At 48.8% G+C, this 71,614-nt stretch overlaps 1 protein-coding gene across 1 annotated transcript; it reads right to left on the bottom strand.

The window, feature by feature from the left end:
* Positions 1-3,013: 3,013 nt before the first annotated feature.
* On the bottom strand, positions 3,014-32,396 carry LOC139052109 (uncharacterized). The gene is made up of 3 exons (XM_070529208.1): positions 32,155-32,396; positions 14,649-15,019; positions 3,014-3,372 (listed from the first exon to the last, which is right to left on the bottom strand). The coding sequence occupies exons 1-3, from the start codon at positions 32,394-32,396 to the stop codon at positions 3,014-3,016; spliced, it is 972 nt and encodes a 323-aa protein (XP_070385309.1).
* Between the last annotated feature and the right edge of the window lie 39,218 nt (positions 32,397-71,614).

Below are 71,614 nucleotides of genomic sequence, written 5' to 3' on the forward strand. Positions count from 1 at the left end.
ATCGTATTCCGAAAAGGATGGGCCGACGGCTGCATAGGACACCCCCTCGTGTGACTTCGATGCGTCTGTGTAGAACTCCGTACAGGAGTGTTTATATTGGAGTTCCCGGAAATGCATTTGTATTTCAATCTCTGGAGCGTGTTTTGTAACTTTCATGAAAGATATATCAGATTGTATTATCTGCCACTCCCAAGGAGGTAGCAGCTTAGCTGGAGGCATTAGGCGATGTTTGAGGATTGGGACATCCATTTCGACGCTAAGCTCCCTCAAACGAAGTGAGAAGGGCTGTCTTACAGAGGGACGATTAGGAAAAGTGTATCATATGTCATATCGTTAAGGGTATTAAAACACGGATGTTGTGGATTAGAGTGTACTTTCAGGAAACATGTCTGGCTGATGTATGTTCTTTGAAGATGGAGTGACCACTCATTTGATTCGACATACAAACTTTTAATGGGACTTGTTCTGAAAGCGCCAGTGGCCAGTCTAATTCCTAAATGGTGAACCGGATCTAGCATATTTAGCGTGCTGGGGGCTGCAGAATGATATATCACGGCACCGTAGTCCAATCGTGATCGAATCAGGCTTTTGTGAAGATTCATCACACATTTTCTGTCGCTGCCCCATGCTGTATGGGATAAAATTTTCAGTAAGTTCATTGTTTTTAAGCATTTCACCTTGAGATATTTTATATGTCGAATAAATGTTAGTATAGAGTCAAGTATGACACCTAGGAACTTGTGCAATTTGTTCACAAGGATTTGCTGGCCATACATTTGGACATCGGGATCTGCAACGAGGCCTCTCTTTCTTGTGAAAAGCACACAAAAAGTTTTGTTCGGGTTCACTTTAAATCCGTTTTCGTCTGCCCGTTTAGATACTTTGTTCAAGCCCTGTTGTACTTGCCTCTCACACACTGCAAGGTTGCAGGATTTGAAACCTATTTGTATATCATCTACGTAAACAGAATAAAAAATGGCTGGCGGTAATGAAGCACGGAGGGTGTTCATTTTCACGATAAAGAGTGTGCAGCTAAGCCCACCTTCTTGAGGTACACCATTTTCTTGTATAAAATGTCGCGAAAATGCATTGCCGATTTTCACGCGGAAGGTACGTTTCGACAGATAGCTTTCTATTATGTTTAGCATATTTCCATGGATGCCCATCCCCGACAAGTCTCGTAAGATCCCGTATCGCCACCTCGTGTCGTACGCCTTCTCCATATCGAGGAATATCGATAAGAACTGTTTATGTACAAATGCATCGCGGATATTTGCTTCAATGCGTACAAGATGAACAGTCGTGGACCGCCCTTCTCTGAAACCACACTGATAGGGATCAAGCATATTGTGCAGTTCAAGGAAATGTATTAGTCTACGATTAATCATTTTTTTGAATAGCTTACAAAGACAACTTGTAAGAGCTATCGGGCGATAACTTGCCGCCAAGGAAGGGTCTTTGTCCAGCTTCAAGACGGGAATAACAATAGCCTCCTTCCATGAGGATGGGAGGTATCCGGCAGCCCAGATAGAGTTGAAAAGTGCCAGAAGTGTCATTTGTGTGTCTTCTTATAGGTTCTTAATCATGTCATAGATGATTCTATCAGCTCCCGGAGCAGAGCTTCTACATGTGCTCAATGCAGCTTTAAGCTCGGCAATGTTAAAAAGACGGTTATAAGGTTAATCCGGAGGGCATTTACGATCAAGTGTCTTAAGTTCAGCTAAGTGTTTATATTTGAGGAATGATTTTGTGTAATGTGTGGAGCTTGATATATGTTCGAAGTGTTCGCCCAAAGCGTTCGCCTGGTCCTCCAAGGTAGTCCCTTGGTCGTCCACTAAGGGCAGAGGGTGGATTTGTTGCCCCTTTATCTTTCTTACACCATTCCAAACTTTAGATTCTTGAGTGTAGGATGTGATACCCGATAGAAACCTCTCCCAGCTAGCTCTCCTTGCCTGTCTCCGCGTGCGCCTCCCTTGTGACTTTGCCAGTTTAAATTCAGTAAGGTTTTCTGCAGTCGGGGAGCGATGCAGCAAACCCCACGCTTTGTTTTGTTTCTTTCGTGCCAGTCTGCACTCTTCATTCCACCAGGGTACCCGTATTTTACAAGAGAGACCTTGTGTTTGGGGAATGAACTTTGCAGCTGCGTCGAATACAAAAGAAGTAGGATATGCTACAGCATTGTCTATGGTAAAATCAGTGACAAAATCTCGTGATAAGTAAGTTGCTTCCTTAAAATCATTCCATTCGGCGGAGGCTAGTTTTCACCGGGGTGTGTGTATGGGGCTTTCATTTTGAGGCATTGAATTTAACATTAAAGGAAAGTGGTCACTTCCATATGGATTTCTTTTTACATGCCATTGCAAGTCCGAGAAAATTGAAGCCGAGCCAATAGACAGCTCTATTGATGAATATGAATTGTTATGGATATTATAATAAGTTGGCTCCTTCTTGTTGAAGAGGCATGCACCGGAGTTCACAAGAAAATTTTCAATGAAACGGCCTCTCGCCTCACATCGCGAGTCTCCCCACATGGTGTGGTGTGCATTACAATCGCCTGCGAGTATGTAAGGGTCCAGAAGCTGATCGATTAGATTATAAAAATCACTTTTTTCCAGATGAAAATTGGGGGGTATGTATAAGCAACATACAGTGATCAATTTATTAGAAAGAATTGTCCGAATTGACACTGCCTCAAGGGGCGTCTGAACGGCGAGCTGCTGAAAGGGTACGCATTTGTCTACAACTATTGCCACACCGCCAGACGAGGTATTCGCCTCTCTGCGGTCTTTACGGTAGATGGCGTACTGGCAAAGGAAGTTTGTGCGCATTTAAGATGTGTTTCCTGAACACACAGCACCTTTGGGTTATGTTTGTGTAGGAGTTCTTTAATGTCATCGAGGTTGTGGATTAGACCTCTAACGTTCCAGTGTATTATTTGTGTAGCCATATTGTTCTTGCTTTTATGCTGCGCGTCAAGAGGAGTTAAGTTAGAGAGATGACTTACGGAGCCGTTTCAGGCCCCATGATTATGGTACGGGTTCTGTCTTTTTTTGGAGCGGTCGCGAGACTCGCGCTGCTCCCGAGGCGCTGGATGCGCCTTCTGGCTCGCGGTTGTGTCCATCGACTCCGGGGAGCCCCTGGACTTCCGCTCACTAGAGCGGGGTGTTTTCAGGGTAGGCTTTGCCTCGAAACGCAGTGCCTTGGAGGCCACCAACCCAGAGGTCGATGGGCCCTCCTTTAGAGACGGCGCAGCAGCGCTTGCTACTGTCGCCTGGGGGGCTGAGGACACTGCCGTGGCCACACTCTTTGTGGGGCGGGCTGATGCCCCAGTCTGCTGCGGTGCTGCCCCCCTACGCGCCGCACCAGCATACCCTGCAGTATGGAGGAAATAATTACGCTTTCGTGCTTCTTGAAAAGAAATGTTCTCCTTGATCTTTAATGTGGTGATTTCCTTTTCCTTCTTCCAAGAAGGACATGACCGAGAGTATGCAGGGTGGTCAACCTCGCAGTTTGCGCAGCGGTGTGCCTTGGTACAATTATCGGCAGGGTGTTCGTTTGAAGCGCACTTTGCACATGTGGCACGGCCCCGGCAGCTCTGAGAGCCGTGACCAAATCGCTGGCACTTAAAGCAGCGGCACGGGTTCGGAATGTAGGGTCTTTGTTTTATTTTCATATAGCCTGTTTCCATATACTCTGGTAAAGTGCTTGTGCAGAATGTCAAAATTAGGTGTTTAGTGGGCATCTCTTTGTCATCCCGCCTGATCTTCATCCTTTGGACATTTGTCACGTGCTGTTCCTTCCAGCCTTCAAGCAGCTCAGTTTCACTCAAATCAAGGAGATCTTGCTCAGATACGACTCCGCGTGGGCTGTTCAATGAACGATGCGGATTTATCGAGACAGGGGTACTATTATATTAAACAGTCCAGATAGATTCTCGTACTGTTTCATGTCACTAACTTCGAGCAACAGATCACCGCTGGCCATTTTCGTGACCTTGTAGCCGGGACCTAGTTTCTCATTAAGAGACTTTGCGACAACAAATGGTGATAGGGTTTTTGCTGTTTTATCAGGGTTTCCACAACTTAAGACATGGTACTTTGGATAAATTTTTTTGGTCTGGCCAAAAAGTTTCAGGGCGTCGTCAGTGCACCCTCTCTTGGAAAGAGGGCGATGAGGGAGTCGGGGGGATGACGAAAAAGTCATCAAAATAAATATCACTTCGGTAGCTATGCCAGCCGCCCACCACCGGGCCCAACAAGGGGACGCTGCGAAGCCCAAAAGCTACGAATACGCCAGCTGTGCATAGTCACTATGACCTAATATACGACACCCAAGGTTGGATAACTACACCAGGTTAACCCTCGCCACCTGGAAGTCTGGAAGTTAGAAGAAGCGAAGAGAAGACAGGAAAAAATGAAGTGAGAGAGAAAGACGAAGATTGAAGAGAAGGACAGGAAAAGGTGACTGCCGATTTCATCCAGGGGGGTCAGCCTGGAGGTGCCGTCTGTGTGGAGCAGAGGCCCAAGGGGTGTGTTGCCTCCGCCGGGGGGCCTTAAAGGTCCAAACACGCAGCATCAGCTCAACCCCCAGGACCCCCCTTTCCCCAGACACGACTAAGCCGCGCACGGCTACACACGGGAGGGTCCAACCCTCGTGTACTCGGGTACGTGGTGTCGCAACACACCAAACGCCTGCTCACGCAGACGCCCCTGCGGGGGCGCGAAAGCAAGTGCCTACTTGAAAGGCAGATAGAACGTGATTTTCAACAGCGCGAAGAAAATCCAACCACGGACCGAACAGTCTACAGGAAACAGTAACGCGAAGCAAAGCTGCTGCCTGAACCGAAGAGCTCAATTGGAAACTAGGTGATACGTGATTTTCCACAGCGCGAAGCAAAGCGAGCCCCGCAAAACATTTACTGGAAACGGTAGCGAAAAACGAATCTCGCCGCATGAACCGACCAGCCTACTTGAAAGGCCGATTTTCCGTAGCGAAGCAAAGTGAGCCGCGCGAATTAAGCAGTTTACAGGAGACAGTAGCGCAAAGCAGAGATGACCGCGCGAAAGCAAGAGCCTACTAGAAAGGTAGATACAACGTGATTTTCAAGAGCGCGAAGAAAATCGAGCCGCGGACCGAACAGTTTACTGGAAACAGTAGTGCAAAGCAAAGCTTGCTGCCTGAGCCGAGGAGCTCAATTCAAATGTAGGTACTACGTATTTTCTAAAGAGCGAAGCAAAGCGAGACACGCGAACTGTTCACTGGAAACGGTAGCGAAAAGCAGATCTGGCCGCACGAACCGACCAGCCTACTTGAAAGGCCGATTTTCCGTAGCGAAGCAAAGTGAGCCGCGCAAATTGAAGAGTTTACTGTAAATAGTAGCACAAAGCGGAGCTGGCCGCGTGGGAAGAGCCTACTAGAAAGGTAGATACAACTTGATTTTCAAGAGCGCGAAGAAAATCGAGCCGCGGACCGAACAGTTTACTGGAAACAGTAGCGCAAAGCAAAGCTTGCTGCCTGAGCCGAGGAGCTCAATTCAAATGGAGGTACTACGTATTTTCTAAAGAGCGAAGCAAAGCGAGGCACGCGAACCGTTCACTGGAAACGGTAGCGAAAAGCAGATCTGGCCGCACGAACCGACCAGCTTACTTGAAAGGCTGATTTTCCGAAGCGAAGCAAATCAATCCGCACGAATTGAACAGTTAACTGGAAGTAGTAGCACTAAGCCGAGCTGGCCACGCATAAGGAAGAGAATACTTCAAAGGTAGATACGAGGTGATTTTCAACAGCGCGAAAAAAATCCTGCCACAGGCTGAACGTCTACAGGAAACAGTAGCGCGAAGCAAAGATTGCTGCCCGAACCGAAGAGCTCAATTCAAATCTAGGTACTAGATGATTTTCTACAACGGGAAGCAAAGTTATCCACGCGAACCGTTTACTGGAAACGGTTGCGAAAAACAAATCTGGCCGCACGAACCGACCAGCCTACTTGAAAGGCTAATTTTCCGTAGCGAAGCAAATCAATCCGCGCGAATTTAACAGTTAACTGGAAATAGTAGCACAAAGCAGAGCTGGTCACGCATAAGGAAGAGCCTACTTCAAAGGTAGACACTACGTGATTTTCAAGAGCACGAAGAAAATCCAGCCACGGACCGAACAGTTTACTGGAAACAGTAGCGCATAGCAAAGCTTGCTGCCCGAACCGATGAGCTCTCTTGAAAAGTAGTTAGTTAGTTAGTTAGTTATTTGGGTTTAATGGCACAAAGGCAACTAAGTCCATGCTGCGCCAGACACAAGACAAAATGAAATGCAACGTTAGAATAGGCAAACCTGTATTACATTATAGTTGGTGTAAATAACCACTTTTTTCTAAAAAGTCGGACCGCCACTTTTGGCAGTGGCGGTTGCGGTCGCGAGCAAGTCGCTAATCTACTTCTACTTTTGCCACAGCATATGCGGAACAATCCACGAGCCGAAGCAAGGAAAGGCTATCACCTCTGCACGTGCGGTGCCCAGCTGACCACCTCGTCACGACAGTGACTGGTCTGCTGCGTCTGCCCTCTACCGGCCAAGCTCCCACATATAAGCAGGCATCGCTGACGCTGTCGCTCACTTTTGGCAGTGGCGGTTGCGGTCGCGAGCAAGTCGCTAATCTACTTCTACTTTTGCCACAGCATATGCGGAACAATCCACGAGCCGAAGCAAGGAAAGGCTATCACCAATACACGTGCGGTGCCCAGCTGACCACCTCGTCACGACAGTGACTGGTCTGCTGCGTCTGCCCTCTACCGGCCAAGCCCCCACATATAAGCAGGAATCGCTGACGCTGTCGCTCACTTTTGGCAGTGGCGGTTGCGGTCGCGAGCAAGTCGCTAATCTACTTCTACTTTTGCCACAGGTTGGTCTTTTTTTTTCCTTTGCTTTCCAACCCTATTTTTCTCTGTGTATACCGCTGCCGCTGCTGCCAAATTTCGTGCTGTTTACATAATGCCGACCAATGCTGAGTTGTCAAAAGAAATGGACGCTTTACGGGCTGAGGTTGCTGTGATGCGTGACAGCCTGAACATGTTTAATGAACTTTTCGAGACGGTTAAGAAGCAGAATATAGATCTTGCTGTTGAAAACAGGGCTCTGAAAGATGAAAATGTCGACTTGGCGCGCAGGGTTTCTGAACTAGAACAGTACTCCCGACTAAATAACGTAGAAATAAAAGGTGTCCCTGCAACTAAAGGTGAAAGCTGTCTTGCGGTTGTTCAGTCTATGGGTGATGCTATAGGATGCAAAATCGCTCCTGAAGATGTCGATACTGCACATCGTGTACCAGCCAAAAAGGAAACAAATATTATTGCACGCTTTTGCTCCCGAGAAAAAAAAACTGAGTTCGTGAAAAAGGCACGCAAGGCTCGCTTGACCACTGTGAACCTTGGGTTTCCACAAAAGGATCAGAAGCCTTTATACGTCAATGAACATCTTACGCAAGAAAGAAAGCGGCTGTTTGCACAAGCTCTTGAGCTGAAAAAGGCAAGAGGCTGGAAACACCTCTGGACAGACCACTGCGTAATCAAGGCGCGAAAGACAGATGACAGCCGTGTGTACCGGATCTCTAGTGCGGGTGACCTTACTGTTTTCACCTAGCTTACTAGTGTTTGCGGCTGCATATCTTAAACCTGCGCAAGAATGTTTTCTTGTCAGGATCTTAAAAAACATTTCAGTGATGACACTCCCAAGTTATCGCTAATACATTTCAATATTCGTAGTCTACGAAAAAACTATGACAGCCTCATAGCATTTCTTTCCATAATTAATCACAACTTCTCTTTTATCTGTCTATCTGAGACATGGTTGTCACCTGACGATAGAAATTTATATGCGCTACCAGAGTACAATGCAGAGTACTGCTATCGTGCTACGCCACGTGGCGGCGGATCTGCCATATTTATTAAATCATCATTGCCATACAAACGCCGCAATGATCTTGCCTTTTGTAATCTGATCTGCGAATCTATATGGTTAGAATTTGATCAAAGCGTTTTTTCAATTGATGGCCGGAACACAGTGTTAGCGTGCATCTATCGTTCACCATCATCGTCATACTCTGAGTTTTGTCTGCAGTTTGAAAAGTTGTTGCACACTGTTGCGAACGAAAACAAAAATGTCATTATCTGCGGAGACATCAACATAAACATTATCGACCCTATTAGTCCATCATGTTCTGATTATCTTGCGTCTTTTCTTAGCTATGGCCTTGCTTCTCTAATCACTTCTCCAACTAGATGTGACATGACAGGATCTAATACGTTAATTGATCACATATTAACCAACTTTACTACAGGTCATACGGCAGGAGTCATCGAGCACAGCATAACCGACCACTACCCTGTATTTTTGACTTTAGGTAGAGAAAATTCTAAAGCGACTGAAAAGAAAGAGAAAGTACATTTCGACTCTCAAAAATTTATCTCTATGATACAGTCAAATGACTGGACCGCAGTACTCTGTGAATCTTCCGCGGAAGAGGCTTATCAGTTGTTTTTGGCAGAAGTTACACGCTGCATTCATGAATGCACTACTACATCTATCCTAACTCGTTTCTTCAGTTCCCCTCGAAAACCTTGGGTCACGAAAGCGCTACTTCGATGTATATTGAAGAAAAATCGGCTCCACAAAAAGGTAATTTGTCAACCATTTAACTGTGAACTTAAATCTCGTTTCAAAAAATATTCTAACACGCTTGCAGCAGCACTTAAATGTGCTAAACGAGATTACTTTCAGAACAAGATTTTGAATAATGGCAATAATACGAGGCGCAACTGGCAGGTCATTAACGAATTCTTAAATAATAAATGCCGTGAGCATGTAACAAAAATAAAAACTGAGACACATACATACTGCCACCCAGCTGATATCGCGAATGCCTTCAGCGAGTATTTTAGCAGTACTTGCGATTCTCAAACAGATCCCCCATTACCGACATTGCCTCGTCATCTTCATTCTTTTTACTTGCGACCTACGAATGCAAAGGAAGTTCTTCATGTTATATCTTCGCTTAGGTCTACTGGACCCGGCCTAGACTCTGTTCACCCATCACGTATCAAGTTAGTTTCTAATGCACTGTCTCCTATCATAGCCGATATTGTTAGCAAAATATTTAAAGCAGGCATATTTCCCAGTTCTCTGAAAGTTGGTAAAATAACACCTGTTCACAAAAAAGGCAATCGTGAACTTCTGAATAACTACAGGCCTATTTGTATTCTTTCATTTTTCAGTAAAATCATTGAACGACTAGTTCATACACGTTTATCATCCTTCCTAGCAAAATTTAATCTACTATCACCTAAACAGTATGGCTTTCGGCAGGGTTGCTCAACTGAGCTTGCGCTTCTAACCTTTGCCGACAAAGTCAAGAAGCAATCGACCAAGACTTGCTGGTTGGAAGTGTATTCATAGATTTAACAAAAGCCTTTCACACCACTAATCACAAAATTCTAATACACAAACTTGAATCTTACGGCATAACTGGCCCAGCACTTCAGCTTATTTCTAGCTACCTAACTAATCGTACTCAAGTTGTTCAGATTGACGGCAAACTCTCATCTGCTAAGAACATATATCAAGGCGTTCCTCAGGGCTCGATCCTTGGCCCGCTGCTGTTTCTGCTATTTATCAACGACCTACCTAATGTTCTAACCACTACGGACTGTATATTATATGCAGACGACACCACTATTTTTACTTGTGCTAACGATGTCGACGAGCTACAGCAAAATGTTAACGCTGATCTGCATAACATAGCTTCCTGGTGTCAAAAGAACATGTTGTGCATCAATCCTCTAAAAACGGTTTTTATGGTTTTTCATTCCTTCCCGACACTAATTTCGAACCCTATATCGGTGCGTCTTGAAAACAACTTAATACCAATATCTGCTAGCACTAAGTTTCTTGGCGTAGTTTTAGACAGGCATCTGAAATTCAATCTTCATGCGCAGTCACTTGTCCGTAAGATATCGTTTGGAATACGCGCCATAATCAAAACCCGCTCGTACTTTCAGCCACACATTATCCATTCCCTTTATCATGCACACATTCACAGCCATTTATCTTACTGCATATCAGCCTGGGGAAACACATACCTCGCTCACCTCAGCCAACTTCAACGCATGCAGAATCAGGCGATTCGCCTCATGACTTTCAGCCATTTCCTATCGAATGCAACGCCACTTTATTGCAGTTTAAACATTCATCCTCTTCATCAGCTCTTTCAGTTAAAGTTAACAATCGTGATCTATAAGTTATTTCGTAATATTGCACACATAGATGGCTTTGTTACTGAAACTTTTGTAAATACTAACACTACTAGGTTCGCTGAACTCGATAATCGTCTTTTGCCTAAAGTGCGCACAAACTATGGTAAGTTCACTACCACATTTGCGGGAATAAAACTATGGAATTCTATTCCACATACTATAAAATCATCCCCCACAGAGCATATATTCAAGAATCAGGTTAAGAAATACTTTATGCAGCAACTCTCTTCATCCTAACCACTGCCTTTGTGATTGTAATCATAATTGACTTAGCTATTGTACTACACGTTTATTACTCATATTTTTATTGTATTTACATTTGCATTGATTGTTCACTACAGAAGTCTTCTTCGCAATTTTTTGCCTTACTAAACAGTTTTGAGTTCTTCTTTTTTCGCGCTGTTTCTTATTTAGTCTGTAATGCCACCGTAACCAATGCTTGATCTGTATTGTCTTTTTTTATTTTTTCATGTATGGGAGTCCCCCTGACAGTTTGTAACTTTGGGACTCCCTGTGAAGTGCTCATTTTGCATACAATTCTTGTAAATCTGACATCATTGATGAATAAACTTGAAACTTGAAACTTGAAGTTAGCAAATGGCACTAGGGGGTCATCTGCTAGTAATAGGGCAGGGTGTAATGGAGTGTGCAAATTATATAGGCTGTGTAAAAACCTGCGTCTCAGTATGTCGATGTGTGGACAAGGTATTAGGATGTGTATGACTGTGAGAGTTTCAAGGCATTTTTCGCAGGTTGGCGGGTTTTCTTTTCGGAGGAGGAAATTGTGCGTCAAATGTGTGTGTCCAATTCGCAGTCGAGACAAGATCACCTTGTAGAGCCGTTGTTGGTGACTGCATGATTTCCACTCGCTTATTACAGGTTTAATAAGATGCAGCTTGTTTTCTGTACAATGGTCCCATTCGTGTTGCCACTTTGATGTTAAGGCCTTCCTAATGGCACTGATACTATATTTATATGGAAGTGTTGTGTTTATTATGTCTTTGTGCGCTGCCATTGATGTGCGTCTATCCACCGCTTTGTTGCCCGGTATACCAACATGACTTGGTACCCTGCAAAACCTAATTGACCTGCCGTATTTGTTTATTGTTATCATGTTTAAGATATCCCCTATGAGGGGTTCACATTCTGATTTCAGGTGAAGAGCCTTCAGCGTGCTTAACGAGTCAGTGTATATGATTGTGTTTTCGTGTTTTTCAGCGATGATCTTTTTCACCACAGTCCATAATGCATAGACTTCAGCTGTGTAGATAGAGGCGTGTTGTGGCAAACGAATACTTACTTCCCAATGTTCTGTTACGGCCCTCACACCGACGTGTTCTTTTGTTTTAGAGCCATCAGTGTAAAATTCCGTGTAATTTTCATATTTGTGCTGTAGAAAGCGGAATTCTTGTATAATGTGTTCGTGTGGGGTGTCTTCTTTCTTTAAATGTGTCAATGTCAAATCACATACCGGTGCGAAAACATGCCTCGGCGGCAAACGCTGTGGTTTTTTCGCAACCTGAAGGACTTCGCGAGGAATGTTATAATCCCGAATATATTCCTCATATCGTAGGACAAGCGGCTTAATCATGTTTGGTTTGTTTGTATAGTGTAAACGTGAGTTACACTGTGTGACATTGTTGAAACATATGTGTTGTGGTGAGGAGTGGATTCTGAGTACGTAAGAGAAAGTTAATAGCACTCTACGCTGCTGTAGAGGAGGTTCATTACAGTCAACATACAAACTCTGGACAGGTGATGTTCTGTAAGCGCCACTTGCCAGTCGCAGTCCAAGGTTCTGAACTGGATCAAGTCGATGGACGTAGGACTGTCTAGCTGAACCATATACAATGCTGCCATAATCTAATATGCTGCGCACCAAAGTACGGTAGATGCGTAGCAGGCATTCATGGTCAGAGCCCCAGCGCTTCCGGGACAGGGCTTTGAGGACGTTAAGCGCATTGTTTGCTTTTATTTTAAGGCTCTTTATGTGTGCCAGGAAGTTTACCTTTTTATCAAACAGAACACCCAGAAACTTGTGTTCTTGTTTTACTGGTAATGTGGCTTGTTGTAGCTTAAAGGTGGGTTCTGGTTGTAGGCCTCTTTTTTGTGTAAATACAACACTAATAGTTTTTTCACTTGAGAAACGAAAACCATTTTCACACGCCCGCTGTGTTAGTTTGTTTAATGTAATTTGAATTTGCCGCTCGCAGGAATTCAGGTTGGATGCACGACACGCAATTTGTAGATCATCCACATATAATGAATGCACTATAGAGGATGGGATTACCTTATTGAGCGACTTCATTTTCACCACAAACAATGTTTTGCTTAATACGCATCCTTGTGGCACACCATTTTCCTGGCTGAATACACGTGACAGCGCCGTTCCTAAACGCACCTGGAATGTTCGGTCCGACATGAAATCGGCTAGACATTTAAGCATTCTACCTCGGATTCCTAAATCTGCCAAGTCCTTTAATATACCAAACCTCCATGTTGCGTAATACGCCTTTTCTAAGTGAAAGAAAGCAGTGAGACAATGTTGTTTATGTAGAAAGGCCTCACGTATCTCGTCTTCTAGCCGGATTAGGTGATCTGTTGTTGAGCAACCTTTCTTGTATCCACACTAATGGTTATCAAGCATGTTCTTTGTGTCAAGGACGTATGTTAATCTTATGTTTATGATAGTTTCATAGGACTTTGCCAGATAACATGTGAGTGCTATCGGTCTATAGCTGGTTGCTGTTGTGGGAGGTTTTCCAGCTTTCAAGAAAGGCATAATGATGGCTTTCTTCCACGCTTTTGGCAATTTTCACGTTTCCTAGATTTTAATAAAAAAACGAAGCAAGGTTTCAACTGCATTAGGAGATAAATGAGCGAGCATCGCGTAATGTACTCTGTCCGGACCAGGTGCTGTTTTTTTGCCAGTAGTAAGTACTCTATTGATTTCTGGAAGTGCTAAAGTGGCATTATACTGGGTTTCTGAACTTCCTGTGGTCGGAAGCTTTAGTTTTTCTGCTAACTGTGTATGTTTTAGAAATTCTGCAGAGTAGTTTACTGAGCTTGATATATCATGAAAGTGCTGCCCTAATATGTCTGCATGTTCTACTAAATTTGTTTGCGTATCTGGGGGTGAAAGTATGGGTGTCGTGTAAGGAGCGTAGTCGCCTCTAAACTTACAAACCTGATCCCACATTCTTTTCGAAGTTATCGAGCTATTTATTGAGGAGGCATAATTTTTCCAGGACTGTCTTTCGGCTTGTCTACGTGTGTACCTGGCTTTCGCATTTCCTTTTTTGAATGAGAGTAGATTATCTTGTGTTGGATATCGCCGAAAGATACCCCACGCTTTGTGTTGTAGTTTTTTTTTTGTTTGCGTACATTCCTTCGTCCACCAGGGTTTTAGATTTTTTCTTAGGAAGCCAGACTATTGTGGGATTGTTTCTGCTGCGGCAGCAAGTATACAGGCGGTGATCTTACCATTCATTTCATCTATGGTTAGCTCATCTCGTATGTTATCCAGATTGGCGTTTTCAGTAAAGAGAAGCCAGTCTGCCAGATGGAGTTTCCAGCGGCGTGGCCTCAGTGGGATGGTAGGAGAAGGAGATGTTCTTTTATTGACAGCAGGCATATGGTCACTACCGTAGGGGTTATCAATAACACTCCACTGAATATCTCCAAAAAGAGAAGGAGAGCACAGTGCCAGATCTAGGCAACTCATTGTTCCTGTGCTTGGGCAGTAGTAAGTTGCCGCACCGGTGTTTAAAAGGCATATATCGTTTGTTAGGATAAAATCTTCAAGTGTTTGACCCCTGGTGTCAGTTGTTTTGCTATCCCACAACGTGTTATGTGCGTTAAAATCACCGCCTATTAAAAATGGCTCAGGTAGCTGGTCTAAAATTAACTCCAGGTCATTTATGGTAAAATTTGAACGCGGCGTAATGTATACTAAACAAATGGTGATGGTATTAGGAGCTAAAACGGTGACAGCAACAGCTTCTATGTGACTGTTAATGGGCACTTCTGTGGCTGCAATACCGCGCTGCAGAACAATGGCTACACCACCTGACAGCCGGCTCGTCTGCGTACGGTCTCGCCGTACAACAGTGAAACCTTTTATAATGTTTTTGTGTTTTTCACCTAGGTTTGTTTCCTGTAGGCACAGGGCCACAGGAGAGAAGTTTATTACCATGTCTTTGATGTCACCCAAGTTATTTAAGAGACCTCTACATTTGCATTGGATCATAAAAGCCATTATAAAATTGAAAGGTAAAAAATGATATTAAGGAGTGAGTTGGAGATAAGAAACATGTTAGGTGACATGCATATGAAGAAAATACATACAATGGAGCGATAACCCATCGCCCTTCTTATTTAGGGTAGTTATTGGGAGTTTGTCCCTCTTTAAGCGCTCCAGAGAGCGCTTGTCCTTGGGTGTCGATGACACCGGGCTTTTTGCGTCGACCTCCATCGCTCTCTCTGAGGCGCTGGAGGACCGAGAGTTTGGCGCCGAGACACGTGTCTCGGGCATTGAAGTGCGCTTGATCTTAGGGCCCTGCGGGACTGGTGTCTGCAGGGCCTGCGAAGATGATGGAGCAGGACTGGCTGCTACCACCTCGGGGGCGGGAGGCGGCACTACGGGACCACTGTGCGTGGGCTCGCAGGACTCCTCAGGCCTCTGTGACGATGCCGCCACCTTCGTCACATCGGCATAACTGCGTCGCGAAAGGTACGACAGTCGTTTTCGGGCTTCGAAGAACGAGATTTTTTTTTAACGGTTAGTGCAATGACTTCTTTTTCTTTTTTCCAGCAAGGGCAGGACCAAGAATAAGCTGGGGGATCTCCCTTGCAGTTAACACAATGTGAAGAAGAGGTGCAATTCTCAGATTGGTGTTCGTTGGAGCTGCATTTAGCACAAGTTTTTTGTCCTCGGCAACCATGTGAAGCGTGTCCGAACCTTTGGCATTTGAAACATCGTCTGGGGTTTGGGATATATGGTCTCACATTGACTTTGACATAACCGGCATCGAGAGAGGTAGGCATCACGCTTGTTCCGAAGCTGAGTATAACATGTTTAGTAGAGATTTCTTGGTCGTTTCTGCGGATTGCTATTCTTTGTACTTTGGGGACATTTTGTTCTTGGAAACGCTCAAGGAGTTCCTCATCGCTCAATCCAATAAAGTCTTCTTCAGATATCACTCCCCGGCTTGTGTTCAGTGTGCTATTTGGCGAAATTGTCACTGTGGCGTCGCCATTACTGATAAGGTCAGTGAGCTTCTCTGCTTGGTCTTTATCATTCAGTTCTAGGAGGAGGTCCCCGCTAGACATTTTGGAGGCTTTGTACGTCGGTCGGATTTTTTCTTTCAAGCATTTGGTGACAAGGAATGGTGAGAGTTTTCTTACTGGCATGTTGCTTTCGCTTTGTACTACATAGTACTTGGGGAAGGTTGGAGCGTTGCTCCGAAAGGAGAAATGGAATGGTTCTTCGGTGCGGCATCTTTTCAGACCCCGATCATAGACGACAGAGGTTTGTGCTGCCATAGACAATGAGTATGTTCGGCAACAGCGCCGACCACCCACCACGGAGCCCAACGAGGGGACGCGGCAGAGCTTGTGTTGAAGCCAGCACGACGCCAGCCGTACGCCGTCGCTATAACCAAATATGGTGTACCCAAGGTAGGATAGCCACACAAGGTTAACCCTTGCCGCCGTGGAGAAAGGAAGTGAATGGAAGAGAAAAGAAGACAGGAAAGATCAAAAAGTAAGAGATAAAGACGAAGTTTTGGGGAGAGAGAGACAGGAAGATGTGACTGCCGATTTCCCCCGGGTGGGTCATTCCGGGGGTGCCGTCTACGTGAAGCAGAGGCCAAAGAGGTGTGTTGCCTCCGCCGGGGGGCCTTAAAGGTCCGAACACCCAGCATCGGCTCAACCCCCAGGATCCCCCTTTCCCCGGACACGGCTAAGCCGCGCACGGCTACGCGCGGGAGGTTCCAACCCTCGTGTGCTCGGGTACGTGGTGTCGCAACGCACCAAACACCTGCTTGCGCAGACGCCCCTGCGGGGTCTTGAAAAGTACGTAGTACGTGATTTTCCACAGTGTGAAGCAAAGCGAGCCAAGCGAACCGTTTAGTGGAAACGGTATTGAAAAACAAATCTGGGGCCCTATAACGTAAAACTATTCCAATATGTTTCTATACCAATCTCCTGACGTCAAATTTGCGTAACCACCGACGCAAGCCACGGGCGGTCACCCGCAGGGTTGTCTGAACAGACCGCTCAAATCCTCTCCTCGCTCATAGGAGGTCACTTCTGTTTGCTTGAAAAACGAATAACGTTGCCTAAACTGAGCGGCTTGTCGTATCTAATTGGCTGACAAGAGGCGAGGAGAACGCTCAAGTGGAGAGGGATTCACTGGGGCAGAGCCAGTGCACTGAAAATCGATAACCGAATGAAGGGGGTGGTGCTGGCGTGTGCGATTGGTCGGCTTTCCCTTACTTAGCTTGTGGTGGCTGGTCGAAAATCACTGCGGCATGCAACGGAAGCTTAAGAATGACGCTAAAACTGACCCTCGGCAAAGAAGAGTTGGCAGAATGAGGTGGTAAACGTGCAAAAAGTGCTCGAAAACGTTACACGCCCACGCAAGAAGTTTTATTATGCGCAAATACACCAATCCTCTCCGGCAGGTGCGAGTAGCCAGCGTCTCAGCAATCGGCGGCAGCCATCTTTTATTTCTTTCGGAACGGGGCAGCCTGCGGCTATTCCGAAGAAACTTCAGTTTTGTTCGGCATATTAGTGCATCTTTAGCGCGTACACGTCACTTTGACGCGGTGAGTTTGTGCGGTTGTGTGACGTCGCGTGACACGCAGGTGAAGTGGGTGCAGCCTGAAAACTTTTTACCAATAGCCGAGGGCTAATGACGAAAAGGGGTTGAATCAAAAATAACTGTTTTTTTTTCTGTCAAATCATGCATAATCAGTGTCTACACATTACATCAGATGGGGAGGTATCGCGGTTTTCGTGACGTCGCGTGACAGACAGGGTAAGTGGGCGTGCTCGAAAAAAATTTTTGACCAATCGTGGAGGGCTGATAGCAGAATTGGAATAAAATAGTTTGGAATAGTTTTACGTTATAGCGCCCCTGGCCACATGAACCGACAAGCCTACATGAAAGGCTGATTTTCCGTAGCGAAGCAAATCAATTCGTGCGAATTGAACAGTTTACTGGAAACAGTAGCGCAAAGCAGAGCTGGCTGCGCTAAAGGAAGAGTCTACTTGAATGGTAGATACAATGTGATTTTCATCAGCGCGAGGGAAATCTAGCAGCGGACCGAACAGTTTACTGAAAACAGAAGCGCCAAGCAAACCTTCCTGCCCGACCCAAAGAGCTCACTTGAAAAGTAAGTAGTACGAGATTTTCCACAGCGTGAAGCAAAGCGAGCCACGCGAAACGTTTATTGGAAACGGTAGTGAAAAACAAATCTGGGCGCATGAACCGACCAGCCTACTTGAAAGGCTGATTTTCCGTAGCGAAGCAAAGCGAGCCGCGCAAATTGGACAGTTTACTGGAAACAGTAGCGCAAAGCAGAGTTGGCGGTGCGAAACAAGAGCCTACTAGAAAGGTAGATACTACGTGATTTTCAAGAGCGCGAAGAAAATCGAGCCGCGGACATAGCACTTTACTCGAAACAGTAGCGCGAAGCAAAGCTTGCTGTCCGAACCGAAGAGCTCACTTGAAAAATAGGTCCTGCTTGATTTTCCACAGTGCGAAGAAAGCGAGCGAAGCAAACCGTTTACTAGGGACGGTAGCAAAAAACAAATCTGGCCGCGTGAACCGACCAGCCTACTTGAAAGGCTGATTTTAAGTAGCGAAGCAAAGCGAGCCGCGCAAATTGAACAGTTTGCTGGAAACAGTAGCGCAAAGCAGAGCTGGCAGAGTCAAAAGAAGTGCCCAGTTGAAAGGTAGATACAACGCGATTTTCAAGAGCGAGAAGAAAATAGAGCCGCGGACCGAACAGTTTACTGGAAGCAGTAGCGCGAAGCAATGCTTGCTGCCCGAACCGAAGAGCTCACTAGAAAAGTAGGTACTACGTTATTTTCCACAGTGCGAAGCAAAGCAAGCGAAGCGAACCGTTTAGTGGAAACGGTAGGAAAAAACAAATCTGGCCGCACGAACCGACCAGCCTACTTGAAAGGCTGATTTTCCGTAGCGAAGCAAAGCGAGCCGCGCAAATTGAACAGTTTGCTGGAAACAGTAGCGCAAAGCAGCGCTCGGCAGAGCCAAAGGAAGTGCCTTATTGAAAGGTAGATACAACATGATTTTCAAGAGAGCGAAGAAAATCGAGCCGCGGACCGAACAGTTTACTGGAAGCAGTAGGGCGAAGCAAAGCTTGCTGCCCGAACGGAAGAGCTCACTTGAAAACTAGGTACTTCGTGATTTTCAACAACGCGAAGCAAAGCGAGCCATGCGAACCGTTTACTGGAAACGGTTGCGAAAAACTAATCTGGCCGCATCAACCGAGAAGCCTACTTGAAAGGCTGATTTTCTGTAGCGAAGCTAAGCGATCTGCGCTAAATTAGCAGTTTACTGGAAACAGTAGCGCAAAGCAGGGTTGGCCATGCGATAGCAAGAGCCTACTAGAAAGGTAGATACTATGTGATTTTCAAGAGCGCGAAGAAAATCGAGCTACGGACATAACAGTTTACTGGAAACAGTAGCGCGAAGCAAAGCTTGCTGTCCGAACCGAAGAGCTCACTTGAAAAATAGGCCCTGCGTGATTTTCCACAGTGCGAAGAAAGAGAGCCAAGCGAACCTTTTACTGGAAACGGTAGCGAAAAACAAATGTGGCCGCATGAACCGGCCAGCCTACTTGAAAGGCTGATGTGCCATAGCGAAGCACATCGATCCTCGCGAATTTAACAGTTAACTGGAAATAGTAGCACAAAGCAGAGCTGTTCACTCATAAGGAAGAGCCTGCTTGAAAGGTAGATATAACGTGATTTGCAAGGGCGCGAAGAAAATCGAGAAGCGGACTGAACAGTTTACTGGAAACAGTAGCGCAACGCAAAGCTTCCTGCCCGAACCGAAAAGCTTACTTGAAAAGTAGGTAGTACGGGATTTTCCACAGTAGGAAGCAAAGCGAGCCAAGCGAACCGTTTACTAGAGACGGTAGCAAAAATAAAATCTGGCCGCATGAAATGACCAGCCTCCTTGAAAGGCTGACTTTCCGTAGCAAAGAAATGCGAACAGCGAAAATGAACAGTTAACTGGAAACAGTAGCGCAAAGCAGAGTTATCCGTGCGAAAGCAAGTGCCTACTAGAAAGGCAGATACTAGGTGATTTTCAAGAGTGCGAAGAAAATCGAGAAGCGGGCCGAAGAGTTTTCTGGAAACAGTAGCGCAAAGGAAAGCTTGCTGCCGGACCCGATGAGCTCATTTGAATTGTAGGTAGTACGTGATTTTACATAGTGCGAAGCAAAGCGAGCCAAGCAAACCGTTTACTGGAAACGGTAGCGAAAAACAAATCTGGCCACATGAACCGACCAGCCTACTTGAAAGGCTGATTTTCCGTAGCAAAGAAATGCGAACCGCGAAAATTGAACAGTTAACTGGAAACAGTAGCGCAACGCAGAGTAAGCCGTGCGAAAGCAAGTGCCTACTAGAAAGGTAGATACGAGGTGATTTTCAAGAGCGCGAAGAAAATCGAGAAGCGGACAGAACAGTTTACTGGGAACAGTAGCGCAAAGCAATGCTTGCTGCCCGAACCAAAGAGCTCACTTGAAAAGTATGTAATACGTGATTTTCCACAGTGCGAAGCAAAGCGAGCCAAGCGAACCGTTTCGTGGAAACGGTAGCGAAAAACAAATCTGGCCACATAACCAACCAGCCTACTTGGAAGGCTGATTTCCCGTAGCGAAGCAAATCAATCCGCGCGAATTGAACAGTTTACTGGAAACAGTAGCGCAAAGCATATTTGTCCGGGCGAAAGCAAAAGCCTACTAGAAAGGTAGATACTACGTGATTTTGAGGAGCACGAAGAAAATCGAGCCGCGCACCGAACAGTTTTTTGGAAACAGTAGCACAAAGCAAAGCTTGCTGCCTGAACCGAAGAGCTCACTTGAGAATTAGGTACTATGTGATTTTCGACAGTGTGAAGCAAAGCGAGCCAAGCGAAACCTTTACTGGAAACGGTAGCGAAAAACAAATTTGGGCCGCATGAACCAACCAGCCTACTTAAAACGCTGATTTTCCGTAGGGAAGCAAAGCGAGCCGCACGAAATTGAACGGTTTAGTGGAAATAGTAGAATAAAGCAGAGCTGGCCACGCATAAGGAAGAGCTTACTTGAAAGGTAGATACGACATGATTTTCAACAGCGCGTAAAAAATTGAGCCACGGACCGAACAGTCTGCAGGAATCAATAGCGCGAAGCAAAGCTTGCTGCCCGAACCGAAGAGCTCAAATCAAAACTAGGTAATACGTGAGTTTCTACAATGCGAACCAAAGTTAGCCACGCGAACCGTTTTCTGGAAACGGTCGCGAAAAACAAATCTGGCTGCACGAACCGACCAGCCTACTTGAAAGGCTCATTTTCCGCAGCGAAGCAAATCCATCCGCGCGAATTGCGCAGTTTACTGGAAACAATAGCGCGAAGCAGAGCTAGCCGCGCGAAAGGCCAAGCCTACTTGAAACATAGATACTGCATAATTTTCAACAGTGTGAACAAAATCGAGCTGCGGACCGAACAGTTCACTGGAAACAGTAGCGCAAAGCATAGCTTCGTGCCCGATCCAAAGAGCTCACATGAAAATCGGTACTACGCGATATTCTACAGCGCAAAGCAAAGCGAGCTATGCAAACTGTTCACTAGAAACAGTAGCGAAAAGCAGATCTGGCCGCACGAACCAGCCAGCCTACTTGAAAGGTTGATTTTCCATAGCGAAACAAAGTGAACTGCGCGAATTAAACAGTTTACTGGGAACAGTAGCGCAAAGCAGAGGTGTCCGCGCGAAAGGCAGGGCGTACTTGAAATGTAGATACTTCATGATTTTCAACAGTGTGAAGAATATCGAGCCGCGGACCGAACAGTTTACTCGAAACAGTAGGTACTACGTATTTTCTACATTGCGAAGCAAAGCGAGCCACGTTAACCGCTCACTCGAAACGGTCGCAAAAAGCAGATCAGGCCGTACGAACCGAACAGCCTATTTGTAATACTGATTCCGTAGTGATGCACAGCGAGCCGCGCGAATTGAACATTTTATTGGTAACAGTAACGCAAACCAGAGATGGCCGCGCGAAAGGAAGAGCCTACTTGAAAGGAAGATACTACGTGATTTTCAAAAGCGCGAAGAAAATTGAGCCGCGTACCGAAAAGTTTAAAGAAACAGTAGCGCAAAGCAAAGCTTGCTGCTGAAGCCGAAGAGCTCACTTGAAAACTAGGTGCTACGTGATTTTCTTCAGCGCGAAACAAAGCCAGCCACGCGAACCATTCACTCGAAATGGTAGCGGAAAGCAGAACTGGCCGCATGAACGGACGAGCCTACTTGAAAGGTTGATTTTCCATAGCGAAACCAACTGAGCCGCGTGAATTTAACAGTTTATTGGAAAGAGTAGCGCAAAGCAGAGCTGGCAGCGCGAAAAGAAGAGCCTAATTGAAAGTTAGATACTACGTGATGTTCAACAGCGCGAAGAAAATCGAGCCGCTGACCGAACAGCTTACTGGAAACAGTTGCGCAATGCAAAGTTTGCTGCCCGAACGAAAGAGCTCACTTGAAAAGTAGGTACTACGTGATTTTCTACAGCTTGACGCAAAGCGAGCAACGCGAACGGTTTAGTGGAAACAGTAGCGAAAAGCATGATAATGATGGTGTGTGGTGTTTTATGGCGCAAGGGCCAGGTTTGGCCAAAGAGCACCATGTCAAGTGGTGATGTTTACTATGTATTATGGACATGCGACTTGGCTGTAAACTGGCCTAAAAATTGTCGCTGTAAAGTGCGTAAAATCTACGATCTACGATCTACGAACTACGATCTACGAAATTATGGCGATGAATAATGACGAATAGCGTGAACATTAAAATCCATCGTAGAAGAATGGTGCAAATTGAAAAATATACGATTTGTAAAATTACTTGGAGCACTGCTGCCTCGCTAGAGCCCTTAAAAAACATAGCCTAGAGGCATGTGCTATTCAAAATATTTATCACAGCGGTATCCTCTGAAGAGCGGAGGTGCTACGAGGATGTGGGGCTAATAACGTGCAACACAACAACTTGCAAAAAACCTAGGACTGCGTTGGTGTCAAAGATTGGTTCTGGACCAAGTAACATAACAGGATGAAGGGGGATGTGCTGCCGGTATGCTAAGAGAAAATGTTTCTTTCTTTCAACTTCGGCTTCCCGACACTCCAGTAGGACGTGGAAGACGGTCAGCCTCTCCTCGCATCTACAACAAGTTGGAGGCTCGTTTCCCGTGAGTAAAAAGTTATGTGTGCCAAATGTGTGTCCTATTCTTAGACGACAGAATAGGACATCCGTCCGGGGGGATTTTGTTACAGGAGGCAAGAAACCTAATTGTGGCTTTATTACATGCAGCTTATTATTTGTTTCCAGGTCCCACAAGTGTTGTCAGTAGTTTCGCAGTTTTCTTCTGAAGAAAGGCTTCAGGGCGGTGACAGAGACCGAAGCAGTAGGATTAACTGCATGCATTGAAATTGATGTGGCCATCTCGTCCGCTGGAACGTTACCCTTGATGCCCCTATGTCCAGGCACCCAGGATATAATCACATGTTGGTTAGATATATACGCTTTGCACGGAGCAAAGTAGAGTTCATTTTTTACCAGATTTTTGTGGTTAGAGAATGACATCAAGGCCTTCACAACACTAAGCGAGTCCGTATATATGACTGATTTCTGGTGTTTTGATTTCCTGATATGCTTCACAGCCGACAAAAGTGCGTAGGCCTCAGCCGTAAAGATACTAAATTAAATATGGGGTTTGACGTGCCAAAACCACTTTCTGATTATGAGGCACGCCGTAGTGGAGGACTCCGGAAATTTCGACCACCTGGGGTTCTTTAACGTGCACCTAAATCTAAGTACACGGGTGTTTTCGCATTGCGCCCCCATCGAAATGCGGCCGCCGTGGGCGAGATTCGATCCCGCGACCTCATGCTCAGCAGAACACAGCCGTAAAGATACTAGTTTCCGGATGCAGTAGATCGGTTTCCGAGAAGGATCGACCGACGGCTGCGTAGGGCACCCCGTCGTGTGACTTCGATGCGTCTGTGTAGAACTCCATGCAGGAGTGTTTGCGCGGGAGTTCCCGGAAATGCATTTGCATTTCAATCTCTGGAGCATGTTTTGTAACTTGCATGAAAGATATATCGCATTGTATTAGCTGCCACTCCCAAGGAGGTAGCAGCTTGGCTGGGTGCATTAGGCGAAGCTCAAGGAGTGGAACATGCATTTCATAACTAAGCTCCCTCACACGCAGCGAGAAAGGCTGTCTTACGGAGGGACAATCGCGGAAGAGTGTAGCATATGTCATCTCGTTAGCGGTACTATAACACGGATGTTGAGGATTAGAGTGGACTTTCGAAAAATATGTTTGGCTGAAGTATGTTCTCTGGATATGAAGTAACCACTCATTCAATTCTGCATGTAAACTTTGTACGGGGTTCGTTCTGAAAGCTCCTGTGGGTAAACGGATACCGACATGGTGAACAGGGTCTAGCATCTTTAGCGCACTCGGGGTGGCAGAATGATAGACCACGGCACCATAATCTAAACCCCCGCAGGGGCGTCTGCGCAAGCAGGCGTTTGGTGTGCTGCGACACCACGTACCCGAACACTCGAGGGTTCGACCCTCCCGCGTGTAGCCGTGTGCGGCTTAGCCGTGTCCGGGGAAAGGGGGATCCTGGGGGTTGAGCCGATGCTGGGTGTTCGGACCTTTAAGGCCCCCCGGCGGAGGCAACACACCTCTTTGGCCTCTGCTTCACGTAGACGGCACCCCCGGACTGACTCACCCGGGGGAAATCGGCAGTCCTCTCTTCCTGTCTCTCTCTCTCTACAACCTTCGTCTTTTCCTTACTTTCCACCTTGACTGTCTCCCTCTCTCTTCCATTTACTTCCTTTCTCCACGGCGGCAAGGGTTAACCTTGTGTGGCTATCCTACCTTGGGTACACCCTATTTGGTTACAGTGACGGCGTATGGCTGGCGTCTTGCAGGCTTGTACACAAGCTCTGCCGTGTGCCCTCGTTGGGCTCGGTGGTGGGCGGTCGGCGCTGTGGTTGAACATACTTATTTTCTATGGCAGCACAAACTTCTGTCGTCCATGATCAGCGTCTGAAAAGATGCCGCACCGAAGTACCATTCCATTTCTCCTTTCGGAGCAACGCTCCAACCTTCCCCAAGTACTATGTAGTACATAGCGAAAGCAACATGCCAGTAAGAAAACTCTCACCATTCCTTGTCGCTAAATGCTTGAAAGAAAAAATCGGACCGACGTACAAAGCCTCCAAAATGTCTAGCGGGGACCTCCTCCTAGAACTGAATGATAAAGACCAAGCAGAGAAGCTCACTGACCTTACCAGTATTGGGGACGCCACAGTGACAATTTCGCCAAATAGCACACTGAACACAAGCCGGGGAGTGTTATGTGAAGAAGGCTTTATTGGATTGAGCGATGAGGAACTTGAGGGTTTCCAAGAACAAAATGTCACCAAAGTACAAAGAATAGTAATCCGCAGAAACAATCAAGAAATCCCTACTAAACATGTTATACTCACCTTCAGAACAAGCGCAATGCCTACCTCTCTCGATGCCGGTTATGTCAAAGTCAATGTGAGACCATATATCCCGAACCCCTCACGATGCTTTAAATGCCAAAGATTCGGACATTCTTCACATGCATGCCGAGGACAAACAACTAGTGCTAAATGCAGCTCCAACGATCACCAATCTGAGCATTGCACTTCTTCACCATTTTGTGTTAACTGCAAAAGAGACCATCCAGGCTACTCGCGGTCGTGCGCATGCTGGAAAAAGGAAACGGAGATCATTGCACTAACTGTAAAAGAAAAAATCTCGTTCCTCAAGGCCCGAGACACGTGTCTCGGCGCCAAACTCTCGGTCCTCCAGCGCCTCAGAGAGAGCAATGGAGGTCGAAACAAAAACCCCAGTGTCCTCGACACCGAAGGACAAGCGCTTTCTCGAGCGCGAAAAGAGGGACAAAAATAAATAACAACTCTAAATAAGAAGGCGATAACCTAAGGATTATCGCTCTGTTGTATCTGCCTTCTTCAGATCCATGTCACCTATCATCTTTCTTATCTCCCTTTCACTCGTTAATATTATTTTTTACCTTTCAATTTTATAGTGGCTTTTATGATCCATTGGAACTGTAGAGGTCTCTTACATAACTTAGGTGACATAAAGGACCTGTTGATAAACTTCTCTCCCGTGGCCCTGTGCTTACAGGAAACCAATCTAGACGATAAATACAAAAACATTTTAAAAGGTTTCACTGTTGTGCGGCGCGACCGTACTCAGGCGAACTGGCTGTCGGGTGGTGTAGCCATAGTTCTTCCAGGTGGTATAGCAGCCAGAGAAGTTCCCATTAACACTCACATAGAAGCCGTTGCTGTCGCCGTTTTAGCTCACAAAACCATCACCATTTGTTCGGTATACATTCCGACGCATTCACATTTTATCGTAGGAGACCTAGACTTAATTTTGAACCAGCTACCTGATCCAGTTTTAATAGGCGGTGATTTTAGTTCACATAACACGTTATGGGGTAGTAAAACTACTGACAACAGGGGTCAAACGCTTGAAGATTTTATCCTAAGAAATGGCATATGCCTTTTAAACACTGGTGCGGCAACTTACTACTCCCCAAGCACAGGAGCTATGAGTTACTTAGATCTGGCACTATGCTCTCCATCACTTCTTTGCGATTTTCAGTGGATATGTTATTGAGAACCACTATGGTAGTGACCATATGCCTGGTATCATTAAAGAACATCTCCTTTTCCTACCATCCCACTGAGACCACCCCGTTGGAAACTCCATCTAGCAGACTGGCCTCTCTTTACTGAGAAGGCCACTCTGGATAACATATCACATGAGCTAACCATAGATGAAATGAACGATCAGATCACCGCCTGTATACTTGCTGCAGCAGCAGAAACAATCCCACAATCGTCAGGCTTCCTAAGAAAAAACCTAAAACCCTGGTGGACGAAAGAATGTACGCACACCAAAAAAGTACAAAACAAAGCGTGGGGTATCTTTCGGCGATACCCAACATAAGATAATCTACTCTCTTTCAAAAATGCAAAAGCGAAAGCCAGGTACACACGCAGACAAGCAGAAAGACAGTCATGGAAAAATTATGTATCGTCTATAAATAGTTCAATAACATCCAAACGGATGTAGGATCAACTTCGCAAGTTTAGAGGTGATTACGCTTCTTACACTATCCCCATATTGTCACCTCCAGGCACACGAACAAATATAGAAGAACAAGCAGACATATTAGGGCAACATTTCCATGATATATCAAGCTCTGAAAACTACTCTGCTGCATTCCTGAAACATAAGCAATTAGCAGAAAAACTAAAGCTTCCGACCACAGGAAGTTCAGAAAGACTGTATAATGGCGCTCTAACACTTCCAGAAATCAACAGAGTACTTACTAGTGGCACGAAAACAGCACCCGGTCCGGACAAGGTACACGATTGAATGCTAGCTCGCCTATCCCCTAAAGCAGTTGAGACCTTGCTTCATTTCTTCAACATAATCTGGAAAACGGGACAAATGCCCAAAGAGTGGAAGAAAGCTATCATAATCCCGTTCTTGAAATCTGGAAAACCTCCCACAACATCAACCAGTTATAGACCAATAGCACTCGCAAGTTGTCTCGCAAAGTCCTATGCAGCCATTATCAACATAAGATTGACATACGTCCTTGAAAGAGACAACATGCTAGATAACCATCAGTGTAGATACAAGAAAGGTTGCTCAACAATAGACCACCTAGTTCGGTTAGAAGACGAGATACGTGCGGCCTTTCTACACAAGCAATATTGTCTCACAGGGTGGTTGTTTGGGCTAGTTGGTAATTCATGATCAAAAATAATGTACAATAATGTACAAATAATGTACAGCGCTGTGTATGTCGTCTATCACTGTCCTTGTCCTTTGCGCTGTACATTATTTTTGATTGTCTCACAGTTTTCTTTGATCCTGAAAAGGCGTACGACACAACATGGAGGTTTGATATCTTAAGGGAATTAGCAGACTTAGGAATTTCGGGGTAGAAGGCTTAAATGTCTAGCCGATTTCATGTCTAACCGAACATTCCAGGTGCGTTTAGGAACGGCGCTGTCACGTGTATTCATTCAGGAAAATGGTGTGCCACAAGGATGCGTACTAAGCACAACACTCTTTATAGTAAAAATGAACTCTGTTAACAAAGTCATTCCCCGCTCTGTTATGCGCTCCATATACGTCGATGATGTGCAAATAGCGTGCCGCGCCTCAAACTTACAAACACGAGAAAGGCAGCTCCAGATAACAATTAATAAACTAACCGAGTGGGCTGAGAAAAATGGCTTCCGCTTCTCCACTAAAAAAAACCGTTACAGTGCTATTCTCGCAAAAACGAGGATTGTACTTAGACCCGGTTCTAAAATTGAATGATGTCGCGCTGCCGGTAAAACAAGAATATAAATTCTTGGGAGTAATCTTTGATAAAAAACTAAACTTCCTAGCCCACATTAGAGCACTAAACATTAAGGCGTATAAAGCATTGAATATCCTAAAGGTTTTGTCGCATACGCACTGGGGTTCCGACCGAATCTGTCTTCTACGTATTTACCGGTCTGTTGTGCGTAGTCTTCTAGACTACGGCTCCGTGGTTTACGGCTCAGCCAGGCAGTCCTACATCCAACTTCTTGATCCAGTACATAACCTTGGATTGCGACTGGCAAGTGGTGCCTACAGAACGTCACCCATTCAAAGTTTATATGTTGAGTGTAATGAACCCTCATTATAGCAGCGCAGAGCATTACTAACATTCTCTTACCTACTCAGAATTCAGTCATCACCGCAACACATATGCTACAACATTCTTACACAGTTCAACTCACGCTTACACTACACAAATAAACCGAACATGATTAGGCCACTTGTCCTGCGGTGTGAGCAATATTGTCGGGATAACGACATCCCCCAAGAAGTCCTCCAGGTTGCCAAGAAACCACAACGATTGGCCCCATGGTACAATTTCACACAGTTGTGCGACTGGACATTAACACACTTAAAGAAAAGAAACACTCCACACGAACACGTCATACAAGAGTTCCGTGCTCTTTAGGACAAGTATAAAAATCACATGGAATTCTACACGGATGGCTCCAAAACAAAAGAACACGTGGGTGTAGGGGCAGTAACAGAAAATTGGAAAACAAGTATCCGTCTACCAAAACATGCTTCTGTTTTCACTGCTGAAGTTTATGCTGTATGGGTTGTAGTTAAAGAGATTATTACTGGCAAGCACAAAAACACAGTCATATACACTGATTCCTTAAGTACACTGAAGGCTCTAAATCTGAAATCTGAGTGTGAACCCCTGTTAGGGGACATACTAAACATGGTCGCACTTAACAAATATGGGAGAACAATCCGCTTCTGCTTGGTACGAAGTCATGTTGGGATACCGGGTAACGAAGCAGCCGATACATGTGCATCGGTGGCAGCATTCAAAGACCTAATAAACACAGCACTTCCATGTAAAGATAATATTCGTGCCATTAGGAAGGCCTTGACGACAAAGTGGCAACACGAATAGGAGCATTGTAGAGAAAACAAGCTATATCTCACTAAACCAGTACTTGGTGAGTGGAAGTCGTGCAACCATCAGGAGCGCTTTTTTGAAGTAGTTCTATGCCGACTACGCATTGGCCACACAGACATCACACACAGTAATCTACTTACAAAAGAAGACGTGCCAACATGTGAAAAATGCCAAGGAGAACTCACAGTCATGCATATACTACTCACATGCACACACATTGAAGTACAAAGACGAAACTTTTCGCACAACCTGTATCCAATGCACATACCTTTATATCCTTCTTTAATTTTAGGAGATGATTCGATAATCCCATTACCTGACCTGCGTAAATTCCTAAACGACACTGGTTTTTAAACAAAAATGTAGATTAACACGGCCTTTCTCCTCTTAAATAGTATTATAAAACATCTCGTGTTTGGCGCAGCGTAGCCGTAGCTGCTTTTGCGCCACTAAACCACATTTAACCAACCAACCAACCATAATCTAAACGTGAACGGACCAGGCTCTTTTAGACATTAATTAAGCACTTCCTGTCACTACCCCAGGAAGTATGGGATAGAAGTTTCATTAGGTTCATTGTTTTCATACATTTGTCTTTAAGATGTTTAATGTGGGGGACGAAAGTGAGTCTGTAGTCTAGTATAACACCTAGAAATTTGTGCTCTTTGTTTACGGGTATCTGTTGTCCACATAGTTCTAAGCAAGGATCTGGGATCATTCATCTCTTTCTTGTAAAAAGAACGCAAGAGCTTTTGTTAGGATTCATCTTAAATCCATTATTGTCTGCCCACATTGAGACTTTGTTCAGGCCATGCTGCACCTGTCTCTCGCAGACTGCGAGGTTACAAGATTTGAAAGCTATTTGTATGTCGTCCACGCAGACAGAATAAAAGATTCCCGGTGGTAATGAAGCGCGAACCGTTTTCATCTTCACGATGAAGAGTGTGCAGCTGAGCGCGCCTCCTTGGCGTAAACCCGTTTCTTGCATAAAAGGACGAGAATGTACATTGCCGACTTTTACCCGGAAGGTACGACTGGACAGATAGCTTTCTATTAGGTTAAGCATATTACCATGGATGCCCATTTCTAATAAGTCTCTTAGGACTCCGTAACACCACGCTGTATCATACGCCTTTTCCATATCGAGAAATATCGATAGGAAGAACTGTTTATATATAAATGCGTCCCGGATATTTTCTTCAACACGTACGAGACGATCGGTTGTGGAGCGCCCTTCTCGGAAGTCGCACTGATAAGGATCAAGCATTTTGCTCTGTTCAAGGAAATGAATTAGTCGCCGATTTATCATTTTTTCAAACACCTTACAAATGCAACTTGTGAGGGCTATCGGGTGGTAACTTGCCACTGAGGAAGGGTCTTTGCCTTGATTCAAAACCGGGACCGCAATGGCTTCCTTCCATGCGGTTGGAAGGTACCCTGCATCCCAGATGGTGTTGAAAAGTGTGAATAGTGTAACTTGCGTATCATTTTGTAAGTTTTTGAGCATTTCATACATGACTCTATCAGATCCTGGTGCGTAGCTCTTGCATGCGCTCAGGGCAGCTCTCAATTCGGCAATACTAAATGGATGGTTGTAAGGCTCATTCTCTCGACATTTTCTTGTTAATGGCTTACGTTCTTCTATTTGTTTATATTTCAGAAAGAATTGCTAATAATAATTTCAACTTGATACTCTCTCAAAGTGCTCCCCAAGTGAGTCTGCCTGATCTTTCAATGTATCGCCCTGTGTAGTTAACAGAGGGAGTGAATATGTTTGTCACCCTCTAATTCTATTTACCTTGTTCAATACTTTGGCCTCATCTGTATAAGAGTTTATACTCGATAAAAACCACTCCCAACTTTCTCTTCTAGCCTGGCGGCGGGTTCTCCTACCTTGGGACATTACTTTCTTAAAGTTGAGAAGATTTTCTGCAGTGGGCGAAGCGCGTAGCAACCCCCACGCTTTGTTCTGATTCTTTGTGCGATTCTGCATTCATCGTTCCACCACGGAACATGCCATTTGCATGCCGAGCCACTTACTTCACGTATCCATTTAGATGCGGCATCTATTATGAAGGCTGTGAAGTATTCCACAGCAGCATCGATTCCTAAAGAAGACATGTCATCCCATGATATACTAGTTAAGTTTCGGAATTTCTCCCAGTCTGCTGTGTCAATCTTCCACCTGGGAGCCTGTGGTGCATATTCGTTTTCTTTAAGTGTTCTTAATAGTATGGGGAAGTGGTCGCTTCCGTAAGGATGTTTGTTACTTCCCATTCGAGTTCAGGCAGTATGGACGGGGAAACTATGCTCAGATCAATTGAAGAAAAGGTATTGTGTGCAAGACACTAATAAGTGGGTTTCTTCTTATTCAGCAAGCACGCACCTGAAGAAAAAAGGAACTGCTCAACAAGACGTCCTCGCGCATCTACACGAGAGTTGCCGCACAGGGTGTTCTGCGCATTGAAATCGCCAAGAACAACTTAAGGTTATGGCAATTGATCTATAAAGGATTGGAATTCATGTTTCGTTAATTTGTAGTGGGGGGGTACGTAAAGCGAGCAAATAGTGACGAGTTTATTTAGAAAAACAGCTCGAACCGCCACTGCTTCAAGGACCGTTTGTAGCTGTAAATGCTGACAGGAAATACTTTTATGAATAAAAACGGCAACACCGCCTGATGATACGACAGCATCATCGCGATCTTTGCTGAACTTTACATAAGGTAGGAGAAAGTTTGTGTTTTGTGGTTTTAAGTGTGTTTCCTGTAGACACAGCACTTTTGGATTGTGTTTTTGGATAAGCTCTTGCACGTCATGAAGCTTCCTAAGAAGACCTCGAACGTTCCATTGAATATATTTGTATATCCATATTGAAAGTAAATAAGTGCTGTGTGTATAGAAACGGAGGTGATGCCTTAGGTTACAGAGTTCTTTCGAGGCTTTGAAACGGGGGTTCTGCCCTTTCTGGAGCGTTCGAGTGAGCCTCGCCGCTCTTTAGGCGCTTGGTGTGCCTTGAGGATAGGTGTAGTGTCCATTGCCTCTAGTGAGGAGCCGGACACGTGCTCTTGCGAGCGAGCATTTACCAGCGAGGGTGCTGCCTTGGAGGGCAAGACCCCCGCGTCCACCAGCCCGGAGGTCGATGGGGCTCCCTGGGGGATTTGGCTGCGCCGGCTGTTACCAGCGCTGGAAGGGGTCGGGGAGGTTGGGACAGCCTTGGCTGCGCCCACCATCGGGGTGGGTGCCCCGTCTGGTGGGTTGACGGAGCAGCGCTACCTGCAAACGCCGCGGGGGCAGATGGCGTAACTGCCGACTCTGCTTGTGGGTCGGACAGGCGCCGGAGGCCATTGTGACGCTGCCCCCTGACGCTCCACATCGGCAAAGTTTTCTTGGGCAGGTATGATACCCGCCTGCGTGCCTCCTTGAAAGTTATGTTCCCCTTGACTTTGATTGTAACAATTTCCTTTTCTTTTTTCCAGGAAGGGCACGACCGCGAGTACGCGGCGTACTCCCCATCACAGTTTACACAGTGGAGAGCGTTCCCACAAGCTTCAGTGGTGTGTTCGTGGGCACTGCATTTTGCACACTTTTGGTGGCCGCGGCAGCTCTGCGAACTGTGGCCGAAGCGCTGGCATTTGAAAGATCGCAGTTGATTTTGCACGTATGGCCTAACACGGAGCTTTATGTACCCGACCTCGATTGACTCAGGTAGGACACTTGAATTGAAGGTGTGTATTAGGTGGCTGCGCCCACCATCGGGGTGGATGCCCCGTCTGGTGGGTTGACGGAGCAGCGCTACCTGCAAACACCGCGGGGGCAGATGGCGTAACTGCCGACTCTGCTTGTGGGTCGGACAGGCGCCGGAGGCCATTGTGACGCTGCCCCCTGACGCGCCACATCGGCAAAGTTTTCTTGGGCAGGTATGATACCCGCCTGCGTGCCTCCTTGAAAGTTATGTTCTCCTTGACTTTGACTGTAACAATTTCCTTTTCTTTTTTCCAGGAAGGGCACGACCGCGAGTACGCGGCGTACTCCCCATCACAGTTTACACAGTGGAGAGCGTTCGCACAAGCTTCAGTGGTGTGTTCGTGGGCACTGCATTTTGCACACTTTTGGTGGCCGCGGCAGCTCTGCGAACTGTGGCCGAAGCGCTGGCATTTGAAAGATCGCAGTTGATTTTGCACGTATGGCCTAACACGGAGCTTTATGTACCCGACCTCGATTGACTCAGGTAGGACACTTGAATTGAAGGTGTGTATTAGGTGTTTGGTTGCAATCTCTTTAGCATCCCGCCTCATCTTTATTCTTCACACATTTACTACATTCTGCTCACTAAAGCCCTCCAAGGGCTCTGCGTCTGTCAGCTGAAGCAAATCATCGTCTGAGACAACGCCGCGGGTAGTGTTCATATTGTGGTGTGGAGTCACTGTCACTTGAACGTCCCCAAATGACACGAGACGGGGTAACTTTTCAAATTGTTTCAGATTAGGGAGCTCCAAGAGGAGATCTCGACTACCCATCCTTGTTACCTGGTAACCTTGACCAAGAGCCTCAGTTAAAGACTTTGAAATTAGAAATTGGGAGATTGGGCGTACTTCTGTGTCTGACTTTTCCGAGTGAATCACATGAAATCGTGGGAAGTTGGGTCTTTGTCGTCCAAAAAACTGAAATACATCTTCGGTGCACCCTCTTTTCTGAGGGCGATCTCGGAGGGGAGGGAAGGAACTAGCCATAGAATTATGTAACTTTCGGCAATAACGCCAGCCACCCACCGTGGAGCCCTACAAGGGGACGTTACAGGGACAGGTCCTGCAAACAGGCACAGGTCCAGGGACGTTACAGGGACAGGTCCTGCAAACACCAGCTGTACGTTATCACTATAACCAAATATGAGATAACCTAGGTTGGTTATTCATACAAGGTTAACCCTTGCTGCCAGGAAAAATTGGAAGTAAATGGAAGCTAGGAGAAGATAGGAAAGATGAAAAGTGAGACAAAGGCCAACGCTAGAGGGAGAGAGAGACAGGAAAAGGCAACTACCGATTTCCCCCGGTTGGGTCAGTCCGGGGGTGCCATCTAAGAGAAGCCGAGGTCAAAGAGGTGTGTTGCCTCCGCCGGGAGGCCTAAAAGGTCCAAACACCCAGCACCGGCTCAACCACCAGGATCCCCTTTTCCCCAGACGCAGCTAAGCCGCGCACGGCTACACGCGGGAGGGTCCGACCGTCGTGTGCTCGGGTACGTGGTGTCGTGACATACCAAACTCCTGCTGACCCAGACGCCCCTGCGGGGAGCGAAAAGCACAGTGGGCCGCACTAACCGACCAGCCTACTTGAAAGGTTGATTTTCCATAGCGAAACAAAGCGAGCTGCGCCAACTGAACGGTTTACTGGAAATAGCAGCGCATAGCAAAGCTGGCTGCGCGAAAGGAAGAACCTACTTGAAAGGTAGATACCACATGATTTTCAACAGCACGAAGAAATATGAGCCGACGACCGAACAGTTTACTGGAAACACTAGCGCAAAGCATAGCTTGGTGCCCGAACCAAAGAGCTCACTTCAAAACTAGGTAAACGCGATTTTCTACAGCGCGAAGCCAAGCGATCCACGCGAACCATTTACTGGAAATTGTAGCGAAAAACAGATCTGGCCGCACGAACCGACCAGCATAATTGAAAGGCTGATTTTCGGTAGCGCAGCAAAGTGAGCCGGGCGAACTGAACAGTTTACTGGAAACAGTAGCGCAAAGCTGAGCTGGCCACGCGAAAGGAACAGCCTACTTGAAAGGTGCACACTACGTGATTTTCAACAGCGCGAAGAAAATCGAGCCGTAGACCGAAGAGCTTACCGGAAACAATAGCGCAAAGCAAAGCTCGCTGCTAGAACCGAAGAGCTCACTTAAAAAGTAGGTACTTCGTATTTTCTACAACGCAAAGCAAAGCGAGCCACGTGAACCGTTTACAAAAAACCGTAGCGAAAAGCAGATCTGGGTACAGGAACCGACCAGCCTACTTGAAAGGCTAATTTTTCATTGCGAAACAAAGCAAGCCGCGCGAATTGAACTGTTTACTGTAAACAGTAGCGCAAAGCAGAGCTGGCCGCGCGGAAAGAAGAGCCTAATTTAAAGAAAGCTTCTACATGGTTTTGACCAGCGCGAAGTAAATTGAGCCGCAGACCGAACAGTTTCCTGGAAACAGTAGAGCAAATCAAAGCTTGGTGCTAGAACCGAAGAGCTCACTTGAATATAGGTACTACGTGATTTTCTACAGCGCGAAGCAAAGCGAGCCTCGTGGACCTTTTACTGGAAGCGGTAGGGAAAAGCAGATCTGGCCGGACTAACAGACCAGCCTATTTGAAAGCTTGATCTTCCGTAGCGAAACAAAGCGAGCCGCGCTTATTGAACAACTTACTGGAAACAGTAGCGTAAAACAGAGATGGCCCCGCGAAAGCCAGAGCCTACTTGAAAGGTAGATACTACAGGCTTTTCAACAGCACGCTGAACATTCAGCCGCCGATCGAACAGTTTACTGGAAACTGTTGCGCGAAGATGAGCTTGGTGCCGGAACCAAAGAGCTCAATTGAAAAGTTGGTACTACGTGATTTTCTACAGCGCGTACCAAAGCGAGCCGCGCGAATTGAACGGTTTAGCGGAAACAGTAGCACAAAGCAGAGCTGGCCGTTCGAAAGGAACAGACTATTTGAAACGCAGATACTACGTTATTTTCAAAAGCGCGATGAAAATCGAGCCGCGGACCGAACAGCTTACCGGAAACAGTAGCGCAAAGCAAAGCTTGCTGCCCGAACCGGAGAGCTCACTTGAAAACTAGGTACTACGTGATTTTCTACAACGCAAAGCAAAGCGAGCCATGTGAACCGTTTACTAAAAACCGTAGCGAAAAGCAGATCTGGGGTGCTATGCAGGATGCGCCGAGTTTGGCGAAACTCGGGATCTTCACGAGCTCTGGCGACACCCCAAGATGAAAGCACGAATGGTACCGAGACACAGTTTATCTTTCGACAAGCCTCCAGTTTCATTGGTTTATCTAGATTCACTCTGGCTGGCTATCATTCCTTGGGCGTTGCCTTCTGGGTGGTCGACAAACTGGGGCTCACGTGATCATACCGTCGGTGCATGGTCGTGCCTTCTTTCACTTGTTTGTCGTTCCACCGAGTGCATTAAACGCACAAGCGAGTTATAAAGCAAACGCATTTAGTACAATATTATTAGTTAGTTTAACGTGGTTTAGAAGCATTTTAAAGCTTACAACATGTACACCGAATGCGCATTAGACGAATTTGTAATTTAGTACGCTTCGCATTATACCACGAGGGAACGCTGTGGTGGCGTCATCACATCCATTCACCGGGCGAGCATGGCGGCTAAGCATCGGAGGCGCACAGTGTAAACAAACTCGCACAACGAGCTTGCAGTGCGCGACGTAGTGATCAGGCTCGACGATGACCACTATTTCTTGGATAGTTCTGTTCCTCCGTGAGCAATCTTTCCGTGCACCCCGAAAGACTGCAAATAGCTCCGGCGATTTTACAGATCGCAACGCGCACCTACTGTTCACGGCGCAGTGCTGAAGGAACAACTTGTCCGGTGCTGCTTCTGCGAGTGCGCCAAGTTCCTCCACTCTGCGTGACTGCGAGCCTCATGAATATTACATAGTGTGGGCAAAAGGCAGACATCCTATATAGCTACGTTACGACAAGGAGGTGGTACCGACGATGGATCTCGCTACCAACACATTGAAGGAGACATCGACAAACTGCAGATAAGTATATTTCTACTGTTTCATATTTTGCATAGTAAGAGTGCATGAATTAAGTCACTTTCGTAGTAACGAACTGGATGTCCAGCAGTTTAAAGAAGGCAGTGAGAACCAATCAGTGCTCGTGCTTTTACATGCAAGTGGGCCCACGAAAATATGGAAAAGATGAAGGTAACTTTCACTAACTTGGTGAGATAACAGAAATTCATGAGTGACATTAAGCCCGCAAAATTTATGGAAGAGTATCTTTATCCAGGTGAAATATCAATAGCGGGTACTGATCTAAAGCAGGAAACTTATATATAAATTTCATAGGTTGAACAGCAAATGGAAGGCATTACCGAATCGCGATCGCCACGTTACCGATGTCCTTGAAAATAGTTTAGCACCATTGCATTCTACCGGTTATGCAATATGAGACATAAAACTTGCAGTTTAACAAAGAAACTTGAGATGTCAAGGACTGTGCAGAAAGCGAAGTAACAAAAATTGTTGGAGATACCATTAAGGCAGGAAGACAGTGGCGTAGTAAACCGTGGCAACTGATATGCTAGTTGAGACTAAAAAAAAAAGAAATCGGCAGGCAGGCCATGCACGTATTCGATCACTTGTTGCCAATTCATAACAGGTGATTACATAAGCGTGCCAGAATCGATGTCAAGGAGAGAGAACTACACTTGAGGGTGGTAGAAAATTGCGTAATGTGCCAAAAATATGTTTGTAGGCATAGGATGCAATCAGCTGGTATAAGACAGGATTGTAAGGTGAGGCATTTGTTTTGCAGCGAACAAAAATAGGTTTGTGGTGCTGACAGTAGAGACTCGTGAAGGTGCGGGGCCACCTCAGCTGCTGGCACACTAATCAACATGACAATTGGCTCTGAAAAAGAAAACCCCAGTTATGAAAAATGAAGCAACGTTGTGTCAACACATTGTTTTATTACGAATACTACACTAAAGGCTTCCACAGTTAAGGGCACTCAGTACTAATAGTGCAACGAGCATTTTTCTTTGTAAATAATGGTTTGTATGAGGCTGATTCATTCCAATACACTTTTTTGCAGGAAAACATTCTGCTGCTGGAGGCAATCAACCGCCTGGTGGCAGTAGGTGAGCGCCAGGCACGTGCTCTTGAGAGTGTGGCAGAGCTCCAGAGAGCTGCTCTGCAACAGTAGTATCGGTGCCCTCACTGCTCTCCTGTCGAGCCCACAGAAGGCGCCTTATAAAGGAGCTTTCAGTTTAATATTTTGCTTATTATTCAAGGAAATTAATAAAATTATTGCAGTAAACATTGTGCTGTGCATATTAGGAGACTTGTAACATGCACTTGGTGTCCCTTCAAAATAGGCAAAAACTTAAGACAACGTGTGCCACTCTTGGACCATGTAAATAAGAAATACACTAATGCAGGATACACGTCATTGTGCTCTTTGTTCTTTCTATGTGCAAGAATACAGTGCGTGTTGATTAGCCACAAGATGAACGGTGTGTGTAGTTCACAATGAAGACAGGAAACAGCAGGAGCTTAATAATGCTATCACCTATAGATTGTGCATATGACTGCAACACTCCCCGATTCAAATGTGCCATTGCATCCATGTTCGATACCACATATTCTTTAACATTCTCTTATAATTGCATGTACTATATTTCGCACACCTTAAGCCTTTGCATAGCATACTTCTTATGTATCCATTTCATAGGCCAAATAATTGTACACTTTGTCCTTTTGTGTTGTATGAAACGCAGCATCCTTTACAGTCGGATAAAACTTCAGAAGACAGGAGAGGCCCGGCCAGATGACCAAAGCGCAGCAGCCGATTGTCTCCACATCTAAAGAAATAGTCCCTCTCCAACGAGCAGGTATTAGTCTGTCCGGCGGCACGATGTCAGTCTAGAGTGCACGCCCATTGGTGCAGGTTTGTGTTCACCTGCCTTAAAGTGCAGATTCCGCAGCCTCATAAAGTTGTATCCGACTATGAAAACACGTAATGCCTTGCACCAGTTGCATAGACGTCTGCAACTTGATAGCACACAGTGATCAGGAGCAGAAATCTATAAAGGCATCGAAGCAAAGCTGGCTGGCCACACTTCCATTATGAGGGGCTGTAAAGAGGTCTCGCCAAGTATTCCCATGACGTCCTTGAAAAAGAGGTGGTGTTTGGCACTTCTTTAGAATCAAAAAGAGATTACAGTGAATGTTGTGTAGCACGTCAAAACAAACTGAGCTTGTTTATCTGCACAGCATGTAATGGGAGGTTGTGCTTCACATAGGAAACAAACTGCTCTGTCCAGTACAGTATTGAGGCCGGTATGGCACGTAATATGTCAACAGTGTCAATATACAAATTACACTTTTCACAGGCCACTGATTTTTGTATGATGGTTCTTTCAATCAGTACTTGTATTACATGAGCAGGTGGATTTGAAAGCAACGCTTTGTTTGTAAACCTTCCGACTTCCATAATTGTGTGGCAAGGCACCGGCATGTTATCGAATAGCTCACACTTCCTCGGTCCTGCACCAAAGAAGCCCAATGCTCTATTCGAAGTTGGATCGCACTACAATTCCACGGCACACAAAGAGTAACACACACAGCAAAGCATTTTGCTGTGTGTATTTGTCTTCTTTGTGTCCCGTCGAATTGTTGTGCAATTAAACTTCAAGCTTCCATACCAATACACCCAGTCTTCAACCTCACCAATGCTCTAGTTATTCGGCCACAATGGTGCACATCTTGGAAATTTCCAAGCACAATTTAGCTCTCCAAAAAATCACAAACGTTAAATTTTGCAGCACAGGTGTATGTATGCTGGTGCCATATCTTTTACCACTAAACTCGCAGGAATCAAAGGGGCAAGCAATAACCAGCCTTGCTGCTGCCGTTACCATTATCATCATGGCACCAATGAAAAGACAATGCCACGTTTCAGTAAAGGGAGTACCGGAGGGAAAGGTGTGATAGCGAAGGCTTACAATAAATATAACAGTTACGAGACATGTTCAATGCCAATATATGCTGCATGTCGTTCAGCCTACTTCGGCATTGCGGAAAACGTTTACTCTTTTGAGCATATCACGTTTTGTGTAATCATTGCTCTAAAGCTGTACAAATGGTCTATTTGCTCTGCAATGTTTATTTTTATCATGATGGGTTAAAGAACCACTTTTCGTTGGCATCTGCACCACATTTCTCCCGATATGTAATTTTGCCTAGGTGGTTCATGACATCTTCACGTACAGAGAGTTCTGCAGAGCATTCGATGTGCATTGTTCTACTGCTTAAGAATTAGAGCCCCATTATGAGACGAAAATATACAATTTATCCATCCAGATTAACGCCGCCCCCCCCCAAAAAAAAAGAAGATACACTGAAACTCTGGCACATGCATCGACAGTGAACAGAGCAAACAATCTGAAGTATTTTCTTCATACAAGCCCACACACTAAGATTCTCAAAGCATTTTCATTTCGCCACAAATGCATAGGCACAACCGGCTTGGCGCAACATCCCCATCTCGCGCTGCAACAAATTGTGCAATGCCTCGCTGTTTCATAGTGCGACCAATAGATTACGCATGCCCAAAATTCAGCATTGCGCATACTAAGTAACTTCACCAATGAAGAACCCCAAGTTCTTTATGAGATTAGGATTCATAGGTTACTTCACACAATTTGTGATATCCATTTATGTATTTATACTTAATTAACCTCTTTCCCAAGAAAGTGAGCCATTTGGAAGGCACCCTGACAGACAAGTATAACAATCGGCAAAAATTCATCAACCAGCCAAAAAGTCAGTATCACAAGCAGCCGCATGTGAGATGTGGCTGAAACAAAATTTAAGTCGGCTACACAGAAGTGACAAACTTGGCAATATGGCGTGTCTAAACATTGCTTCAATGTTAATCACGGTAACGCTGACATTGAAGGCACCTTAATTCCTACGTACGCTCCGTCCACACACCCGACTACGTTCTTAATGTTGCCACGAAGTAGGAAGCATTCTTATTTTATGCCCGCTCAGCCGCAGTATTCTGGAAAGCTAGCCACCGCTTACGCACTGCCGCATCGATAAGCGCGACAGACACATCTCTGACACAGTGGCTAACAGCAGTTCGATGGCGTCCAATGTAGAGCTCGCCGCCGACGTTTCCCTGAAAATTCCCAGTCCCGTAGAAACGGAGGGCACAGATGACTTGCTCTACGACGGTGAGCGAATGAAGCCCGCCACACTGTCTCCGCAGAAGAGAGTCTTCGTCTAGCTCGTCACACAGCCAGCGCACTGATGTCTTCGACAGGCGAAGATGACGCTGAAACTCCCCGTCGGTCATGTAGGTGAATGGGTCCGGACGGTCATACCGACACTTGCTGCCTCTGGGTGCAATGAAACAGGCTGCCGCCGCCATGTTCCCGAGTTGAACTCGGAGGGGGTTTCGCGATTTACGAGTTTAGCACGAGTTCGCCTGTCAATCAAAACCAGAGGTCACGCCCCGCGCGAGGCGTGTAACTCTTGTGCGCGCACCCACTACAGGTAAGCCACGCCCAACTTATCTTCCGGCAACAGCGACGCGGTGTCGAGCTGAGAGGCATCAACAATCTTGACCGCCGACATAAAACACGCACAACACACTGTCATCGGTGAAGTACTGAGCACCACTATCAAAAACAAAGCGTTTACTGTCGCTGGCTCATGCACACATCTTCTCGGGCTGAGATGGCCGCACAACACGGTTTCATTGCCTGCATTGTGGCGCGTAGCGCACAGTAAATAATTATCGGCACGTCACTGTAGCTGCTTGCGAGGCGTCGATGCGCCGAGGGTGACGACGATGCTGAGGAGTGCGTATTGCAGCAGTCGTTTGAGATGCCAGCTGTGTCATCGGTGATGAAACGGAGCCACAGCGTCGTAAACACGATCAGCGTCCGAGAACCGCTCGCTCTTCTAGATCCAGTGCAATGGCATTTCTTCATCACAAGCACTGCGCACTCAACAGTTCCAACACCTCTCTCCGTTCGAAGTCTGATTTCATAACTGCACACAAGAGTCCTCACCTGCCAAAAGGCGAGTGCTGCGGTGTCGTTACGATATCCATCTGCGATCGCTGCTGGCTCCAGCAGACGTAATCCGCAAGCACCTTAGACTACACAACGCACTCGTATACTGCGTACATGCGCTCAGAGGCACCTTCACTGGGCAAGCGATGACAAGCGATGAATTGTGTCGCTGGGGAAGCACGCACTTTTCACAATGTATCGCAGAGGCTTCGCGCACAAAGATAAATTGGTACATTTTCACTGAACTGCGCCACTACGCACTCTAAAATAACTTACCGCCATGCTGCAGCGACAGCCGGTGTGTCGTTCTCAGTCGGTAAAGCGGGGGCCTTAATAGCCTAGTGAAGCGTCTGCGATGAACAGCCGTACCACGGCGCTGCGTTTCTATTCCCCTAATAGAGAAACAGTGTCCATGACCCTCCATGGATCATGACCGACTTTATAGAGAGTTAAAGCCCCTCAATCTCCCAAAGTAGCGCCATTCACTTCCCTCCTCCTCCGCTCGGCGCGGCCTCGACGGTGGCGCCGCTGGTGTGGGCCTGCAGTAGCAGACGACGGCTAACACGCTACGGGAGGAAATCCGCGGAAAAGTTCTTTCGAGTCCTGCGGAGCAGTTTTTTCAATCTAGATCTTGCTTTGTCAGTCGGTAACTGGCCTTAAGAATGTCGTGTCGGATTTGCGGAAGAAATAGAGAAAAGCACCATTATTCAAGGCGTATTTAAGGCGCAAAGCGCGCGCACGTTGAAAGTTCGTGTTGCTGAAACACGACACAAGCACACGGTGTGCTCAGACACGCGAGTAATTACCAGTTTCCGGTTTTGACAGCGCGAAAGTATGTGCACGAGGTTTAGTAGGTTAATTTACGTACCTGCAGGATGCTTTTGTTCGGCCGGCGCGTGAGAGATTCCGACTGTCTGCGGTCAGCAATGCCTGGCAGCAGGGCCGTTTCTGTTCCGCGCCTTTTACAGATGTACGTAGCTCATGCACAGGTTGTGGTGGCCATGAGCAACGTTTTCACACATAGGCGGTATAGATAATTTTAACAACGTACCAGCATATGAAATCGTTATTTATTTATTACAGTGCAAATGGTTAGAATTTGATAGAAAAGAAAGAAGGAACTTGATGGGACAACCGGAAAGAGGTTCAGAAAATAATTATCCCCCTCCCTCATTGGTACCAGCAACACTTTTGTTGAAGTGCTAATTTAATCTCTGTATACTACGTGCGTCTGTATTCTTTTGCGTTGTAAGTTTTCACAAGGAAGCAGTGTTGCGTTAACTGGAACAGTCAAGGCGCACAAGACAGAAGAAAAGTTGAATCTTGGGTTTTACATCCCAACACCACGATCTCATAAGGCACGCCATAATGGGGGCTCTGGATTAATTTTTTTTGCAGCTGGGGTTCTTTAACGCACCCCCAATGCACTGGACACGGGCCCGTTTTGAAACGGGCGTCAAAAGAAGAGGTTGGAGGAGCCGTGTCACTTCACAAAGCCGCGCGTTCTTTGCCACTTGCTCGAAGTCAGCCCGCCCGATCTTGTGAATCCACACTTTTCTTCGTTTTGCGTTGCGCCCGGCGGATGGTAAAACAAAAAGCTTTTTGCCGTCACTGGGTCTGTTGTGGCAACCGTAGGCGCAGCAGCACGGCATCGCAATTAAGCACTCGGCCCTAACACATTGTATAAAACTACCGCGCTCCTTCAAACCGCCTGCCGTACTTCGACGCGCAGGCCCAACAATGGGGGTCGCAGGCCCAAGATTGGGGGTCGCAGCGCGCTGGAAAGAAAAGATATACAAAAGCGCGGCGCCTGCTCTGCGCCGGAAAGAAAAAAATATACAAAAGCGCGGGGCCCGCTTTCACGTGACACAGATTGGCCAATGGGGGAGCGGAGGAGGCTGGGGCGACAGGAGGAGTGGAGGAGGAAGCGCCTGGGTGAGCGGGGTGGCGGAAAGATCTCAGAATGGCGCTACTTTTGGAAAATTGAGGGGCTTTATAGAGAGTAGCACTGCAGCGCCCCTAGGCGACTTATCACCGTATAGATGCCCTCGTGCGTGCGACCCGATTCCATGTACCGCTTCTAAGCTTTCGCCTCACTGTCGCCACTCGCGGCAAGAAGTGCAAAATTTAATAATTTGCTCGATCTCCGTTTATCATCACAAATTTCTAGCGTTGAAAACAAAAAACAGATACTTAAAGAAATAAAAATGTTCGTTATTTTATTTGTTGTATTTTAACGTATTCGTTTGAGTGAAAGTGTAGGTGCAATAAAGCGCCGCATGTACCCTGTTCGCATTCGATGGAGGAGAGACAGATAGTGCTCGAAAGAAGAGGCACGCCATTGACGCGCCCGAGAAGGGCGTGGCAAGCGGCTCACGGCAAGTGTGCAGACAGACAGCGAGACAGTCACGGCATTGCCGAGTTGCGATAATCCGTTGGTAACAATGCGCGGCGCTGGCGCGTTTCGTTGTGCAGCCTTCTGCGCTTGAAACGTGGAAGCAGCGTGCCACGCAGCGTGCGCTCATGTTGTCATACGCGGCTTCTTGTCCACCTATTTTTTTGCCTGCACCTTCCGCGCGTTCCGCGCTATCTCCGTTCACTGACTGCCGTCGAGCAAACTCGGGTAAAACTCGGATGACGAGAAACTCGGCGCATCCTGCATAGCACCCCTGGCCGCACTAACGGACCAGCCTAGTTGAAAGGTTGGTTTTCCATAGCGAAACAAAGCAAGCCGCGCGAATTGAACTGTTTACTGCTGACCGCGCGAAAAGAAGAGCCAAATTGAAAGGTAGATACTACATTGCTTTCCCAAATGCAAAGCAAATTGAGCGGTCGACCGAACAGTTTGCTGGAAACAGTAGCGCAAAGGAAAGCTTGGTGCCCGAACCAAGAGCTCACTTGAAAATAGGTACTACGTGATTTTCTACAGCGCGAAGGAAAGCGAGCCATGTGAACCGTTTACTAGAAACCGTAGCGAAAAGCAGATCTGGGTACAGAAACCGACCAGCCTACTTGATAGGCTGAATTTCCATTGCGAAACAAAGCGAGCCGCGCAAATTGAACAGTTTACTGAAACAGTAGCGCAAAGCAGAGCTGGCCGGCCGAAAGGAAGAGCCTATTTGAAACTTGGATACTACGTGACTTTCGAAAGCGCGAAGAAAATCGAGCCGTGGACCCAACAGCGCACTGGAAACAGTAGCGCAAAGCAACGCTTGCTGCCCGAACCGAAGAGCTCGCTTGAAAAGTAGGTACTACGTGATTTTCTACAACGCAAAGGAAAGCGAGCCACGCGAACAATTTACTAGAAACCGTAGCGGAAAGCATATCTGGGTACAGGAACCGACCAGCCTACTTAATAGGCTGATTTTCCTTTGCGAAACAAAGCGAGCCGCGCGAATCAAACAGTTTACTGGAAAGAGTAGCGCAAAGCAGAGCTGGCCGGCCAAAAGGAAGAGCCTATTTGAAACGTAGATACTACGTGATTTTCAAAACCGCAAGGAAAATTGAGCCGCGGACCGAACAGTTTACTGGAAACAGTAGCGCAAAGCAAAGCTTGGTGCCCGAACCCAAGGGCTCACTAGAATATAGGTACTACGGGATTTTCTACAGCGCGAAGAAAAGCGAGCCAAGCGAACCATTTATTGGAAATGGTAGGGAAAACCAGATCTGGCCACACTAACCGAGCAGCCTACCTAAAATGTTGATTTTCCATAACGAAACAAAGCGAGCCACGCGAATTGAACAGTTTACTGGGAACAGTAGAGCAAAGCACAGCTGGCCGCGCGAAAGGCAGAGCCTACTTGAAAGGTAGATACCACGTGATTTTCAACAGCGCGAAGAATATCGTGCTCCTGACCGAACAGCTTACTGGAAACAGTAGCGCAAAGCAAAGCTTGCTGCCCGAACCAAAGAGTTCACTTGAAAAGCAGGTACTACATGTATTTCTACTGCGCGATGCAAAGCGAGCCACGCGAACCGTTTAGTGAAAACGGTAGCGAAAGGCAGATCTGGCCGCGCTAACCAACCAGCCTACATGAAAGGTTGATTTTCCATAGCGAAACAAAGCGAGCCACGCGAATTGAACAGTTTACTGGAAACAGTAGCGCAAAGCACAGCTGGCCGCGCGAAAGGCAGAGCCTACTTGAAAGGTAGATACCACGTGATTTTCAACAGCGCGAAGAATAACGTGCTGCTGACCGAACAGCTTACTGGAAACAGTAGCGCAAAGCAAAGCTTGCTGCCCGAACCAAAGAGTTCGCTTGAAAAGCAGGTACTACGTGTATTTCTACTGCGCGATGCAAAGCGAGCCACGCGAACCGTTTAGTGAAAACGGTAGCGAAAGGCAGATCTGGCCGCGCTAACCGACCAGCCTACATGAAAGGTTGATTTTCCATAGCGAAACAAAGCGAGCCACGCGAATTGAACAGTTTACTGGAAACAGTAGCGCAAAGCACAGCTGGCCGCGCGAAAGGCAGAGCCTACTTGAAAGGTAGATACCACGTGATTTTCAACAGCGCGAAGAGTATCGTGCTGCTGACCGAACAGCTTACTGGAAACAGTAGCGCAAAGCAAAGCTTGCTGCCCGAACCAAAGAGTTCACTTGAAAAGCAGGTACTACGTGTATTTCTACTGCGCGATGCAAAGCGAGCCACGCGAACCGTTTAGTGAAAACGGTAGCGAAAGGCAGATCTGGCCGCGCTAACCGACCAGCCTACATGAAAGGTTGATTTTCCATAGCGAAACAAAGCGAGCCACGCGAATTGAACAGTTTACTGGGAACAGTAGCGCAAAGCAGAGCTGGCAGCGCGAACGGCAGAGCCTAATTGAGAGGTCGATACAACATGATTTTCTACGGCGCGACGAAAATCGAGCCGCGGACCGAACCGTTTATAGGAAGCAGTAGCGCGAAACAAAGCTTGCTGCCAGAACCGAATAGCTCACTTCAAAAGCAGGTACTCCGTGATTTTCTACAGCGTTAAGCAAAGCGAGCCATGCGAACCGTTTACTGGAAACATTAGGGAAAAGCAGACCTTGCCGCACGAACCCACCAGCCAACTTGAAAGGCTGATTTTCTATAGCCAAACAAAGCGAACCGCGCGAACTGAACAGTTTACTGGAAACAGTAGCGCAAATGACTTATGGCAGCGCGAAAGGAACAGCCTACTTGAAAGGTATATACTACATGACTTTCATCAGCGCGAAGAAATTCGAGCCGTGGATCGAACAGTTCAATGGAAACAGTAGCGCGAAGCAAAGCTTGCTGCCCGAACCGAAGAGCTCCCTTGAAAAGTAGGTACTACGTGATTTTCGTCCTCGCGAAGCAAAGCGAGACACGCGAACCGTTTACTGGAAACGGTAGGGAAAAGCGGATCTGACCGCACGGAGCGACCAGCCTATTTGAAAGGCTGATTTTCCATAGCGAAACAAAGCGAACCGCGCGAATTGTACAGTTTACTGCAAACAATAGCGCAAAGAGTTGAAGTTGAAGTTGATGTTTATTTACATCGCCAAAAATCAACGATGCGGGTAGGCCCGGGCAAAAAGTGAACACAATCACTTGAGGAACGCCCGAGCCCCCCTGTACAAGGCATACAGCGAAAACGCAAAGTGTAAAAGTAATAGTAACACTCTGGCTATTTAACAAGGGTAAAAATATTGCGTATATGCATGAGTTTGCGAACAAAGCATAAACAGAAAAAAACACAGCATAATAGTAAAACAAAAACGCAGAAATGCATAGCAGCAAGATAAAATTACACATGATACATCGCAGCAAGGTACGAAAAAAAGAAAAATACATGAGCGCGGCTTTCAAAAAGAAGATATTAGTGAATTAATGGAGTTCTCATGTCAATAAGTGAACATGTTTCAGGAATAATACCCCTTGACAATAATTTATTCAAAACAGTCGGCAGGCTATGTCGGAGCATCTGTTGCCTGTACATTGTACGGGAGAAGGGAATGTGCCAATTTCTTTTTTGCGAAAGGAGTATTGTGAAAGATTTTGACTGAGACAGGGTAATTCAAGAAAACTAAGCTGGTTATTTTGGATACAACGCTTATATTTTAATGCTACGTAGTATTCGTACACGGTATTATTCGGCAAAATTTGGTAACGAGCAAACAGTTCCTGAGTGTGTGCAAGGTAGTCTACGTTTGCAATGTAGCGTACAGCTTTCTTTTGAAGCATGTATATTTTATTAATATTTGTTTTAGTTGTAGCACCCCAAACTAAGAAACAGTAATTTAGGTGGGATACAAACAGCGCATTGTAAATAATTAATTTTATGCATTCGGGCAGAAAATGCCGAAATTTTGCGAGAATTCCGGTGCTCGTTGCCAGTTTACTTATAATGAACTGAACTTCAGTGTCCCAGCTCATGGTCTTGCTAAATGGTCATGGTCATGGTCATGGTCTTGCGCTACCCCTAAAATCTTGACAGTGTCTACAAACTGGACACGTGAATCGCCTATATATGTATGTATATCGGGTTGAGTGGGAAACTGTCTTGTACTGAACAGAACCGCTTTAGTTTTTTTCGTGTTTATGAGTAAAGAGTTTGCTTCACACCATTCCTTAAGTTTATCAAGAGCATTGTTAGTAACGGAAACCAGAGATTGTATGGAACTACCTGTGAAAAATAAACTTGCATCGTCAGCATAAATTACAAATCGCGGCTGGCTAATAGTTAAAACAAGGTCATTTACACATAAAATGAAAAGTAGAGGTCCTAAAATACTACCCTGTGGGACACCAGCAGTAATAGTTTGAAATGAAGATATATGTGGCCTTATTTTAACGCATTGTATACGATGACGCAAGTACGATTTTAGTAGTTCAAGTGGAGTGCCACGTATGCCATAAAGGTGTATTTTTTAAAATAAGGTATTATGATTGAGGCGATCGAAAGCCTTTGAGAAATCTATGAAGATGCCGATGCACAATTCTTTATTTTCAAAAGCATTCAGAATAATTTCTTTTTGAGACAATAAAGCTGATTCGGTAGATTTACCTCGTAAAAAGCCATGTTGTGCTGTTCATAACAATTTAAACCTATTGCAAAATTTCATTAACCGTTTTTCAATAATTTTCTCGAACCCTTTCGAAAAAAGCGGTAAAAGGGAAATCGGTTGGTAACTTGACATGCTATTTTTATCACCGCTTTTATATAATACTGTTACCTTAGATTTCTGCATCTGCTTTGGAAAGGACCCGCTTGATAAGGCAAGGTTATAAATATAAGTTAACACTGGTGCTATTAGAGTGAGGACAAATTTTACAGGTGAGATTTGAATGCCATCTATATCACAAGACCTGTTGTTCTTGAAGGAAGTAAAAGTACTGCACACTTCAGTGTCATCCGTAGGTTCCAAAAATATACTATTGCTATTCCGTCGTATAGTGTTGCAAGCGAAATCTGAACTCAGACCGGTATTGACAATACCTTTGTAAAATGTATTAAATTTTTCTGCAAGTGCAACACCCTCAGTACGTTCACCTTCAAACCAAAGCTCTGTAACTCCTAACGTAGGCTGTGCTCGGTTTAATAATTTATTAACTTTTTTCCAAACATGTGCGCTACCATCACAGAACTCCTTGTGAAACTCATTGTACAGAAAGTTTCTTGTTTCGTTTCTGAGAAAAGACGTTACTTTACTGCGGTATTGTTTAAACTAGCCTAGATCAGCAAGGGACATGGTCCTCATAAATTTCTTGTATAACTGATCTTTCCTGTTAATCATTCTAAGGCAATCGCGATTTATCCATGGCTTACGACTTCTAGTCGGCGGTAGGAATTAAAAATAAACGTGAATGATTTCCGCTGTATCATTTCAATCATATTTATGCTTGCTTGGGTGTAAGGATCCCAGACAGGAGTAGCGTACTCTAACAATGGTCTGATGAAAGTCTTGTACGCTAGTAATTTTATATTACATGTAGATTAAGCCAAGGTCCTCCTCAGGTATCCGAGCTTATTCGTGGCTTTCTTTTTAATGTGATCTACATGACTATTCCACCTAAAGTCCGACGTAATTACTAAACCAAGGTATTTATATTCTGTAACAGAGGATAAGTTATGGCCATTAATGCTGTACACAAAGGGTAACGGCTTCTTTTTGCGTGTAATGATCATTGATACTGCTTTGTTAGGTTAATGTTCATTTGCCACTCTAAGCACCAAGTCGCTATTGCTGATAAAGATGAATTTAGGATCGCCTGATCTGCCTCGCTGTGAATTTCATGATAAAGTACGCAGTCATCTGCAAACAGTCGAATTTTAACTGGTATATTATTCACTATATCATTGATAAAAACTAGAAAGAACAGAGGGCCCAAGACTGATCCCTGTGGGATTCCAGATTGTACATCGGATAAGTCTGATTTCGCATCATCAACAACGATTGTCTGTCGCCTGTCCGTGAGATACGCCTCAATCCAGTGAAGTGGTTGCTCGTTTTTGAGAATAGGTTTTAACTTTGATAACAACTTCTGGTGGGAGACACGGTCGAAGGCTTTCTCAAAATCTAAGAATACCATGTCAATTTGGCCTTGGCCGTCTAGTGCTGCCGCGATTTCATGCACCGTTTCTAATACTTGTGTTATAGTGGATTTCCCATGACGGAAACCGTGTTGTCGCGGGTCACAGAGGCCATTATTATCTATGAAGACTGAGATGTGCCTAAATAATATGTGTTCTATCACTTTTAATGAAGTGCAAAGTAGGGAGATAGGACGGTAAGATTGGAGCAATGAATGGTCCCCTGATTTAGGGATGGGAATTATTTTTGCATGTTTCCATTCACGTGGAATTTCAGCACATGAAAGTGATTTATTATAAATAACGTAAAGATATTTGGCGCACCATTCGGCGTATCTCACCAAAAAAGCATTAGGTATTGCTTCGACGCCTGGCGACTTCATTATATCAAGATCAAGAAGCACGGACAGTACACCTGCTTCGTTTACGTCGAGATCATCGATGGGTGGAATATTATTTAAAGCAGCTATGTGCGGTGTGTTTCCATCATCCCTCGTGAACACAGAGCAAAAGTACTTGTTAAGTGCATTTGAAATTTTCAGTTTATCTTTCACTATGAAACCATCCACACAAATATCAGACACGGGGGTTTTCTTTGGCGATAAGTACCGCCAGAACTTATCCGGGGAAGACAGAAGAAAATTTTTTAAAACAACATTTTGATAATAGTCTTTCGCTTTCGAAATCCCAGTTTTTAGCTGTAGACGCAGGTTGGTTAGCTTTTCGGTGTTAGCCTTTGAGGGTCGTGCTTTGTGTTACTTTCTTACTTGCTTTAGTTTTCGCCCAAGTCGTACGAGGTCTGTTGTCATCCACGGATTCGTTTCACATACAATTTTCCGCTTTATGGGCACAAAAGTGTCGATACAGTTGTGAACAATATTTTTAAAGAAGCACCATAAATTGTCAACGGACACAACGTGAGATTCTGATAGAGATGCAAATTCAGAAAATTTACTCTCTAAGGCATCAAGTATGTCGACATCACTAGCGCGCAAGAAGTCAGGAATTGAGTACTGGTTTTTAGAGGGTTTGAACCTGAAGTTTAGCTCTAGTGTAAGACATATCATTCTATGATCCGAAATTCCCTGGAATATGTCGACACTCGGATTACGATTGAGGACTTGGTCGTTTACAAGAAAGAGAGCTAATGTGCTTTGCGCGCGAGTCGGTTGTTTTACCAGTTGAGTCAAAGCATGAAAAATAACGATGTCGGTTAAAGGCTCAGCTGCCGCGCAAAGGGCATCAGGGAAATCAGTTGACCAGTGCAAAACATTATTGCCCTGTATGCCAGTTGTACACAAAAATTCATTCAGAGCGTCGAAGAATGCGTCACAATGTGGTGGAACCAACTACCAACTATAAGATGGAAATCATCCAAAAACACTTTCGCGATGACGCATTCAGTGCCGGCAATATCAGGTAATCTTTGTACTTGCAAACAGTCTTGAAACAACAAAGCGACTCCGCCTCCGCGGGAATCTCGATCTTTCCTGTATATTTTGTACCCCGGTGGTGTTATCTCGAAGTCCAGGATGCCAGAGTGCAACCAAGTTTCAGTTATTATCATTACATGTGGCTCATGCGCCACTGCGATGCTATGCAAGTCGGAAAGCTTATTTACAATGCTGCGTACGTTTAAATTAAGGCATCGAAAGCTTTTTTGAGTGCCCAAAGAAGTTCAGTGTTTCTTCCTAGGTTTTTTGGTGGGTGCTAAAACAGGAATTCTTTTCATTTCAGTAGCGTCCCAGGTATACATTTCTCCGTTTATAACGATTTTGTCATGCGCAAACCTCACCTTTTCGCCACCCTTTCGATATTTGCCGTGCTTTCCCATAGATGCCTTCTTATTTGCCTACTTTCTGCAGAAAAGTCTTCTGCAATCGAGATTTCTTTTCCTTTTAGCTTAGAGCAGTTCCTGAGCACTTTAATCTTTTCACGGTGGTCAATGAGTTTGAGCACAACTGGCCGATTTTTGTTTCGCTTCTTTTGTCCGATTCGGTGAATTCTTTCGACTGTTGACACCTTTACACCGAGCATATTCTCAAATATTTCGGAAACCACAGAATTTGTTAGCGATTGAAACGTTTCATCAGGACGTTCCGGTAAACCGAACACGAGAAGATTATTGCGCCTGCTCCTGCCCTCAAGGTCGATCAATTTACATTGCAAGGTATATATGGTTGCCTCAAGACTAGAAATCTTGGCCGTAAGTTTTGTAAATGTTACTGTGGAATGTTCGATCTTGGATTCGATAGTGTCAAGTCTTGCTTGCATGGTTTTTTGACCATCAAGTATTTGACGCAATAGCTCCTCTGTGCTCGGCCCGAGGATCGATTCTATGTCACCGCAAAGCATGAGCAATGAAAATGCAACGTCTTGCACAAGAGAACATAACCCGTTTAAACAAGTGGGGCACGTCAGCTGGATGAAACAACGGTTGCTAGTTTTGATAGTCGAGTAGCTCTTACTAAACTGCACAAAATACAGAAACGGGTTCATGCTTGTTGGGGAGCCGCTGACGTGCCCACTGAAGAAGCTGTCATGCATCCCTCTTCTTATAGTCCTCGGCTCTGATGACGCCGAACTGGGGGGCGGATGCTCCTGGTCACTGCTACCGCCGAGGTAACAAAGAAGCCCATCTGCGCAGGCGCCTCCAGTAGTGTCTGCCGATCGGCTGGTGTCCTTTTCTGTTACTGTAGGTGCGCCGGTCAGTCCAGCCGAGCCGACAAGTGCAATCTGCACAAAATACAGAAACGGGTTCATGCTTGTTGGGGAGCCGCTGACGTGCCCACTGAAGAAGCTGTCGTGCATCCCTCTTCTTATAGTTCTCGGCTCCGATGACGTCGAACTGGGGCGCGGATGCTCCTGGTCAATGCTGCCGCCGAGGTAGCAAAGAAGCCCATCTGCGCAGGCGCCTCCAGTAGAGTCTGCCGATCGGGTGGTGTCCTTTTCTGTTACTGTAGGTGCGCCGGTCAGTCCAGCCGAGCCGACAAGTGCAATCTGCACAAAACACAGAAACGGGTTCATGCTTGTTGGGGAGCCGCTGACGTGCCCACTGAAGAAGCTGTCGTGCATCCCTCTTAAGTCCTCGGCTCCGATGACGTCGAACTGGGGGGCGGATGCTCCTGGTCACTGCTACCGCCGAGGTAACAAAGAAGCCCATCTGCGCAGGCGCCTCCAGTAGTGTCTGCCGATCGGGTGGCGTCCTTTTCTGTTACTGTAGGTGCGCCGGTCAGTCCAGCCGAGCCGAGAAGTGCAATCTGCACAAAATACAGAAACGGGTTCATGCTTGTTGGGAAGCCGCTGACGTGCCCACTGAAGAAGCTGTCGTGCATCCCTCTTCTTTAGTCCTCGGCTCCGATGACGTCGAACTGGGGCGCAGATGCTCCTGGTCACTGCTGCCGCCGAGGTAGCAAAGAAGCCCATCTGCGCAGGCGCCTCCAGTAGTGTCTGCCGATCGGGTGGTGTCCTTTTCTGTTACTGTAGGTGCGCCGGTCAGTCCAGCCGAGCCGACAAGCGCAATCTGCACAAAATACAGAAACGGGTTCATGCTTGTTGGGGAGCCGCTGACGTGCCCACTGAAGAAGCTGTCGTGCATCCCTCTTCTTATAGTTCTCGGCTCCGATGACGTCGAACTGGGGCGCGGATGCTCCTGGTCACTGCTGCCGCCGAGGTAGCAAAGAAGCCCATCTGCGCAGGCGCCTCCAGTAGTGTCTGCCGATCGGGTGGTGTCCTTTTCTGTTACTGTAGGTGCGCCGGTCAGTCCAGCCGAGCCGACAAGTGCAATCTGTACAAAATACAGAAACGGGTTCATGCTTGTTGGGGAGCCGCTGACGTGCCCACTGAAGAAGCTATCGTGCATCCCTCTTCTTATAGTCCTCGGCTCCGATAACGTCGAACTGGGGGCGGATGCTCCTGGTCACTGCTGCCGCCGAGGTAACAAAGAAGCCCATCTGCGCAGGCGCCTCCAGTAGAGTCTGCCGATCGGGTGGTGTCCTTTTCTGTTACTGTAGGTGCGCCGGTCAGTCCAGCCGAGCCGAGAAGTGCAATCTTCACAAAATACAGAAACGGGTTCATGCTTGTTGGGGATCCGCTAACGTGCGCACTGAAGAAGCTGTCGTGCATCCATCTTCTTATAGTCCTCGGCTCCGATAACGTCGAACTGGGGGGCGGATGCTCCTGGTCACTGCTGCCGCCGAGGTAACAAAGAAGCCCATCTGCGCAGGCGCCTCAAGTAGTGTCTGCCGATCGGGTGGTGTCCTTTTCCGTTACTGTAGGTGCGCCGGTCAGTCCAGCCGAGCCGACAAGTGCAATCTGCACAAAACACAGAAACGGGTTCATGCTTGTTGGGGAGCCGCTGACGTGCCCACTGAAGAAGCTGTCTTGCATCCCTCTTAAGTCTTCGGCTCCGATGACGTCGAACTGGGGGGCGGATGCTCCTGGTCACTGCTACCGCCGAGGTAACAAAGAAGCCCATCTGCGCAGGCGCCTCCAGTAGTGTCTGACGATCGGGTGGCGTCCTTTTCTGTTACTGTAGGTGCGCCGGTCAGTCCAGCCGAGCGGAGAAGTGCAATCTGCACAAAATACAGAAACGGGTTCATGCTTGTTGGGGAGCCGCTGACGTGCCCACTGAAGAAGCTGTCGCGCATCCCTCTTCTTTAGTCCTCGGCTCCGATGACGTCGAACTGGGGCGCAGATGCTCCTGGTCACTGCTGCCGCCGAGGTAGCAAAGAAGCCCATCTGCGCAGGCGCCTCCAGTAGTGTCTGCCGATCGGGTGGTGTCCTTTTCTGTTACTGTAGGTGCGCCGGTCAGTCGAGCCGAGCCGACAAGTGCAATCTGCACAAAATACAGAAACGGGTTCATGCTTGTTGGGGAGCCGCTGACGTGCCCACTGAAGAAGCTGTCGTGCATCCCTCTTCTTAAAGTCCTCGGTTCCGATAACGTCGAACTGGGGGGCGGATGCTCCTGGTCACTGCTGCCGCCGAGGTAACAAAGAAGCCCATCTGCGCAGGCGCCTCCAGTAGTGTCTGCCGATCGGGTGGTGTCCTTTTCTGTTACTGTAGGTGCACCGGTCAGTCCAGCCGAGCCGAGAAGTGCAATCTGCAGAAAATACAGAAACGGGTTCATGCTTGTTGGGGAGCCGCTGACGTGCCCACTGAAGAAGCTGTCGTGCATCCCTCTTATAGTTCTCGGCTCCGATGACGTCGAACTGGGGCGCGGATGCTCCTGGTCACTGCTGCCGCCGAGGTAGCAAAGAAGCCCATCTGCGCAGGCACCTCCTGTAGTGTCTGCAGATCGGGTGGTGTCCTTTTCTGTTACTGTAGGTGCGCCGGTCAGTCCAGCCGAGCCGACAAGTGCAATCTGCACAAAATACAGAAACGGGTTCATGCTTGTTGGGGAGCCGCTGACGTGCCCACTGAAGAATTGTCGTGCATCCCTCTTAAGTCCTCGGCTCCGATGACGTCGAACTGGGGGGCGGATGCTCCTGGTCACTGCTACCGCCCAGGTAACAAAGAAGCCCATCTGCGAAGGCGCCTCCAGTAGTGTCTGCCGATCGGGTGGCGTCCTTTTCTGTTACTGTAGGTGCGCCGGTCAGTCCAGCCGAGCCGAGAAGTGCAATCTGCACAAAATACAGAAACGGGTTCATGCTTGTTGGGGAGCCGCTGACGTGCCCACTGAAGAAGCTGTCGTGCATCCCTCTTCTTTAGTCCTCGGCTCCGATGACGTCGAAGTGGGGCGCAGATGCTCCTGGTCACTGCTGCCGCCGAGGTAGCAAAGAAGCCCATCTGCGCAGGCGCCTCCAGTAGTGTCTGCCGATCGGGTGGTGTCCTTTTCTGTTACTGTAGGTGCGCCGGTCAGTCCAGCCGAGCCGACAAGTGCAATCTGCACAAAATACAGAAACGGGTTCATGCTTGTTGGGGAGCCGCTGACGTGCCCACTGAAGAAGCTGTCGTGCATCCCTCTTCTTATAGTCCTCGGCTCCGATAACGTCGAACTGGGGGCGGATGCTCCTGGTCACTGCTGCCGCCGAGGTAACAAAGAAGCCCATCTGCGCAGGCGCCTCCAGTAGTGTCTGCCGATCGGGTGGTGTCCTTTTCTGTTACTGTAGGTGCGCCGGTCAGTCCAGCCGAGCCGAGAAGTGCAATCTGCACAAAATACAGAAACGGGTTCATGCTTGTTGGGGATCCGCTAACGTGCCCACTGAAGAAGCTGTCGTGCATCCCTCTTCTTATAGTCCTCGGCTCCGATAACGTCGAACTGGGGGGCGGATGCTCCTGGTCACTGCTGCCGCCGAGGTAACAAAGAAGCCCATCTGCGCAGGCGCCTCAAGTAGTGTCTGCCGATCGGGTGGTGTCCTTTTCCGTTACTGTAGGTGCGCCGGTCAGTCCAGCCAAGTCGAGAAGTGCAATCTACACAAAATACAGAAACGGGTTCATGCTTGTTGGGGAGCCGCTGACGTGCCCACTGAAGAAGCTGTCATGCATCCCTCTTCTTAAAGTCCTCGGTTCCGATAACGTCGAACTGGGGGGCGGATGCTCCTGGTCACTGCTGCCGCCGAGGTAACAAAGAAGCCCATCTGCGCAGGCGGCTCCAGTAGTGTCTGCCGATCGGGTGGTGTCCTTTTCCGTTACTGTGGGTGCGCCGGTCAGTCCAGCCAAGCCGAGAAGTGCAACCTACACAAAATACAGAAACGGGTTCATGCTTGTTGGGGAGCCGCTAACGTGCCCAATGAAGAAGCTGTCGTGCATCCCTCTTCTTATAGTCCTCGGCTCCGATAACGTCGAACTGGGGGGCGGATGCTCCTGGTCACTGCTGCCGCCGAGGTAACAAAGAAGCCCATCTGCGCAGGCGCCTCCAGTAGTGTCTGCCGATCGGGTGGTGTCCTTTTCTGTTACTGTAGGTGCACTGGTCAGTCCAGCCGAGCCGAGAAGTGCAATCTGCAGAAAATACAGAAACGGGTTCAAGCTTGTTGGGGAGCCGCTGACGTGCCCACTGAAGAAGCTGTCATGCATCCCTCTTCTTATAGTCCTCGGCTCCGTTGACGTCGAACTGGGGGGCGGATGCTCCTGGTCACTGCTACCGCCGAGGTAACAAAGCCCATCTGCGCAGGCGCCTCCAGTAGTGTCTGCCGATCGGGTGGTGTCCTTTTCTGTTACTGTAGGTGCGCCGGTCAGTCTAGCCAAGCCGAGAAGTGCAATCTACACAAAATACAGAAACGGGTTTATGCTTCTTGGGGAGCCGCTGACGTGCCCACTGAAGAAGCTGTCGTGCATCCCTCTTCTTATAGTCCTCGGCTCCGATAACGTCGAACTGGGGGGCGGATGCTCCTGGTCAGTGCTGCCGCCGAGGTAACAAAGAAGCCCATCTGCGCAGGCGGCTCCAGTAGTGTCTGCCGATCGGGTGGTGTCCTTTTCCGTTACTGTAGGTGCGCCGATCAGTCCAGCCAAGCCGAGAAGTGCAATCTACACAAAATACAGAAACGGGTTCATGCTTGTTGGGGAGCCGCTGACGTCCCCACTGAAGAAGCTGTCGTGCATCCCTCTTCTTATAGTCCTCGGCTCCGATAACGTCGAACTGTGGGGCGGATGCTCCTGGTCACTGCTGCCGCCGAGGTAACAAAGAAGCCCATCTGCGCAGGCACCTCCAGTAGTGTCTGCCGATCGGGTGGTGTCCTCTTCCGTTACTCTAGGTGCGCCGGTCAGTCCAGCCAAGCCGAGAAGTGCAATCTACACAAAATACAGAAACGGGTTCATGCTTGTTGGGGAGCCGCTGACGTGCCCACTGAAGAAGCTGTCGTGCATCCCTCTTCTTAAAGTCCTCGGCTCCGATAACGTCCAACTGGGGGGCGGATGCTCCTGGTCACTGCTGCCGCCGGGGTAACAAAGAAGCCCATCTGCGCAGGCGCCTCCAGTAGTGTCTGCCGATCGGGTGGCGTCCTTTTCTGTTACTGTAGTTGCGCCGGTCAGTCCAGCCGAGCCGACAAGTGCAATCTGCACAAAATACAGATACGGGTTCATGCTTGTTGGGGAGCCGCTGACGTGCCCACTGAAGAAGCTGTCGTGCATCCCTCTTCTTAAGTCCTCGGCTCCGATGACGTCGAACTGGGGCGCGGATGCTCCTGGTAACTGCTGCCGCCGAGGTAGCAAAGAAGCGCATCTGCGCAGGCACCTCCAGTAGTGTCTGCCGATCGGGTGTTGTCCTTTTCTGTTACTGTAGGTGCGCCGGTCATTCCAGCCGAGCCGACAACTGCAATCTGCACAAAGTACAGAAACGGGTTCATGCTTGTTGGGGAGCCGCTGACGTGCCCACTGAAGAAGCTGTCGTGCATCCCTCTTCTTATAGTCCTCGGCTCCGATAACGTCGAACTGGGGGCGGATGCTCCTGGTCACTGCTGCCGCCGAGGTAACAAAGAAGCCCATCTGCGCAGGCGCCTCCAGTAGTGTCTGCCGATCGGGTGGTGCCCTTTTCCGTTACTGTAGGTGCGCCGGTCAGTCCAGCCAAGCCGAGAAGTGCAATCTACACAAAATACAGAAACGGGTTCATGCTTGTTGGGGAGCCGCTGACGTGCCCACTGAAGAAGCTTTCGTGCATCCCTCTTCTTATAGTCCTCGGCTCCGATAACGTCGAACTGGGGGGCGGATGCTCCTGGTCACTGCTGCCGCCGAGGTAACAAAGAAGCCCATCTGCGCAGGCGCCTCCAGTAGTGTCTGCCGATCGGGTGGCGTCCTTTTCTGTTACTGTAGTTGCGCCGGTCAGTCCAGCCGAGCCGACAAGTGCAATCTGCACAAAATACAGATACGGGTTCATGCTTGTAGGGGAGCCGCTGATGTGCCCACTGAAGAAGCTGTCGTGCATCCCTCTTCTTATAGTCCTCGGCTCCGATAACGTCGAACTGGGGGGCGGATGCTCCTGGTCACTGCTGCCGCCGAGGTAACAAAGAAGCCCATCTGCGCAGGCGCCTCAAGTAGTGTCTGCCGATCGGGTGGTGTCCTTTTCCGTTACTATAGGTGCGCCGGTCAGTCCAGCCAAGCCGAGAAGTGCAATCTACACAAAATACAGAAACGGGTTCATGCTTGTTGGGGAGCCGCTGACGTGCCCACTGAAGAAGCTGTCGTGCATCCCTCTTCTTAAAGTCCTCGGTTCCGATAACGTCGAACTGGGGGGCGGATGCTCCTGGTCACTGCTGCCGCCGAGGTAACAAAGAAGCCCATCTGCGCAGGTGGCTCCAGTAGTGTCTGCCGATCGGGTGGTGTCCTTTTCCGTTACTGTAGGTGCGCCGGTCAGTCCAGCCAAGCCGAGAAGTGCAACCTACACAAAATACAGAAACGGGTTCATGCTTGTTGGGGAGCCGCTGACGTGCCCACTGAAGAAGCTGTCGTGCATCCCTCTTCTTATAGTCCTCGGCTCCGATAACGTCGAACTGGGGGGCGGATGCTCCTGGTCACTGCTGCCGCCGAGGTAACAAAGAAGCCCATCTGCGCAGGCGCCTCCAGCAGTGTCTGCCGATCGGGTGGTGTCCTTTTCTGTTACTGTAGGTGCACCGGTCAGTCCAGCCGAGCCGAGAAGTGCAATCTGCAGAAAATACAGAAACGGGTTCGTGCTTGTTGGGGAGCCGCTGACGTGCCCACTGAAGAAGCTGTCATGCATCCCTCTTCTTATAGTCCTCGGCTCCGTTGACGTCGAACTGGGGGGAGGATGCTCCTGGTCACTGCTACCGCCAAGGTAACAAAGCCCATCTGCGCAGGCGCCTCCAGTAGTGTCTGCCGATCGGGGGGTGTCCTTTTCTCTTACTGTAGGTGCGCCAGTCAGTCTAGCCAAGCCGAGAAGTGCAATCTGCACAAAATACACAAACGGGTTCATGCTTGTTGGGGAGCCGCTGACGTGCCCACTGAAGAAGCTGTCGTGCATCCCTCTTCTTATAGTTCTCGGCTCCGATGACGTCGAACTGGGGCGCGGATGCTCCTGGTCACTGCTGCCGCCGAGGTAGCAAAGAAGCCCATCTGCGCAGGCGCCTCCAGTAGTGTCTGCCGATCGGGTGGTGTCCTTTTCTGTTACTGTAGGTGCGCCGGTCAGTCCAGCCGAGCCGACAAGTGCAATCTGCACAAAATACAGAAACGGGTTCATGCTTGTTGGGGATCCGCTAACGTGCCCACTGAAGAAGCTGTCGTGCATCCCTCTTCTTATAGTCCTCGGCTCCGATAACGTCGAACTGGGGGGCGGATGCTCCTGGTCACTGCTGCCGCCGAGGTAACAAAGAAGCCCATCTGCGCAGGCGCCTCAAGTAGTGTCTGCCGATCGGGTGGTGTCCTTTTCCGTTACTGTAGGTGCGCCGGTCAGTCCAGCCAAGCCGAGAAGTGCAATCTACACAAAATACAGAAACGGGCTCATGCTTGTTGGGGAGCCGCTGACGTGCCCACTGAAGAAGCTGTCGTGCATCCCTCTTCTTAAAGTCCTCGGTTCCGATAACGTCGAACTGGGGGGCGGATGCTCCTGGTCACTGCTGCCGCCGAGTTAACAAAGAAGCCCATCTGCGCAGGCGGCTCCAGTAGTGTCTGCCGATCGGGTGGTGTCCTTTTCCGTTACTGTAGGTGTGCCGGTCAGTCCAGCCAAGCCGAGAAGTGCAACCTACACAAAATACAGAAACGGGTTCATGCTTGTTGGGGAGCCGCTGACGTGCCCACTGAAGAAGCTGCCGTGCATCCCTCTTCTTATAGTCCTCGGCTCCGATAACGTCGAACTGGGGGGCGGATGCTCCTGGTCACTGCTGCCGCCGAGGTAACAAAGAACCCCATCTGCGCAGGCGCCTCCAGTAGTGTCTGCCGATCGGGTGGTGTCCTTTTCTGTTACTGTAGGTGCACCGGTCAGTCCAGCCGAGCCGAGAAGTGTAATCTGCAGAAAATACAGAAACGGGTTCATGCTTGTTGGGGAGCCGCTGACGTGCCCACTGAAGAAGCTGTCGTGCATCCCTCTTCTTATAGTTCTCGGCTCCGATGACGTCGAACTGGGGCGCGGATGCTCCTGGTCACTGCTGCCGCCGAGGTAGCAAAGAAGGCCATCTGCGCAGGCGCCTCAAGTAGTGTCTGCCGATCGGGTGGTGTCCTTTTCCGTTACTGTAGGTGCGCCGGTCAGTCCAGCCGAGCCGACAAGTGCAATCTGCACAAAATACAGAAACGGGTTCATGCTTGTTGGGGAGCCGCTGACGTGCCCACTGAAGAATTGTCGTGCATCCCTCTTAAGTCCTGGGCTCCGATGACGTCGAACTGGGGGGCGGATGCTCCTGGTCACTGCCACCGCCGAGGTAACAAAGAAGCCCATCTGCGCAGGCGCCTCCAGTAGTGTCTGCCGATAGGGTGGCGTCCTTTTCTGTTACTGTAGGTGCGCCGGTCAGTCCAGCCGAGCCGAGAAGTGCAATCTGCACAAAATACAGAAACGGGTTCATGCTTGTTGGGGAGCCGCTGACGTGCCCACTGAAGAAGCTCTCGTGCATCCCTCTTCTTTAGTCCTCGGCTCCGATGACGTCGAACTGGGGCGCAGATGCTCCTGGTCACTGCTGCCGCCGAGGTAGCAAAGAAGCCCATCTGCGCAGGCGCCTCCAGTAGTGTCTGCCGATCGGGTGGTGTCCTTTTCTGTTACTGTAGGTGCGCCGGTCAGTCCAGCCGAGCCGACAAGTGCAATCTGCACAAAATACAGAAACGGGTTCATGCTTGTTGGGGAGCCGCTGACGTGCCCACTGAAGAAGCTGTCGTGCATCCCTCTTCTTATAGTCCTCGGCTCCGATAACGTCGAACTGGGGGCGGATGCTCCTGGTCACTGCTGCCGCCGAGGTAACAAAGAAGCCCATCTGCGCAGGCGCCTCCAGTAGTGTCTGCCGATCGGGTGGTGTCCTTTTCTGTTACTGTAGGTGCGCCGGTCAGTCCAGCCGAGCCGAGAAGTGCAATCTGCACAAAATACAGAAACGGGTTCATGCTTGTTGGGGATCCGCTAACGTGCCCACTGAAGAAGCTGTCGTGCATCCCTCTTCTTATAGTCCTCGGCTCCGATAACGTCGAACTGGGGGGCGGATGCTCCTGGTCACTGCTGCCGCCGAGGTAACAAAGAAGCCCATCTGCGCAGGCGCCTCAAGTAGTGTCTGCCGATCGGGTGGTGTCCTTTTCCGTTACTGTAGGTGCGCCGGTCAGTCCAGCCAAGCCGAGAAGTGCAATCTACACAAAATACAGAAACGGGTTCATGCTTGTTGGGGAGCCGCTGACGTGCCCACTGAAGAAGCTGTCGTGTATCCCTCTTCTTAAAGTCCTCGGTTCCGATAACGTCGAACTGGGGGGCGGATGCTCCTGGTCACTGCTGCCGCCGAGGTAACAAAGAAGCCCATCTGCGCAGGCGGCTCCAGTAGTGTCTGCCGATCGGGTGGTGTCCTTTTCCGTTACTGTAGGTGCGCCGGTCAGTCCAGCCAAGCCGAGAAGTGCAACCTACACAAAATACAGAAACGGGTTCATGCTTGTTGGGGAGCCGCTGACGTGCCCACTGAAGAAGCTGTCGTGCATCCCTCTTCTTATAGTCCTCGGCTCCGATAACGTCGAACTGGGGGGCGGATGCTCCTGGTCACTGCTGCCGCCGAGGTAACAAAGAAGCCCATCTGCGCAGGCGCCTCCAGCAGTGTCTGCCGATCGGGTGGTGTCCTTTTCTGTTACTGTAGGTGCATCGGTCAGTCCAGCCGAGCCGAGAAGTGCAATCTGCAGAAAATACAGAAACGGGTTCGTGCTTGTTGGGGAGCCGCTGACGTGCCCACTGAAGAAGCTGTCGTGCATCCCTCTTCTTATAGTCCTCGGCTCCGATAACGTCGAACTGGGGGGCGGATGCTCCTGGTCACTGCTGCCGCCGAGGTAACAAAGAAGCCCATCTGCGCAGGCGCCTCCAGTAGTGTCTGCCGATCGGGGGGTGTCCTTTTCTGTTACTGTAGGTGCGCCAGTCAGTCTAGCCAAGCCGAGAAGTGCAATCTGCACAAAATACACAAACGGGTTCATGCTTGTTGGGGAGCCGCTGACGTGCCCACTGAAGAAGCTGTCGTGCATCCCTCTTCTTATAGTTCTCGGCTCCGATGACGTCGAACTGGGGCGCGGATGCTCCTGGTCACTGCTGCCGCCGAGGTAGCAAAGAAGCCCATCTGCGCAGGCGCCTCCAGTAGTGTCTGCCGATCGGGTGATGTCCTTTTCTGTTACTGTAGGTGCGCCGGTCAGTCCAGCCGAGCCGACAAGTGCAATCTGCACAAAATACAGAAACGGGTTCATGTTTGTTGGGGAGCCGCAGACGTGCCCACTGAAGAATTGTCGTGCATCCCTCTTAAGTCCTCGGCTCCGATGACGTCGAACTGGGGGGCGGATGCTCCTGGTCACTGCTACCGCCGAGGTAACAAAGAAGCCCATCTGCGCAGGCGCCTCCAGTAGTGTCTGCCGATCGGGTGGTGTCCTTTTCCGTTACTGTAGGTGCGCCGGTCAGTCCAGCCAAGCCGAGAAGTGCAATCTACACAAAATACAGAAACGGGTTCATGCTTGTTGGGGAGCCGCTGACGTGCCCACTGAAGAATTGTCGTGCATCCCTCTTAAGTCCTCGGCTCCGATGACGTCGAACTGGGGGGCGGATGCTCCTGGTCACTGCCACCGCCGAGGTAACAAAGAAGCCCATCTGCGCAGGCGCCTCCAGTAGTGTCTGCCGATCGGGTGGCGTCCTTTTCTGTTACTGTAGGTGCGCCGGTCCGTCCAGCCGAGCCGAGAAGTGCAATCTGCACAAAATACAGAAACGGGTTCATGCTTGTTGGGGAGCCGCTGACGTGCCCACTGAAGAAGCTGTCGTGCATCCCTCTTCTTTAGTCCTCGGCTCCGATGACGTCGAACTGGGGCGCGGATGCTCCTGGTAACTGCTGCCGCCGAGGTAGCAAAGAAGCGCATCTGCGCAGGCGCCTCCAGTAGTGTCTGCCGATCGGGTGGTGTCCTTTTCTGTTACTGTAGGTGCGCCGGTCAATCCAGCCGAGCCGACAACTGCAATCTGCACAAAATACAGAAACGGGTTCATGCTTGTTGGGGAGCCGCTGACGTGCCCACTGAAGAAGCTGTCGTGCATCCCTCTTCTTATAGTCCTCGGCTCCGATGACGTCGAACTCGGGGGCGGATGCTCCTGGTCACTGCTGCCGCCGAGGTAACAAAGAAGCCCATCTTCGCAGGCGCCTCCAGTAGTGTCTGCCGATCGGGTGGTGTCCTTTTCTGTTACTGTAGGTGCGCCGGTCAGTGCAGCCGAGCCGACAAGTGCAATCTGCACAAAATACAGAAACGGGTTCATGCTTGTTGGGGAGCCGCTGACGTGCCCACTGAAGAAGCTGTCGTGCATCCCTCTTCTTAAAGTCCTCGGCTCCGATAACGTCGAACTGGGGGCGGATGCTCCTGGTCACTGCTGCCGCCGAGGTACCAAAGAAGCCCATCTGCGCAGGCGCCTCTAGTAGTGTCTGCCGATCGGGTGGTGTCCTTTTCTGTTACTGTAGGTGCGCCGGTCAGTCCAGCCCAGCCGAGAAGTGCAATCTGCACAAAATACAGAAACGGGTTCATGCTTGTTGGGGATCCGCTAACGTGCCCACTGAAGAAGCTGTCGTGCATCCCTCTTCTTATAGTCCTCGGCTCCGATAACGTCGAACTGGGGGGCGGATGCTCCTGGTCACTGCTGCCGCCGAGGTAACAAAGAAGCCCATCTGCGCAGGCGCCTCAAGTAGTGTCTGCCGATCGGGTGGTGTCCTTTTCCGTTACTGTAGGTGCGCCGGTCAGTCCAGCCAAGCCGAGAAGTGCAATCTACACAAAATACAGAAACGGGCTCATGCTTGTTGGGGAGCCGCTGACGTGCCCACTGAAGAAGCTGTCGTGCATCCCTCTTCTTAAAGTCCTCGGTTCCGATAACGTCGAACTGGGGGGCGGATGCTCCTGGTCACTGCTGCCGCCGAGGTAACAAAGAAGCCCATCTGCGCAGGCGGCTCCAGTAGTGTCTGCCGATCGGGTGGTGTCCTTTTCCGTTACTGTAGGTGTGCCGGTCAGTCCAGCCAAGCCGAGAAGTGCAACCTACACAAAATACAGAAACGGGTTCATGCTTGTTGGGGAGCCGCTGACGTGCCCACTGAAGAAGCTGCCGTGCATCCCTCTTCTTATAGTCCTCGGCTCCGATAACGTCGAACTGGGGGGCGGATGCTCCTGGTCACTGCTGCCGCCGAGGTAACAAAGAACCCCATCTGCGCAGGCGCCTCCAGTAGTGTCTGCCGATCGGGTGGTGTCCTTTTCTGTTACTGTAGGTGCACCGGTCAGTCCAGCCGAGCCGAGAAGTGTAATCTGCAGAAAATACAGAAACGGGTTCATGCTTGTTGGGGAGCCGCTGACGTGCCCACTGAAGAAGCTGTCGTGCATCCCTCTTCTTATAGTTCTCGGCTCCGATGACGTCGAACTGGGGCGCGGATGATCCTGGTCACTGCTGCCGCCGAGGTAGCAAAGAAGGCCATCTGCGCAGGCGCCTCATGTAGTGTCTGCCGATCGGGTGGTGTCCTTATCCGTTACTGTAGGTGCGCCGGTAAGTCCAGCCGAGCCGACAAGTGCAATCTGCACAAAATACAGAAACGGGTTCATGCTTGTTGGGGAGCCGCTGACGTGCCCACTGAAGAATTGTCGTGCATCCCTCTTAAGTCCTGGGCTCCGATGACGTCGAACTGGGGGGCGGATGCTCCTGGTCACTGCCACCGCCGAGGTAACAAAGAAGCCCATCTGCGCAGGCGCCTCCAGTAGTGTCTGCCGATAGGGTGGCGTCCTTTTCTGTTACTGTAGGTGCGCCGGTCAGTCCAGCCGAGCCGAGAAGTGCAATCTGCACAAAATACAGAAACGGGTTCATGCTTGTTGGGGAGCCGCTGACGTGCCCACTGAAGAAGCTCTCGTGCATCCCTCTTCTTTAGTCCTCGGCTCCGATGACGTCGAACTGGGGCACAGATGCTCCTGGTCACTGCTGCCGCCGAGGTAGCAAAGAAGCCCATCTGCGCAGGCGCCTCCAGTAGTGTCTGCCGATCGGGTGGTGTCCTTTTCTGTTACTGTAGGTGCGCCGGTCAGTCCAGCCGAGCCGACAAGTGCAATCTGCACAAAATACAGAAACGGGTTCATGCTTGTTGGGGAGCCGCTGACGTGCCCACTGAAGAAGCTGTCGTGCATCCCTCTTCTTATAGTCCTCGGCTCCGATAACGTCGAACTGGGGGCGGATGCTCCTGGTCACTGCTGCCGCCGAGGTAACAAAGAAGCCCATCTGCGCAAGCGCCTCCAGTAGTGTCTGCCGATCGGGTGGTGTCCTTTTCTGTTACTGTAGGTGCGCCGGTCAGTCCAGCCGAGCCGAGAAGTGCAATCTGCACAAAATACAGAAACGGGTTCATGCTTGTTGGGGATCCGCTAACGTGCCCACTGAAGAAGCTGTCGTGCATCCCTCTTCTTATAGTCCTCGGCTCCGATAACGTCGAACTGGGGGGCAGATGCTCCTGGTCACTGCTGCCGCCGAGGTAACAAAGAAGCCCATCTGCGCAGGCGCCTCAAGTAGTGTCTGCCGATCGGGTGGTGTCCTTTTCCGTTACTGTAGGTGCGCCGGTCAGTCCAGCCAAGCCGAGAAGTGCAATCTACACAAAATACAGAAACGGGTTCATGCTTGTTGGGGAGCCGCTGACGTGCCCACTGAAGAAGCTGTCGTGCATCCCTCTTCTTAAAGTCCTCGGTTCCGATAACGTCGAACTGGGGGGCGGATGCTCCTGGTCACTGCTGCCGCCGAGGTAACAAAGAAGCCCATCTGCGCAGGCGGCTCCAGTAGTGTCTGCCGATCGGGTGGTGTCCTTTTCCGTTACTGTAGGTGCGCCGGTCAGTCCAGCCAAGCCCAGAAGTGCAACCTACACAAAATACAGAAACGGGTTCATGCTTGTTGGGGAGCCGCTGACGTGCCCACTGAAGAAGCTGTCGTGCATCCCTCTTCTTATAGTCCTCGGCTCCGATAACGTCGAACTGGGGGGCGGATGCTCCTGGTCACTGCTGCCGCCGAGGTAACAAAGAAGCCCATCTGCGCAGGCGCCTCCAGCAGTGTCTGCCGATCGGGTGGTGTCCTTTTCTGTTACTGTAGGTGCATCGGTCAGTCCAGCCGAGCCGAGAAGTGCAATCTGCAGAAAATACAGAAACGGGTTCGTGCTTGTTGGGGAGCCGCTGACGTGCCCACTGAAGAAGCTGTCGTGCATCCCTCTTCTTATAGTCCTCGGCTCCGATAACGTCGAACTGGGGGGCGGATGCTCCTGGTCACTGCTGCCGCCGAGGTAACAAAGAAGCCCATCTTCGCAGGCGCCTCCAGTAGTGTCTGCCGGTCGGGGGGTGTCCTTTTCTGTTACTGTAGGTGCGCCAGTCAGTCTAGCCAAGCCGAGAAGTGCAATCTGCACAAAATACACAAACGGGTTCATGCTTGTTGGGGAGCCGCTGACGTGCCCACTGAAGAAGCTGTCGTGCATCCCTCTTCTTATAGTTCTCGGCTCCGATGACGTCGAACTGGGGCGCGGATGCTCCTGGTCACTGCTGCCGCCGAGGTAGCAAAGAAGCCCATCTGCGCAGGCGCCTCCAGTAGTGTCTGCCGATCGGGTGGTGTCCTTTTCTGTTACTGTAGGTGCGCCGGTCAGTCCAGCCGAGCCGACAAGTGCAATCTGCACAAAATACAGAAACGGGTTCATGTTTGTTGGGGAGCCGCAGACGTGCCCACTGAAGAATTGTCGTGCATCCCTCTTAAGTCCTCGGCTCCGATGACGTCGAACTGGAGGGCGGATGCTCCTGGTCACTGCTACCGCCGAGGTAACAAAGAAGCCCATCTGCGCAGGCGCCTCCAGTAGTGTCTGCCGATCGGGTGGTGTCCTTTTCCGTTACTGTAGGTGCGCCGGTCAGTTCAGCCAAGCCGAGAAGTGCAATCTACACAAAATACAGAAACGGGTTCATGCTTGTTGGGGAGCCGCTGACGTGCCCACTGAAGAATTGTCGTGCATCCCTCTTAAGTCCTCGGCTCCGATGACGTCGAACTGGGGGGCGGATGCTCCTGGTCACTGCCACCGCCGAGGTAACAAAGAAGCCCATCTGCGCAGGCGCCTCCAGTAGTGTCTGCCGATCGGGTGGCGTCCTTTTCTGTTACTGTAGGTGCGCCGGTCAGTCCAGCCGAGCCGAGAAGTGCAATCTGCACAAAATACAGAAACGGGTTCATGCTTGTTGGGGAGCCGCTGACGTGCCCACTGAAGAAGCTGTCGTGCATCCCTCTTCTTTAGTCCTCGGCTCCGATGACGTCGAACTGGGGCGCGGATGCTCCTGGTAACTGCTGCCGCCGAGGTAGCAAAGAAGCGCATCTGCGCAGGCGCCTCCAGTAGTGTCTGCCGATCGGGTGGTGTCCTTTTCTGTTACTGTAGGTGCGCCGGTCAATCCAGCCGAGCCGACAACTGCAATCTGCACAAAATACAGAAACGGGTTCATGCTTGTTGGGGAGCCGCTGACGTGCCCACTGAAGAAGCTGTCGTGCATCCCTCTTCTTATAGTCCTCGGTTCCGATGACGTCGAACTCGGGGGCGGATGCTCCTGGTCACTGCTGCCGCCGAGGTAACAAAGAAGCCCATCTTCGCAGGCGCCTCCAGTAGTGTCTGCCGATCGGGTGGTGTCCTTTTCTGTTACTGTAGGTGCGCCGGTCAGTCCAGCCGAGCCGACAAGTGCAATCTGAACAAAATACAGAAACGGGTTCATGCTTGTTGGGGAGCCGCTGACGTGCCCACTGAAGAAGCTGTCGTGCATCCCTCTTATTCAGTCCTCGGCTCCGATAACGTCGAACTGGGGGGCGGATGCTCCTGGTCTCTGCTGCCGCCGAGGTAACAAAGAAGCCCATCTGCGCAGGCGCCTCCAGTAGTGTCTGCCGATCGGGTGGCGTCCTTTTCTGTTACTGTAGTTGCGCCGGTCAGTCCAGCCGAGCCGACAAGTGCAATCTGCACAAAATACAGATACGGGTTCATGCTTGTTGGGGAGCCGCTGACGTGCCCACTGAAGAAGCTGTCGTGCATCCCTCTTCTTATAGTCCTCGGCTCCGATGACGTCGAACTGGGGCGCGGATGCTCCTGGTAACTGCTGCCGCCGAGGTAGCAAAGAAGCGCATCTGCGCAGGCGCCTCCTGTAGTGTCTGCCGATCGGGTGGTGTCCTTTTCTGTTACTGTAGGTGCGCTGGTCAGTCCAGCCGAGCCGACAAGTGCAATCTGCACAAAATACAGAAACGGGTTCATGCTTGTTGGGGAGCCGCTGACGTGCCCACTGAAGAAGCTGTCGTGCATCCCTCTTCTTATAGTCCTCGGCTCCGATAACGTCGAACTGGTGGCGGATGCTCCTGGTCACTGCTGCCGCCGAGGTAACAAAGAAGCCCATCTGTGCAGGCGGCTCCAGTAGTGTCTGCCGATCGGGTGGTGTCCTTTTCCGTTACTGTAGGTGCGCCGGTCAGTCCAGCCAAGCCGAGAAGTGCAATCTACACAAAATACAGAAACGGGTTCATGCTTGTTGGGGAGCCGCTCACGTCTCCACTGAAGAAGCTGTCGTGCATCCCTCTTCTTATCGTCCTCGGCTCCGATAACGTCGAACTGGGGGGCGGATGCTCCTGGTCACTGCTGCCGCCGAGGTAACAAAGAAGCCCATCTGCGCAGGCGCCTCCAGTAGTGTCTGCCGATCGGGTGGTGTCCTTTTCCGTTACTGTAGGTGCGCCGGTCAGTCCAGCCAAGCCGAGAAGTGCAATCTACACAAAATACAGAAACGGGTTCATGCTTGTTGGGGAGCCGCTGACGTGCCCACTGAAGAAGCTGTCGTGCATCCCTCTTCTTTAGTCCTCGGCTCCGATGACGTCGAACTGGGGCGCGGATGCTCCTGGTAACTGCTGCCGCCGAGGTAGCAAAGAAGCGCATCTGCGCAGGCGCCTCCAGTAGTGTCTGCCGATCGGGTGGTGTCCTTTTCTGTTACTGTAGGTGCGCCGGTCAATCCAGCCGAGCCGACAACTGCAATCTGCACAAAATACAGAAACGGGTTCATGCTTGTTGGGGAGCCCCTGACGTGCCCACTGAAGAAGCTGTCGTGCATCCCTCTTCTTATAGTCCTCGGCTCCGATGACGTCGAACTCGGGGGCGGATGCTCCTGGTCACTGCTGCTGCCGAGGTAACAAAGAAGCCCATCTTCGCAGGCGCCTCCAGTAGTGTCTGCCGATCGGGTGGTGTCCTTTTCTGTTACTGTAGGTGCGCCGGTCAGTCCAGCCGAGCCGACAAGTGCAATCTGAACAAAATACAGAAACGGGTTCATGCTTGTTGGGGAGCCGCTGACGTGCCCACTGAAGAAGCTGTCGTGCATCCCTCTTATTAAGTCCTCGGCTCCGATAACGTCGAACTGGGGGGCGGATGCTCCTGGTCTCTGCTGCCGCCGAGGTAACAAAGAAGCCCATCTGCGCAGGCGCCTCCAGTAGTGTCTGCCGATCGGGTGGCGTCCTTTTCTGTTACTGTAGTTGCGCCGGTCAGTCCAGCCGAGCCGACAAGTGCAATCTGCACAAAATACAGATACGGGTTCATACTTGTTGGGGAGCCGCTGACGTGCCCACTGAAGAAGCTGTCGTGCATCCCTCTTCTTATAGTCCTCGGCTCCGATGACGTCGAACTGGGGCGCGGATGCTCCTGGTAACTGCTGCCGCCGAGGTAGCAAAGAAGCGTATCTGCGCAGGCGCCTCCAGTAGTGTCTGCCGATCGGGTGGTGTCCTTTTCTGTTACTGTAGGTGCGCCGGTCAATCCAGCCGAGGCGACAACTGCAATCTGCACAAAATACAGAAACGGGTTCATGCTTGTTGGGGAGCCGCTGACGTGCCCACTGAAGAAGCTGTCGTGCATCCCTCTTCTTATAGTCCTCGGCTCCGATGATGTCGAACTCGGGGGCGGATGCTCCTGGTCACTGCTGCCGCCGAGGTAACAAAGAAGCCCATCTTCGCAGGCGCCTCCAGTAGTGTCTGCCGATC

The sequence above is a fragment of the Dermacentor albipictus genome, unplaced genomic scaffold (genome assembly GCF_038994185.2).
Source record: "Dermacentor albipictus isolate Rhodes 1998 colony unplaced genomic scaffold, USDA_Dalb.pri_finalv2 scaffold_18, whole genome shotgun sequence".
NCBI lineage: Eukaryota > Metazoa > Arthropoda > Arachnida > Ixodida > Ixodidae > Dermacentor > Dermacentor albipictus.

What these genes read in the sequence shown, in the direction of transcription:
- LOC139052109 (XM_070529208.1), bottom strand. Translation starts at nt 32,396, where the DNA reads ATGGTGGGCGCAGCCAAGGCTGTCCCAACCTCCCCGACCCCTTCCAGC. An exon ending in CACCAAGCGCCTAAAGAGCG is followed by an intron (nt 15,020 to 32,154) that starts GCGAGGCTCACT and finishes TTCGCGACGCAG; the next exon opens with TTATGCCGATGTGACGAAGG. An exon ending in CGATGGGTTATCGCTCCATT is followed by an intron (nt 3,373 to 14,648) that starts GTATGTATTTTC and finishes TCCATACTGCAG; the next exon opens with GGTATGCTGGTGCGGCGCGT.